This window comes from Pelobates fuscus, chromosome 8 (assembly GCF_036172605.1).
Source record: "Pelobates fuscus isolate aPelFus1 chromosome 8, aPelFus1.pri, whole genome shotgun sequence".
NCBI classification, from domain to species: domain Eukaryota; kingdom Metazoa; phylum Chordata; class Amphibia; order Anura; family Pelobatidae; genus Pelobates; species Pelobates fuscus.
In genome coordinates this window covers 136,796,946-136,869,034 of record NC_086324.1, presented here as the reverse complement: position 1 = coordinate 136,869,034, position 72,089 = coordinate 136,796,946, and the positions used below count along the sequence as shown (strand labels likewise).

The 72,089-nt window shown below is 40.3% G+C and overlaps 1 protein-coding gene across 1 annotated transcript; it reads left to right on the top strand.

The window, feature by feature from the left end:
• The first annotated feature begins 34,788 nt into the window (after positions 1-34,788).
• On the top strand, positions 34,789-68,287 carry LOC134571304 (uromodulin-like). The gene is made up of 11 exons (XM_063429479.1): positions 34,789-34,825; positions 38,501-38,608; positions 50,537-50,575; positions 51,294-51,490; positions 53,620-53,774; positions 54,978-55,223; positions 60,073-60,238; positions 60,575-60,644; positions 65,566-65,589; positions 65,903-65,981; positions 68,137-68,287. Exons 2-11 carry the CDS (start codon positions 38,530-38,532, stop codon positions 68,285-68,287), a joined length of 1,206 nt encoding a protein of 401 aa, XP_063285549.1. The 5' UTR covers positions 34,789-34,825; positions 38,501-38,529.
• Positions 68,288-72,089: the final 3,802 nt, after the last annotated feature.

Below are 72,089 nucleotides of genomic sequence, written 5' to 3'. Positions count from 1 at the left end.
CACAAAGTGAGCCATTTTGGAAAACCGATCTACTATCATTAGGATGACTGTGTTACCATTCGAAGGGGGTAATTCAACAATAAAATCCATTGATAGATTAGACCAAGGTCTCTCGGGAACGGGTAACGGATGCAACAGCCCACAAGGAACTCTACGAGAGGTTTTCATACATGCACAAGTAGAACAAGCACTTATATAGTCAGTAACATCCTTACGTAAGGTATCCCACCAGAAATACCGAGAAACGGCTGACACTGTTTTGGAAATACCAGGATGTCCAGCAGTCTTAGTATCGTGATACAGTGACAGAATATCCCGTCTCTCGGGAACGTCAACGAACAATTTATCATTAGGCCTCTCGCCAGGTGCCATGCTCTGTTTCGCTTGTATGGCCTGCAAGAGGGACGAGGAAATAGACAATATAGTAGTTGCTATTATCCTGTCTGGGGGAATGACAGGAGTGACATCAATCTCCTGTTTGTCAATAGTCTCGAATTGTCTGGACAGAGCGTCCGCTTTAGTGTTCCGGTCGCCTGGCCTATAGGTTATTATATAATTAAAATGAGACAAGAACAGTGACCACCTAGCCTGCCTGGAAGACAATCTTTTAGCTTCGCTAAGGTAGGACAGGTTCTTATGATCCGTAAATATGAGGATGGGATCCTTAGTGCCTTCTAACAAATGTCTCCATTCTTTGAGTGCTAAAATGATAGCAAGGAGTTCGCGATTACCCACATCATAATTCCTTTCTGCTTTGGACATTTGTTTAGAAAAGAAGCCACAAGGATGCAATGGCTTGTCAGGAGACTCTCTTTGGGATAAGACAGCACCTACCCCTATATCGGAAGCATCAACCTCAAGTATAAATGGCAATGAGGGGACAGGATGCTGTAAAATAGGGGCAGAGGCGAACGTAGTCTTAAGAAAGTCAAAAGCCTGAAGTGCCTCAGTAGACCAGACACGTGTATTGCCATCCTTTTTAGTCATACGAGTAATAGGCGCTACTATAGACGAAAAACCTTTGATAAAACGTCTATAATAATTAGAGAAACCCAGAAAACGCTGGATGGCTTTCAGACCTTGCGGCAGAGGCCATTCTATGACCGCAGCGAGCTTCTGGGGATCCATCCGAAAACCCTCAGCGGAAATCAAATACCCTAAAAACTGGACCTCGGATTGGTCGAATAGACATTTTTCTAATTTGCAATAAAGACCATTAGCAAGAAGGGTCTTCAGAACTGTCGTAACATGTCTGTGATGAGTGTGAATGTCTGTAGAATATATTAAAATGTCATCCAAGTACACAATAACAAATGAGTGAATAAAGTCCCTTAAGACATCATTAATAAATTCTTGGAACACTGCTGGGGCATTGCAAAGCCCAAATGGCATGACGGTATACTCATAATGACCTGACCGAGTGTTAAAGGCTGTCTTCCATTCGTGGTCCTTTTTTATACGTATCAAATTGTATGCTCCTCTAAGATCTAATTTGGTGAATACCGTAGCATGTTTGAGCCTGTCAAACAATTCTGTTATTAACGGTATAGGGTAAGCATTTTTGATGGTGATTTTATTAAGACCTCTATAATCAATGCAAGGTCTTAAATCACCTTCTTTCTTCGATACAAAGAAGAACCCCGCTCCAGCCGGAGAAGAGGATCTCCTAATAAATCCCTTTTCTAATGATTCTTTAATGTACTCCTCCATGACACGGTTTTCTTGAACCGATAGGGGGTACACCCTGCCCTTGGGAGGTATAGTACCAGGCAACAAATCAATAGCACAATCGTAGGGTCTGTGAGGCGGTAATTTGTCAGCCTCTCTTTTATCAAAGACAGTCTTTAAAGTTAAATACTGAGAGGGTATAGCCGTAGATAAAGGAGGAACAGTAGGAACGTTAATAGAATTCACAGGCGTGACTTCAATAGTACATGACTCATGGCAGGCTTCACTCCATGATTTTATCTGCCCTGTCTCCCAGTCAAAAATGGGATTGTGGGCACGTAACCATGGATACCCTAATACCAACTGTGAAGAGGGAGAGGTGATGACCTGGAACCGAATGGTTTCATAGTGTAGAACCCCTGTGTACATGTGTAGCGGTGCAGTCTCGTGAGTAACAACTGGAGATATCAATGGTCTACCATCTATGGCCTCAACGGCCAAGGGTATCTCCTTCTCCCTGATGGGAATATTGTTTTTCTTTACAAAACCAGAGTCTATAAAATTCTCAGCTGCCCCAGAGTCAACCAGGGCGTATATGTTTTCAACTATACAACTCTCTCCCATATGTAAAGAAACAGGGAGAAGCAGTCGGTTAGGAGGCAATGTAGGAGACTTAGAAATCACACCCAAGGCCAGTCCCCTATAAGGTCTTAGGTGCGAGAGTTTTCCGGGAGCAGAGGACACTCCTTTACCATATGTTCTCTCCTACCACAATATAGGCAGAGTCCCTCTCTTCTCCTATGTAATTTTTCATTATCAGAGAGTTTGGCAACCCCTAATTGCATTGGCTCCTCTTCAGATACTTTTACACTCTCCGGTGGATTAACTCTGGGGTGAATAGGCGTAACAAAACTTCTATTCCTGTTCTTGGTATAGAGCCTGTCCCGAATCCTATTATCTATATCGATGAGGTAGTCAATAAGGTCCTCTAAGGCAACAGGAAGTTCCTTAGCCGCTACCTCATCCAATATAGAATCTGATAAGCCTTCCATGAAGGCAGTAGTTAACCCATTATTGGTCCAATCGACCTGTGAGGCAAGGGTACGAAACTGTATAGCGTAATCAGCCACAGACCTAGAACCCTGTTTAACCCTCATTAATGCTCTAGCGGCATTCTTAGACCTTTTCATAGTGTCAAAAGTTCTGCGAAAAGCTGTTAGGAAACTGTGAAAGTTATGCACCATAGGTCCATTAGCCTCCCAAATAGGGTTTGCCCATTCAAGTGCTTTGTCGGTAAGTTGGTGCATAAAGAACCCAACTTTGGACCTCTCTGTGGGAAATGAACGTGGATACATTTCAAAATGAAACTCTATTTGGTTAATGAACCCTCTGCATGTCTTAGAATCCCCTCCATACCTAGGAGGAGGCGTTAAATGTGCTGTAGCATTAGGCATAGTCGATACTTCAGGAAGCAGGGGTGCAGGAGGGTTAGGTGCGGTTGCTGGAATGGTTCTAGCTAAGAGCGTCTGGAGAGCCTGAGCTATTTGATCCATACGGTGATCCTGCTCTACAAATCTAGCCTCATGGGTCGCCATCTGTTGAGCTAAATCTGCGGGGTCCATGGCCCTATCGTAATGTAACGAGTATATACCCCTACACGCAGGATCCAGCAAAACAGAAGACAGCACAGAGGAGAGATACGTCTACCGGACCTTAGAGTGGCCGGACTCGACGTAAAGGAGAAGTACAGAGTCAGGAGCGATCCGAGGTCAAGGGCACAAAGAGACAGCGTAAACGAGAACTAGCCGGGGTCTGGTACACAGGAATCAGCAAGCCGGCAAACAGTACAGACAAGGATAAAGCGAAAACGAAGTCAGAATACAAAGCCAAGGTCAAGTACGGAGAAACACAACTGAATACAACAAGCACTAAAGGGAACTGTAGCAGAAACCACGATAGGGCAAGGAACTAAGGGAAAAGGGTAAGTATAAGTAGTCTTCAAACTAACGTGATTGGCTCCTGTCACTTCCACTCCCCCAACAGGTAAGTGTATGGGGTGATTGGCGTGACAGGAGCCAATGGGAGCCTTTTTGCAATTTAGGCTCCCACTGTCTCTTTAAGAGCGCGCCCGAGATTCGCGGCGCGCTCTTAGCTGCAGGCGGGACACGTGACCGCTTCTCGCGGTCACTGCCCGCCTTCCTGTTTGAGCAGTCGGATGAGCCGCGCGCGGCTCGTGCAGCCGCAGGACCGCGCGCGGCTTGAAGAGAGGACCGCGGCCGGCCCCCGGATAAGGTAAGTACCACTACAGTGGGCAGTACTATGTTTGTGGATTGTGAATAAAAGAGGCTGTATGTGCCAGTACAGTCAGTTCTGCTTGACCTCAAAACGAAGTGTCGTCTCGTTATTGGGGAAATTGGATTGTATGCTGATTGCCAGGAGTGTAAGCTGATTGTAAGCTTTTCCTGTTCAGCTGTTTACAGCATACATATGCTTGAGAGCATTTGTATGCTTCTCCGGTTCGGTGGTTGTGGTGTCTGCTGCAGTGCTTGGAGTCCTCAGGAAGCGCTAGGAGCATCCTTCAACGGAGGTACCCAGTCGGGGTGCCCGTCGATCAGTTACAGCACCTACATCACATATTAAAAAAAATGGTAAATACACTTCATTCATCAAAAGAACTCTGACTAAGAACAGTAGTCCATCTTTTCTGCTACAAGGACGTTGGACCATATATTTTATCAGAATGATGAAAAGAATATTCCATGAGGATGAGTCCTTTGGGTGATTGGCTGCGTACTGCGTACAATACTCCAAGTGTACAATGGCATGAGCACTTCCCTCTTTCTACTGCTAATACTTCTCCCTATACAACCAAGCATTCTGCTAGCATTTCCTGCTGCTCAATTACATTGTCTGCCTACCTTTAAGTCATCAGAAATAATCACCCCTAAATCCCTTTCCTCAGATGTTGAGGTTAGGACAAATATTCTGTACTCTGCCCTTGGGTTTTTATCTTGGTATCTTGGTAAGGTGATGGGCATATGGGCAAATGAGTTGGCAAAGTTCTACAAGAAAGCTTTGAAGAAAAGTCGACGAAGATGGGATTCGAACCCAACCCATGTGTGGATTAGCAGTCCATCGCCTTAACCACTCGGCCACCTTGTCTTGCTTTTAAATACCACATAACATTAATATATAATATTTAACATTTCACTGACATTTTAAAAGTATACTGTACATGTTATGTACTTATGTGGACCACTGCAGGCTCTGATGCAAAGAGATAATAGAGAAGTGGCAGATTAGATGTGTGGAGGATAGCTTATTACAGTGGTAGGTGTCATAGAGGGAAAATTAGTGGCATTGTGAAGAGTTCATAGGTGAGGAGGTTGTATAAAAGAGGTTTAGTTGAGGAAGTGAAGAAGACCGTTTGGAATGTAGTGTGAGAGATGTGAGGAGAGGTATGGAGGAGCAAGGTTATGGATTTGAACAAGAGGGCAGACATTTGAAGATATACTGTTGGTGTACCAGTAGGAAGTTGAGTTTTTGAAGAAGGAGTCGAGCATGAGCAGCACGGACGTGCATGGACAGCATGGAGGAGTAGGCAGCAGCATTTTGGATTTGGATTAAGACTGAAACTAAACTGTACAGTGAAAAAAAAGAGTATATTGAGCAAGCTGGAATTTTAAAATAATTTTTTTTGGAGAAGGATATAAAAAAGCTCCATTGGAACAAACCTGTAAAGAAATAGAGAAAATAGAAAGAGAACAGTTGTTGCAATATAGGGATAAAAATAAAAAGGTAGATGGGGAAAAAGTTCCATTGATTTTTAATCAGGATTTGAGAAAAATTATTAATAAGAATTGGCACATTCTTAAAACAGATGAAAAATTACTTGACTTCATTGGGGATAAACCCAGATTTATTTTTAGGGGAGCGAAGAATTTTAAAAGGATTTTAACACAGAGTTTTTTTAGATAAAGATGATGAAAAGGAAGTGAATAATTTTTTGAAAGAACAAAAAGGTTTTTATTATTGCGCGGATTGTAGGGGGTGTAAATTATGAAGAAATAAACATTAAAAATGTATTAGATTTGCATCACATACCACAAAAAAAGAATATGACATAAAATCTTTTATAACCTGCAACACTATGTTGTTTATATGTTGACCTGCCCCTGCGGCTTTCAATATATAGGAAAAACTTCACGCCTTTTAAAAATTCATATTAGGGAACACATTTATAATATTAATCGAAAATGTGTCCACCATAGTGTCTCAAAGCACTTTATGGAATTTTATGATGGTAACCCAGAGGGTATAGAGTTTATAGGGATAGAAGGAGTAGAGACACACTGGAGGGAGGGGGGAGACAAAGATAACCTCCTAAGTAAAGCAGATATGAAAGGGATATTTAATATGGAAACCCTTATACCACAAGGGCTAAATGCTGATTATTGACTATATATACGGGCAGGGCCGGATTAAGAGCCCAGTGGGCCTGGTGCTGATAATTATGATGGGCCTAATTACAAAATCTTATTGACCAAAAACACTAAAACAGTCCTACCTCCTAAGCGTCATGTATCTGATGGAGATGATGCTGTAGGGAAACTCATAGGATGCAGCTATGAGAAAACACATACTTTGCTAATCTCATGCTTTCATCTTTCAAGTAAACCCGTACCCCCTAACAGCAGTGTCCAGTAAAGCAAGAAGTCTATGGATATGGTAAAAGGGTGGGCTACGGACACAAATCGCATAACCAGAATGGCCGAAAGGACGAACATACACAAAAAGGGGGAATGTCTGTGTCCCTATGTCTCCCAGTACCTTAGTGTTTGTGTCCTCATGTCTCCCAGTGTCCCCATGTCACTAGGGGACATTGAGAGACATTGGGACACTGGAAGACATGGGGACACAGATACTAGGGAACACTGGGAGACCTGGGAAATCTGAGACTCTTGGGGACACTGGGTGACAGACACGAGGGAACACGGGGAGACATGGGGCACTGAGACACTGTGATATATAGGGGACACTGGAGACTTGATAAAAACCTGGGTACAGGTCAAAATGTTGCGGTGTCCAATAAACCTGCTTAAAGCTATCACAGTGAGTGCCTGAGATTTTTTTCTTTTATACTAGGGGACACAGAGACACTACGGGCACAGAGACACTACGGGCACAGAGAAACTATGGGCACTGAGAGACATGGGGCACTGAGATACTGATACATAGGGGACACTGATACATAGGGGACATTGGAGACTTGATAAAGACCTGGGTAGAGGTCGAAACGTTGCGGTGTCCAATAAACCTGTCTAAATCTATCACAGTGAGTGCCTGAGATTTTTTCTTTTATACTAGGGGACACTGAGACACTAGGAGACATGGGGACACAGAGACATTGGGAGACTACGGGACTTTGGGAGTCTAGGGAACACTGAGACACTAGGGACACTGGCACACTACAGACACTGAGAGACACCAGGGACACATGGGAATACTGAGATACTAGGGACACTGGCTGGGAGACATGGGGACACTGCCATGTCTCCGATGTCTCAAAGTCGCCCAGTGTCCCCATGTCTCCATGTGTCTCCATGCCTCTCAGTGTCCCCATGTCGCCCAGTGTCCCCTAGTGTTTGTCTCCCCATGTCTCCCAGTGTCCCTTAGAGTCTGTGTCCTCATGTCTCCCAGTGTCCTGATGGGGACACTGGGAGACATGGGGCCACTGTGTCCCTAGTGTCTCAGGGTCATGGGCGTCCGAATAGGGGGGTACTTGGACACCCCCCCCCCTGGATTTTTCAGTTTGTGCTGCTATTTTTTGTTTTAGTGTGAGAATACAGTGCAATACCAGCGCTGGCCAGTAGGTGAATGGAGAAAGGCAGGAAGCTACAGCTTATCCCTGCCTCTCTCTCATGACTGAAACCGCAGGGGAGCAGCACATAGGCAGCCTACAAAGCAGGTAAGTGAGGGATGGGGGGTGGGGGAGACCGCATAGAGGAAGGTAAAGTAGAAGGAGCAGAAAGGTTCTGCAAGGGGCAGGAGGGGTCAGAAAGTAATAGAAAGGGGCAGCAAGAAGCAGGAAGGGGTCGAAAGGTTTTCAAGGAGCAGGAGGGTAAAGTAGAAGGAGCAGGAGGGGTCAGCAAGGAGCAGGAGGGGTCAGCAAGGAGTAGAAAGGGTCTGCAAGAGGCAGGAGGGGTCAGCAAGGAATAGGAAGGGGCAGCAGGAAGGGGTAGGGACGGTCTGCAAGGAGCAGGAGGGGTCACCAAGGAGTAGGAAGGGTCTGCAAGGAGCAAGAGGGGTCAGCAAGGAGTAGGAAGAGGCAGCAAGGAGTAGGAAGAGGCAGCAAGGAGTAGGAAGGGGCAGCAAGGAGCAGGAAGGGGCAGCAAGGAGCAGGAAGGGGCAGCAAGGAGCAGGAAGGGGCAGCAAGGAGTAGGAAGAGGCAGCAAGGAGTAGGAAGAGGGAGCAGGAAGGGTCTGCAAGGAGCAGGAAGGGTCTGCAAGGAGCAGGAAGGGACAGCATGGAGCAGGAAGGGGCAGCATGGAGTAGAAAGGGGCAGCATGGAGTAGGAAGGGGCAGCATGGAGTAGGAAGGGGCAGCATGGAGTAGGAAGAGGCAGCAAGGAGCAGGAAGAGGCAGCAAGGAGCAGGAGGGGTCAGCAAGGAGTAGAAAGGGTCTGCAAGGGGCAGGAGGGGTCAGCAAGGAGTAGGAAGGGGCAGCAAGGAGAAAGAAGGGGCAGAAAGGAGAAAGAAGGGGCAGAAAGGAGTAGGAAGGGTCTGCAAAAAGCAGGAAGGGTCTGCAAGGAGCAGGAAGGGGCAGCAAGGAGCAGGAAGGGGCAGGAAGAATCAGAAGGAACAGAAAGGATCAGCAAGGGGCTGCAAGAAGCTGGAAGGGCAGAAAGAAGCAAGAAGGGCAGTAAGAAGCAGGAAGGGTCTGCAAGAAGCAGGAAGGGCCATCAAGGAGCAGAAAGGGATCAGAAAGAGAAAGGAGCAGAAGGGCGCAAAATAAGCAGAAAGTCGCAGAAAGGTAAAGGAGCAGAAGGAGCCTCAGAAGACAAAGAAGACTGTGTCAAATGAAGGAGAAGAAAATGAAATTGGAGCACTTCATTCTGGACACCACATCATAAGGCGTTGGTACCTGGGCCTGGCAGGGAAACTTTGGACCTTCTCATCTCCCCAGGTAAAAACAAACAATATTAGTGTTAATGTGTTCACTTTTTTTTTTACTGAGTGTCAGGAAACACAGAGGGCTGCTGGGTAGGGGTGCCGCTGATTGGCTAGATGGGGCAGCAAGCACTCTAAGCCAATCAGTAGCTCCCCATTCATAAAAACTTTAAATTTTTATGAATCGGGAACTAGCGATTGGCTTAAAGTGTCAGCTGACCACTCTAGCCAATCAGCGGCACTCATGCCCAACGTCAATCTGCACTTCCTGACACTCTGTTTCACAAATCGAATACCACTGAGCGACCTGGAGATCTGGAGCTGAAGGAAGCCTTTGGGGGTAAACCATTTGAGAGCGGTTTCACCCCTTCAAAGAAAGAGCACCCAGGGGCCTCCTTGCACACAGCATTTTCATTTAGATAAAGTTGTTATGGTGACCAGAATGTTCCTGTAATTTGATGAAAGGAACACTATAGTGTCAGGAATACAAACATATATTCCTGACACCATAGTTGTGAAAACGCTATTCATCCTTGCTTTATGTAAAAATGACTATGCTCCTTCCCTTTCATGACACTGTCAAAATGGGGCCAAGCATGGATGTCATTACAATTTTGCCCCTCTTCCCCCCCCCCCCCCCCCGGAAAAATTCCTGCGGACGTCCATGCTCAGGATCCCCATGTTCCCCAGTGTCCAATGTCTCAGCGTCCCCATGTCTCGGAGCTGCTGTCTGGACTCTCTGTGCAGAGCTGCTCCCCCACGGATCAGTGAGTAGAGAGAGGCAGGGAGAGAGATGCCGTAACTTCTTATCACTGCCTCTCTCCACACAAACAGCTACCCCTACTGGCCGGCGCTGGTATTGCAGAATAATCTATGTTTATACTGAGACAGACATTTGTATTGCCGGTATTACTGCAATACCGGCACCGGCTAGGCAGCCTCAAATACCTGAGAAATAATTCTGAGAAATACCTGGCAACCCTAAGAAATACATGAGAAATACCTGGCAACCCAAAGAGTAGTGTGTAAAAAAAATAAAAAAAAATGTAAAAAAAAAAAATTTTTTTTTTTTTTAAACCAATGGGCCTATTCCATGGGCCTGGGCCTGGAGCTGCAGCTCCATCAGCCCCTATGTTAATCCGGCCCTGTATACGGGAGATCACCCCGTATATATAGTCAACTAGCCCTTTAAATTATATGGGATTTTTAAAAGTATGTAACGAGGTTTAATTAATTAAGTTTTAGATAGATTGGTGATTGTTTATGGTGATTTTATATAATGTTTTATGAAATATTTAAAAAACTGTTTTTTGAAGGGAATTTATCTGTAAAAATATATTTCCTTTCCTATTAGTTTTAACTAAAGGATATGCATTATAAGGAGATATTTTTATATTTCTAACATATGTTTTTTCTTGTTTTCCCTCTCTTTCCCCTGCTCCTCATGAGCATTTTGACACATTCCCTGTTTTTATCTTTTTTGGGTTGTTTTTTTTTACATCTTTCTGAGTTTTTAAATATAATTGATTTGCTGATATGTATTTAATATCTTTTTAGAGGATTGAGTATGTAAATTTCAATTTGAAATGTTTTAGATTTGTAATGTATTGAAATAAAATAGTTAAGTGTGCCCACAAACATACAGAACTTTCATAATTGATAAGGGAAAATCGACAAGAAACGGCAGATAACTTTACTCCGCCTATGGACGTCATGACGCAGAGATGTGAGACGTCATCGATGACAAAAGCGGAACTAGACGGAAAGTCCTATTATCTTTTTATACAGTGAGCACTATTTGTCATCTATATATATTTTTTAACCCTTTTATGGTCTACACATTGCTGTGTTATTCACACCTCTTCACGTATCCTATAAGTGGGGATTGTACCACTGTATGCCATTCATGCTAGAGCTGGTTTTAGCTCTACTACACATAAGTAAGACTACATTAGACCCTGTGTTTTAAATACCAACTTTTATAACCCTTATTGCACTATTATCTTTTCTTTGTTCCCACATACGTATTCCAAGAATTGTTTCCATCCGACTCCTTCAGAGAATATTCCTCTCAAGCAGACTGTTGGCTGTCTCCCTGGCAAGTTTAGCATTAGAACTCCTTTCCGCTATTGTTTTTTATTTTTATTTGTGACTACCAACCACTGTTATTGGACTCTTTTTTTTGTTTTTTATATATATTTTCTCTCTATACTGCCTCTCTTGGCAAACTTATTACCTCATTTTGATTCCACTACCACCTGTATGCTGATGACACCCAGATATATCTCTCCTCCCCTGACCTCTCTCCTGCCGTACTGCAACGTGTCACTGCTTGCCTTTCTTCCATCTCTGACTGGATGTCCTCCTGCTTTCTGAAACTCAATCTCTCTAAAACTGGTTATTTAACTTTTGAATCACAAATAGCACATTTAGTTGAAATTTTTATTTCCCTTCCTCCCCTCCCCCCCTTCCTCCTCCCCTCTACCCCTTCTCTCTTCAGTTGCTTCATTTTAATATGAAAGATCAAACATTAATAAATGTATACACTCATTGTCTTGATTTGAATATACTTCATCAAGTGATAATAGATTACAGAAGACACTCTTCTTCAATGATTGAGACATAAAAAGTATTGGTGGGTCTACACCTTTAAAAGATAAGAGACAATCAGAAGACACTCTTCTCTAATCAAAAATTGATACATAAGATTTGGTGGGTATATATCCTTACAAAACATATCTTTACAAATATATACCTTTACAAAATAAGAGACATCAGATGACACTCTTCTCTAATCAAAATTGATACAACAGAATTGGGGAGTCTATACCTTTAATGAAGGCTTTATTTTGTACATAATAAAAAGCGATCGATAAGTACATTAATAATTACGAGCAGATTGCCACATATATTCATCCAACACTGACAGTAAGAGAGATCATTAATGCTCTCCTGCCAAATGTGGAGCTCATATATGATGTTCAACTTCTTTCAGATCGCCGGTATTCTGGGTACAGAGGGAGGCAAACTAGCTGCCAATCATTCTGACGCGGTGGCTTAGACCCCGCCTACAGCAATCCCACGTGGTCGCACAGCGACACGTCATCAATGACGATATTCACCCTCATTACTCTGATTGGGCAGCTCACATTTAAATACGGGGGGGATCGGGCGGCAATTTTCAGACCCTGACGAAGGAGTCTTGTACTCTGAAACGCGCGTCGGGTTTTTCTTTTGGATCTCCCTCACTCACCGAGCACATCACGATGCACGAGGGAATCCTCTATTGACACTTATTTATTTATTATTTTTTCCTATTTTCGTTAGCAGAATGTCTGTTTATTTTTCTTTAGAAGCTGGACTAGTTTAATGATAGCAGTTGAAGGGGACAGAGCACAGCGTTCTACCAGGGATAGAACACCCACGAAGGTGTTGGGGGGAGTTTACAGGAGCTTAGAATAGTGGACTACCAGGGAATTTCGTACCTTATTTCATTTACCACTTTATCCTATTACTCCTAAGTATGTAACAAACTACTCTACAAACAACTTTAAAGCTACTGTTTAAATGGACAGCTTGTGTCCCTCCTTATATTGTGCTACATTGCTTCTACTGTTCCATCTGTACAACTTCTATTAAGATTTAAAGGTATCACATTTTCTTTTCTTTTCCTCTGTGGATTACTCTTCTACCATACAATTTATATTTTAGCATAAGTTGCCTTTATTGGTATTGGGGTATCGAGATATATCCACTTAGGATTTTTTTTCAAGATTAAGCATTTATTGGACACTGACACATTGTATCCTCTCTACAGTTTGTTTAATAAAGTTACAGTGTCTCACTGCCTATGTTAGGATACATGTTTATCTAGTGTTTCCAATATTCATATGCTTTTCCTTAGTGATACCTTTTTCCCTTTTGGACACATCCAAGGTACATGTCTACAAAAATTAGTGTTATTTTCTAAATACCAGGTTGATTGGGAGCGTTCTCCCTTTTCTCCTTTTAAAGGGGAGCTATCCAATCTGCACATCTTTCTGTAATTCACAGTTACAAACAGCCTCCAGAGATCCTTTTCTACACCAGACCAGTGGAGCCAAACTGCAGCCAAAGCCCATCACCATCCTCATCTGATTGTAAGTAGACAATCTAGTATATTATTAGTGACACTAATCGCTAATTTACCTCACATTAAAGGGACACTATAGTCCCCAGAACCACTGCAACTTAATAAAGTGGTTCTGGTGTCTATAGTTTGTCCCTGCAGGCTTTTTAATGTAAACACACACTGTGTGCAGCACTGGCGTTAGTTCATATGGCAGATCATATGGGTGGGGCATTGCGATGTCACTGGGGGGAGGGAGGGCAACAAATCTTTCTTTTGCCTAGGGCGGCAAAAATCCTTGCACCGGCCCTGCGTACGTACATCATCTGTGAATATCACAGCATGATTATCATGGGTAACTCACAAGCCCCAGAGTTTTGGAGAGTAATGTGTCTCAATAGGAGGTGAAGTTTGTCAGTCTATTTATATATCTGTCTGTATATATTTTGTTTAATTTGTGATGAACCATTAGTAACTCTTCTCTTTTCATTATTCAGGTAATGTACTCCATTTACTTATTTCCATGGATCTCATCAAATTTAGCCACAATATACACCATAACTGCAGAGTGGATTCTGGACTTGCATACTGTTTCACCTGCCTCCAGAAGTCGTGGAACGTATGCAAGAGATCAAAGATAGATAGTTTAGACTGATGGGAGGAAAATGTTTACAGCTGAGGCGCCCATTCAAAACATTTATTGGTATTAAATAAATAATTAAATAAAGCAAGAATGACCACTTCAATCCTAAAAGAGGCTTAACCTATTAACACTGTACAGATTTATACAGCCCAAAAAAAAAAAAAAAAAAAAAGACTGACAAGTAATGAAAAAATATTGTTTGTCAAAAAGTATGTATTTTGTTGAGAAAGGTGTGGTTGCAATTGTTACAGCTGTAAGAGTGTTATGGGAGATGTAGTCCACAACATCTGGAGTGCGGAAGGTTGCCTACACTTAACCTACAGAAAGTGAAGATCCTAAAAGCAGAATAACTACTCAGGAATGTGTTTCCTATACTAGATTACCACATGTATGACATTAAGATGTCTAGCTAATGGGTTGCTACCACCATCTTGTGGCTACTTCTGTGTAATGCATTCCTATATAATAAATGCTAGATTTGTGCATTCATATTCAGAAACAAAATTAGGTTTTTCGGTCATTTAGTCATAATCTGAAATCAAATGCATCACTAACAGAATTTCTAAATGACCAGATGGCTCACCGACTGAATCTTGTTTGGCACCATTCGGATATTTGCACATTGCAGAGATGTAAAAAACTTAGATCATACTTGACCGATTCCCTTAGATTAATTTGCACTGTATTTTGACATCCTCATGATATTTACCACAGGAGAAACTTTAAGCTTTATAAACACTTCAATTCATCTAATACATACATATTTATCAATGTGTTCATGTTAATCGAATATCGTTTCTTGAAGTAAAAAAATTCTACAGTGACTCAAAGAGTATTCAATCATTTAATTATAAAGTCAAGAAAAAAATGGATACTCTAGTTATTATTCTAAGGAAGTAGGTACTTAAGCTAAGATCACAAAGATTAGCTTATCATTTTTTATATTAGCCACAACTTATTATATATCTTTGATCTCTAAAAAATAAATGATTTTATAAGATTGGTTTTACTTAGTTATACACATGGAAATTTAGGATATATATATATGCTTCTTCCCTCTTTATATATATAAAACATAATTCTTCTCACCCTTTCCTCTTGATGCGCAACCTTCTCCCTGTGGCAGTTGCAGGGTCGAGCTGATAAAAATATAGTATATCTCAGCTCTTACGTTGTGAGAATGTTATTTCGTGTGTCTGAATTTTTTGTTTGTTTTTGGGGCCGTGGAGAGACCGAGTGGATCTTGCAAAGTAGGGTTGGATGTGTATATATATGTCTATTAGAGCTGTCATGCTAAACGTTAAGGGTCTAAACACTCTGCAACAGAGACGCTGTCTGCATAAGCTGTTATTAGAGCACAAAATTAAAGTAACTACGTTACAAGAAACTCATTAGATCCAAGATGGTAACACATTTAATTTAATTTTAATAAATATCCTAATGTTTATTCAGCCAGTATGCTCAGACAAAACAAATAGAGAGGGGTGGCCTTCATAGTCTCAGATAAATCAAAATATAAATAGTCTACCAAGTTTCAGATGACAATGACTGTTTTCAGATTTTAATTGTTATATTGAATGACATTTTGTATACGTTAGTAAATATCTGTGCCCCAAATCAGTGGCCGTTGAAATTGTTGAAAAAAAACTATATGATAAGGTTGAGTCTCTATCAGGTGGCAGACTGATTATTGGGGGAGATTTTAACTGTGTAGTACATACTAAATTAGATATAAATAACAACAGAAAGCCATTGGATAAAATCATAACCGGTCCCTTAGTGGTTGATATTCAAGAGTTTTTAATAAAAAATTACTTATTTGATTGTTGGCGAGTTCTCCACCCTAATGATCGTGAATATACTGTCTTTCTGGAAGTGAGTTATAAGAATAGAACAGGATGGAGACCTAATGAAAGCTTGTTAGTGTGTAATTCTGACTTGAAATACATGAAAACTGAAATTAAGAGGTTTAATGATATCAATAATAATGGCACTGTCCCGTTCTCTACCATATGCAGGGCTGATTTAACATAGGTGCTGATGGAACTGCAGCTCCTAGGCCCATTGATTAAAATAAGTAAAAAAATAAAAATATATATTTTTTTGCGCTCTGTTTTTTTGTTTTTTTATAACAGTTGCAACGTATACTATGGATTTTTATTTGGCCTTTTTTGGGGCTGAAGAAAGAACAGAAAAGAAGAAATAAGACATCTAATGGTAAGTATGACATTTTATTTTACAGGGTTAGTTTATTGCCCCCCCCTCACTATTATTAGGGTGAGAGGGGTAGGGACAGTATTTTTTATTGGGGGGGAGTGACTAGGGGCTTGGGGACCCCTAGCCACTTTATTATTTGTGGTCCCTCCACAATCCGGTCATGGGTGGAACATTAGGCCCTCCCATTATTTATTTAATTAGGGTTCCAACCTGCTGCTCATGGGTGGAGACCAGGGGGGACATTAGGTTTCCCCTTTTCATTAATTAAATAGCTACCCAGTCTCTAGTACTTTAATTTGTTAAGGCGACATTTGGGAGAATTTAACCTCCCTTTTATTAATATGACCCCTATAGGTTTTAGTGGGGCGGGGTAAGAATTAATATTATTACAAGGAGGGAGCTGGTAGCGCTAACCAATCAGGATCTGTCATGGACAGGAATCCAATAGATAACACCTGTAAGATCATAAATATACTTCTTAGACTTTATCAGTTTAAAACTGGAGTTGCCCTGTTAGCTTTGGATGCCGAAAAGGCGTTTGATAGAGTCTTAGACTTGATCCTGGTTGGTTTCTATCAAACATAACATTATGTCTCTTTATACCAATCCAACAGCCAAGGTTGTTGGGTCCCTATTTGAATCCAATTGGTTTGCAATTTCAAATGGGATCCATCAAGGCTGCTCTATGGCACCTCTGCTCTACATACTTTCCATGATGGAGGAGGATCCTATCATGACGTTTACCTCCTACATGAAGCTGTGATGTTAGCCCACTTTTTTTCCTGGCTGTCAGAACTTACCAAAACTCTGTCTCAAGGAATCCAAATTAATTTCTTCGATTTTTCGAAAAAGGTACAGTACCACAAATTCATTCTGCAGTTGTGTTTCTCTATTTTGTCTAATTTCACCCAAAGCATAACACTTGCAAAACTTAAATTCACAGTGTACTTACTGGTACTAGTATTTTATTGAAAAAATAGATACAAGCCCATACAATATATCAAATATATTTTGGTCCAATCTCCTTTCACTTAAATCAAAAATTTCCTGAAATCCAATTGTTAATAATATTAATATCACACTAATTAAAGGATCACTATAGTGTCAGGAAAACAAACTCGTTTTCCTGACACTATATCATCCTTAGGACCCCCCCACCCTCAGGGTCCCCCTCCCTTGGCGCTGAAGGGGTTAAAATCCCTTCAGCTCCCTCGGCGCTGGTGACCTCTCCTCCCCCGCTGAAGTCAGCTCCCGAGTGGAGCCGAAGGTGCATGCACGGCAAGAGCCGCGCGGGCATTCAAACAGTCCATAGGAATGCATTTCTCAATGCTTTCCTATGGACGTTCTGCACGCTGGATGCGAATTTCCCATCCAGCGTCGCAGAAGCACCTCTAGTGGCTGTCAGAAAGACAGCCACTAGAGGCTGGATTAACCCTGCAATGTAAACATAGCAGTTTCTCTGAAACTGCTATGTTTACATCTGAAGGGTTAAAACCTGGGAAACCTGGCACCCAGACCACTTCATTGAGCTGAAGTGGTCTGGGTGACTATAAGTTGAAAAAGTTGAAAAAGAGGTTATGTTTGGGAAATAGCATATCTTTAGATTCCCCAATCAAGATACTCTCTTATGATATAATTGATCTAAATATTACACAATGGAAAACCAGGTGCATAAAAAGGCCCCTCCTATAACTAAATGGGGGTCTGATTTGGATTCCCAATTTCCTTGGGAAGTATGGCTAACCTGAATTAAATGCCTCATTCAGAATAGCCACTGTATTTCTATACTACACCAATACTAAATGGAATGGAAAACATTAGTTTAAAAAAGTCTAGAAAAACTGTATTTGTTTTGTTTAGAAAATAGGCACCTTAAGGGGAGATGGCAGCTGCATGCACATAAATACATGGTCAGTACAAACCATGATGTGCTAACCTGTGCATTAGAAGGCATGTACAACACACAAGAGCTCACCTAGTGAGACTGGAAGAAAGTCAAATGAAGGAAATGATACTTTACAGTAAGAAAAATAGTTGTGGGATTCTCTGCCTAAAGAGGTTGCCTTATCAGATTCTATAGATATATATTTTAAAAGGCTTGAATGCTTTACTGAAGAACAGAATATTCAAGAATATAAATAATATCAATGTGAACAGGCTGTTGATCCAAGGAGACACCTAAATACTATTGGGGAGTCAAGAAGGAATATTTTTCCCTTTTTGTGGCATAACTGGAAATGACCACAAGTGTTTCTTTTGCCTTCTTTTGGATCAACAGCATCTAAGAATTGGTTTCACGGTTGAACTTGATAGATTAAAATATGTTTTAACTTATATTACTATGTGACTATTCTGGGCGATAAGTGTCTCTAGATCAGAAATAAACATAAACGTTGATAAATGATTTCATATTTAAAAATAAAAATGTGTTTGAGTATGTACTGGTCTTTACAAGAACAATCCTAGTGGTGATAAAATATTACAAGTTAACTTAATTCTTTGAAGATGACACAGTTTAGACTTGGAAGAGGTCATTCCGATAAGCAGCACCTGTGACGTGTATAACGTCTATATTTAGATTTGATATCACTAATTAGTATTGTCGACGTGATATCATAAAGTTTGAACAGTGTAACTTAAAAGAGTCTTACCATACAATCTTTGTATTGGTCCTTGAAAGAACACTGTAATTAAAAAAACAAAACATTTTCACTTTTACCTATGCTGTGTCTTCATGGTTATTTAGTTTTCAGGACCCCTTTTGCAATCCAAATTACCATTTACTTACCAGTTTGCCTACTGTGCAGTCATCACATTTATTGACTATGGTCTAATCCAGGGTCATCAAACAAAAATGTGGCCCTCAAATATAGCCCATGGCAAAGAATGAGTAGAGATCCCTGTGTGTGCATGTCAGTGTGGTAGCGATACATTCTTGTATGGCAAGCCAAGTTATCCAATATTTTAATCCAAGTGATACATGGAAATATTGGAAATTGCCCTCCACATGTCCCTGCACTCAACATGCATACAGTGGCACCCACAGGTCAAGGCATCGCATTTTGAGCTTCACCTGCCACCAGAACCCAGAGCGAGGTAAAGTATCATGCCACCACCAAAGTAATAAATGCACAAGAGTATATGAAAACTGAGGCAAGTGGTAAGGCCCACCATCTTGTTGGATGCCAGGGGTTCACCAAACAAATGAGCCACCCATTCCAAAGACCGCAAGATATAGCCACCACAGTCCGACCTGGCAGTTCCCACAAACAAGAAGTCATCGAGTACACTAAGGAACTTCCACCCGATTCATCCTTCACCACCCACTCCAGAAAGGAACAAAACTTTTCGAAGTAGGAACAGTAAATGGAGCAGCCCATAGGCAAACAAAGGTCCCCGAAATAAGCAGTATTGAACATGCAACCTAACAGATGGTGACAATCTGGATTGATCGGCAGTAATCGAAAAGCCGACTCCATGTCAGCCTTCGCCGTCAAAGCCCCACATCCTGCCTTCTGAACCAACTCAACCGCCTGGTCAAATGATGCGTAGGAGACAGAACACAGTGCCTCATAAATGTCATCATTCACCGAAGAACCTTTCGGTGAATGACAAATGAAGGATCAGGCGAAACTTACCCAGTTTTTTCTTAGGCACCACGTCCAAAGGGGAAATACGTAAGACTGCCAACGGAGGTTGTGAGAACGGCCCCACCATCCTACCCAGCTGAAGCTCTTTAGCCAATTTATCCTGAACCACCTCTGGATGCTCTGTAACCGACATCAAGTTGTCCCACAATCGACCCAAAACCCTTTCCTTGAAAGGAATACAAAACCCCTTTGAAATCGGACAAAAGTGGTAAGTAGTGTGCCTCAGGGTTCTGTCCTAGGTCCACTTCTCTTTAGTCTGTTTATAAATCCTGAAGTGGGCATTAGAAGCAATTTGTTTGAGTTTGCAGATGACACAAAACTAGCTAAGATAATACTGTCTGAACATTATATAACCTATCTACAAAGGGATTTGGATATATTGAGGTACTGTGCAGGCAAGTGTCAGATGACATTAAATACGGATAGATGCAAAGTATTGCAACTTGTAAAACGGTACCCACTAGCTACTTATACATTAAATGTGGTTGAGTTAGTAATAATGTTAAATGTAAAGGACTTTAAATCAATTATAGATAAAAATTAGGCAACAAAATGCAAAGCTAGTCTGTCATTGCAAAAGGTAGTAAGGTGCTTTCTTGTATAAAAAGGGGGTATTCATTCATAAGACCACAATTCTAAAATGTGGTGCAACTTTGGGCACCAGTTTTAAAGGATATTGCAGACCTTTATATAGTGAAGAGACAAACTACAAAATTAATTAGGGAAATGGAAAACATTAGTTACAAAAAAAGGCTAGAAAAACTGCATTTGTTTTCTTTAGAAAAAAAGGTATCTTAAAGGGGAAAGGACAGCAGTATACAAATATATACGTGATCAGTACAAACTGCTATGTGCTTACCTGTTCATTAGTAGGCATATACAACAGACAAGAAGTCACCCATTATGAAAAAGGCACATTTGTTTACAGAAAAGGAAATTATTCTTTACAATTATAAAAATAAAGATGTAGAATTATCTACCTCAAGGGGTTGTCTTATCAGATTCTATAGATATTTTTAATAAGGCCTGGAAGCTTTTTTTGCAAAAACAGAATATTCAAGGATATAAATAATATCTATGTGAATAGGTTGTTGATCCAAGGAGATATCTGACTGCTATTATATAGTCAAGATTTATTAGGGATGTGCGTTGGCAACAAATTTGGTTCGGTTCGGCACTCACTTCCGAAATTCGAAACTTCGGCAATTCGGGACTTCGGCAATTCAGCACTTCGGTTTCGGTTTGCCACTTCCGAAATTTGTGACTTCGACAATTCGGCACTTCGGCATTTCGGTTCGGCACTTCCGAAATACGTGACTTCGGCAATTTGGGAATTTGGCAATTCTGCACTTCGGGACTTCAGCACTTCGGGACTAACCCTAACCTCAACCCTAACCCTATCCCTACCCCTAATCCTACCCCTAACCCTACCTTATAACCCTACCCCTAACCCTACCCTTACCTGTACCCCTCACACCATCCCTATCCCTACCCCTAAGCCTACCCCTAGGGTTAGGGTTATGGTTAGAGGTAGGGTTAGGGTTAGCGCTAGGTGTAGGGTTAGGAGTAGGAGTAGGGTTAGGAATAGGAGTAGGATTAGGTGTAGGTTAGATTCCTGTCATCATTCCCTTAAGTTTCCCCTCCCTCTCCTGTTTTGTCACTTTTCAGAAATCTGAAGCACTTCGGCACTTCTGAAATTCGGCACTTCAAGAATTTGGTTTGGTCCGGCACTTCCGAAATTCAGCAATTCGGGACTTCGGCACTTTGGCAATTTCAGTTCGACGGTTCGACACTTCGGCAATTACGCCAAATTTAAATTTGGACCGAAACTAATTGCACATGTCTAAGATTTATTATTTTCCCTTTCTGTTGAATAATTGGAAATTGCCACAATCAGTTTGTTTGCCTTCTTTTGGATCAATAGCATAAAATAATGGGTCTCAAGGTTGACCTTGATAGACTCTTGTCTTTTTCATCCTAGATTACTATGTAACTATACAAGGTGATAAGTGTGTATAGTTCAGGAATAAACATACAAGTTGATAAATGTGATATGATTTCATATTTAAAAATAAAAATGTGCTCGAGGAAGTACTGGTCTTTACAAGAACAATCCTAGTGGTAATAAAATATTACAAGTTAACTTAATTCTTTGAAGATGACACAGTTTAGACTTGGAAGAGGTCATTCCGATAAGCAGCACCTGTGACGTGTATAACGTCTATATTTAGATTTGATATCACTAATTAGTATTGTCGACGTGATATCATAAAGTTTGAACAGTGTAACTTAAAAGAGTCTTACCATACAATCTTTGTATTGGTCCTTGAAAGAACACTGTAATTAAAAAAATAAAACATTTTCACTTTTACCTATGCTGTGTCTTCATGGTTATTTAGTTTTCAGGACCCCCTTTGCAATCTAAATTACCATTTACTTACCAGTTTGCCTACTGTGCAGTCATCACATTTATTGACTATGGTCTAATCCAGGGTCATCAAACAAAATTTTGGCCCTCAAATATAGCCCATGGCAAAGAATGAGTAGAGATCCCTGTGTGTGCATGCCAGTGTGGTAGCAAAACATTCTTGTATGGCAAGCCAAGTTATCCAATATTTTAATCAAAGGGATACATGGGAATATTGGAAATTACCCTATACACATGTCCCTGCACTCAGCATGCATACAGTGGCACCCACAGGTCAGGGCATCTCATTTTGAGCTTCACCTGCCACCAGAACCCAGAGCAAGGTGAACCATCACACCACCACCAAAGTAATAAATGCACAAGAGTATATGTATCTGTGTGTGTGGAAAGGTCTGGGTCTGTGGCAGTTTGTGGGGGATCAGGATCTGTGTCAGTGTGTGGAGGAATCAAGGTTTGAGTCAGTGTGTGTGTGTGTAGATCAGGTTCTGAGTCCGTATGTGGAGGAATAATAGTCTCTGTCGGTGTGTGTGTGGGAGGGGGTCAGGGTCTAAGAAAGTGTGGATGTGGGGGTCAAGGTCAGAGTCAGTATGGTCAGTATGTGCCAGTGGGGGAGGGTCAGGGTCTCTCTGTATGACCTTCTGTGTATCTGTTAAGTAAATTAATGCCAAAAAGGTTACGAATGAAATTGTTGGTCTACTGGAATCTGAAGTGGGTAATTTAATTAAGGATAATAAGGAAAAGGCAAAACTTCCAAATATTTTTTTCTTCTTCAGTGTACAATGCCGGTCTGCCATTGCAAAGGCCAGCAAGAGGCTGACATATATAAAAATGGTATTGATTCATGTGATTAAAGTTTAATTTTGACTATTTATAAATCAATGGTAATATCCTACCTTGAATATGTGGTGCAGTTTGGTGCTCCAGTTTTAAATAAAGAATAAAACAGGAGTAGAGACGACCTATGAAATTAATAAGGTGAATAAAAAATCATTTGTTATAAAGAAATGCTATAAAAACTGCATTTGTGTTTTTTTTTTTAAATATGCCTATACAATATATGATAGCACTATACAAAAATAATAATAATATATATAGGGTCGTACTAGCCTCTTCGTTAGCAGGAATTTACAACAGACAAGAGGTCATCCATTGAGACTGGAAGAAAGTTATTTTTACTTACAGTAGAAAAAATGGTTCTTTTCAGTAAGAACAATAAAGATGTGGAATTATTTATCCAAAGAGCCTGTTTTCTCAAATTCTATACATTTAAAAAAAATAAAAATTAAATAAAAAAGCCTTGATGTTTGTTTGGAAAACCAGAATATTTAAGGATATAATTAAATTGTTTGTGAACATGTTGTTAACCCAATGAGTGTTATGTGGTCTGTGTTCTGTGCCTACTGTACATTGTGTGTTTGACCTATATCGACTATGGCAGGTTTTCTTGCAAATAGATTGGATAGCACCATGTGGTGCAAAGATGCCGACAAGGTGTTTTCCAATGAACAACTGGAAAACGTGGAGGGTCCATCAGATATTAATCAAAGCTTTAACAAACTCAATAAGACTTATAGACAACAAATAAGGGCTAGCTGGGAGATTTCGTCTCTCGATTTCTATTTAAAGAAAAGCATGATCCCAAGGGGCCTTAGAGTCCATACGGTGCCCTCTTCCCATGCTGAAAACCCAGAAATGGTCAAAGAATGGGAACTGGCAGCAGGACTGTGCTCCAACACATTCATGCAAATTATTTGCAAATTTGAAAAAATAAAACTTGGGGAAACGGATAAACAACTTGAATCCGAATTAAACAATATTCACCAATTTCAATCTGACCCCGCGTTCAATCAACTGGAACTAAAACTTAAACAGAACCTTGATAAATATCAACAAGTAATTAAAACTAGGAAACACCAGAAATGTATTAGGGACCTTAAGGACTATGAAACTGGCAATGTCTATAGCACTTTTAAACGTCGGTTGAGAACTAATTCTGAAAATGTGCTAACCTCTGAATATGATTCATCTGACAATGATTCAGAAAATAGACTGCTGACACAAACAGGTTCATTAGACTCTGATTCCAATTCCTCTAATCAAAGCAGTTCTAGGGGTATCTTAAAAAAGGGGGTGAATTTTTTAGAGATGGGCCACTTGGACGACCCACTACCACGCCAGCCACCATACCATACGCGCAACAGGGGCTGGGGGAGAAGTGCAACAAGGAGACGACGATTCTAATTAACAACTTACAAATAATTAATCTCTCCTTGCACTCACTAACTACCCAAGAAACAAATGTTCTCTCAAAAGGCCTTTCGTTTGTGCCGGTCCCACCCTTTAACAAATTTATATGGGTCAAAGATCTACATTTATTTGTTAGAAAACTTGCTCTATGCAAATACCACCAAATTAGAATGGACAAAAAACTTAAAGATTTGGGTCTCCTTGACAAAGACTATGACTGTTTAATGACTCTAATTTCTCTCCTGGATGAGAATGACACTAACACCAATCCCCACCAGACAAATCTGAAACCACAGTGTCGCTTTACACCCAATTTGGGGAATTTTAAGAATATTGAATTCTTTTTGGAGTCTGTCAAATTTGCTATTGACAATATCCATCAGAAGGATCTAGATATACATCCAAATATGAACCTTACTAAGTCTGAAAACAAAGCCCTTCAGTCCCTGAAAAAAGACACCACAATCACAATTAAACCGGCTGACAAGGGAGGGAATATTGTCATTTTAAATACAACTGATTATGTTAAAATGACTTTGAAAATTCTTGATAATAGGGATACTTACCATCTTCTGGAAAAAGATCCCACAAATGCATTCCTACATGATTATCAAGTTATTTTGGACATGGGCCGCAGTAGAGGGGTGCTATCCAAGGAGGAATATGATTTTATTCTCGATAAGTTCCCAAGGATAGCTACCTTCTACTGCTTGCCCAAAGTCCATAAAAATCAGACTAATCCCCCCGGGCGCCCCATAGTCTCGGGTGTTGACAATCTCACCCAAAATGGTAGCATTTACCTAGACAAGGTTCTCCGTCCATTTGTGGAACAACTACCCTCATATATTCAGGACACCAAGCAGACGCTGGTTCGTCTAGCAATCTTGGTAGTTCCCGAGTCTGTGTCACTTTGTAGCCTTGATGTTGAAGCCCTTTATTCATCGATCCCACATAAGGGGGGCATTCAACACGTCAAACATTTTCTGGATAAGAGGGGCCCAGTCTTCAGCGACCATTCCTATTTTTCCTTGGAATTGCTCAAATTTGTCCTTTGCCACAACTACTTCCTCTTTAATGAGAAATTCTACCATCAGATACAGGGCACTGTGATGGGGACGGCTTGTGCCCCATCGTATGCCAACCTACATCTAGGCTGGTGGGAGGAAGTAGTTGTGGCAGAAGACATGGCCCTTGCACCCTACAGACCGTTTATCTACCATTGGGCCCGCTACATTGACGATATTCTGATCCTCTGGACAGGTAGCGAGGAGATGTTTAAGAGCTTTGTAGTATCACTTAATACAAACAATCTGAACCTATCTTTCACATCGGAATTTGGGGGTGATACATTGAATTTTTTGGATCTTACCATTACAATAAATGGTGACTCCATTAGCACCACACTGTTTAAGAAACCAACATCTTCTAATAGCCTTCTACGCTGGGAGAGTTTTCATCCCCAAACCCTTAAACGTGGGATACCCACCGGGCAATATCTTAGAGCCCGTAGAAACTGCAGCAACATTGAAGACTTTAAAATTCAAGCTAACATACTACGACAGCAGTTCAAAGTAAAAGGGTATCCGAACAAATGCCTTAAAAAAGCATACAAAAGGGCTCTTGAGGCAGATAGGGATACTTTACTATCTCCTAAGAAAGGGGAGTTTTCCACCAAACCACAACCCCCACGCTTAATAGCTACTTTCGATTCAGGCTGGGAGGCTGTCAAAACTGTCTTTCAAAAATTCTGGCCTTGTCTCCTGGACGATACTCACCTCAAGAGGGTTTTGGGACCAAGAATTGATATGACCGCACGCAGAGGGAAGAATCTTAGGAATCTTCTTGTTCCAAGTCACTTCCACTGTCCCCCTGCGCGCACTTGGCTACATTCCACTACGGTGGGATCGTATCAATGTGGCCACTGTGTGGCCTGTAAATTTATCAAACGGGATTCCAAGACCATCTTAGATAGCACTGGGAAAAGATCGTTTAACATCAGATCGTTTTTCAACTGCAATACCACTGGATTGGTTTATCTCCTCACATGCAGTTGTCAACTACAGTATGTGGGTAAAACCTTTAGACCCTTTAAGGAGCGTATCAAGGAGCATGTTAGATCCCCTAAACTGCTCGTTGATACCCCCATAGGCCGCCACCTAAAAGAGTTTCATGCTGGCAATCCACAGGGGCTTCGCTTCTGTGGATTAGAATTGGTCCGAAGGGATAGACGAAGGGGAAACTATGACCGTTTCCTGAGACAACGAGAAAGTTTTTGGATTTTTCAATTAAAGACGCTGCATCCAAAAGGTCTAAACGAAGGTTTTTCCTTCGCCCCCTTTATCTAAGAAGTAAATACATCTACTTAAGAAATCAAGAAATCTCCAAAGACATCGAAATATACCCAGTTAATTCAACTTGCCCGTAGATATTTTGTCTATTTATCTATGGTCATCCTTATTTATTAATTAATCAATTTAATTAATTATTTTTTTGTAACCAATATTGACATATACCACCAATATCTATCTAACCTTTGGTCGATATTATTTGTTTAATTCGTGGAGTATATCTCCATTTATTGGCTTTATCTGTCATCACACAAATGTTGTATCTAAACAGATCTCTTTTCTTTATGGTATTCATCTCCCTATATCTTGGGAGTTTAATTCTAATTGTTGCTCTCTAATATTACTCTTAAATGTATATAATCACTTATCTGCTCCCTATTGATGTTCCTGTCCGTCTCTGGGCCCTTAGAACTTCAGGCGTAACATTCCCCTCTCCATTCTATTTATTTATATAGAACATTTGGGTCCCCTACATCGGATATTGTCCCAGAAAAAAGACCCACACTATGGTTCTGATAAATGTAAGGGTCTCTAGATTTGGAGACTCCCATAATGAGGGGAAAAATTATGGGCATATATAATATAATCCTTCACAGCCGACAATGTGTTTAGAAAGCTCCTGGTTGCCGATTCAGGGAATGTTTGGGCATATATATTATGATATAATCCCCTACAATCGTTTGTTTTGGATACACTTCTACACGCCAGTTCTCTGTAGGGGTAAAGTATTTTGACATCTATCAGGAAGGTTTCTCCGCCCCCTCTACCCATATGAAGTTACACTCAAGGGTAGTACCATCTATTCGAGTCACACCGCTAGTTCCCTGAAAGGGTTAATCACTGTGAATACTATCGAAAGATCTCTCCACCCCTTCATTCATACGAAGCCACTGATTGGACAGTGACGTTTACGTCACATTTGAGGGCAGTACCATATATGCATTTAAAAAGAGGCGCTACTCACTCCGCAACGGCTCTTGACAAAGGCGACTTGTATCGCCGAAACGCGCGTTGAGCTACCGACTTAGAGCGGATGATTTTCTAAACTTTTAAACTTTACTTTGGGACAGTTCTGGGGTTTGACTAATGAAAGGATTTTTTTCTGGGCTCTGCCTAAGATCGTTGTCTATATGAACAGGATGCTAGGGACTCCTACCCCCAAATCTCACATAGCTGTTTAGGCATCCTGTCACATATTTTGCACAACGCTGTTTTCTTTGACAACGAGGAATTGTTTCTTTCTACCTTTGCCACAAATCTACATGTGCTTCAACGCACGGGATATAAAATTGTTGGCATTTATAAGAACTATTCCTCTTTCTATTTAATCTAAAATAGTTTACTGCATTTTTTTATGGTGTTTCTCTGCTTATGTATAAGTAACCTACTACAAGGGTCTGACATCGTTCAAATCAGTGGAATTTAAAGTTTGCTATTTCTTTAGATACTTTATTCATTTCTATCTGGTTCAGCCTAGATTAGCATTAAATACATGGGATATCAGCCAAGGCATTTCCAGGTACCATTTGACTTGCAAGTTGTAACTTGAATACATTTATTGCACTTGGTTTTCTGTGATATTAGTAAACTGTTACAATCCTTGGCACATTTTAAGCCATAGATATACCCATGTTATTTGCTTTTGAAACATTGTTCTCTGGTTTAGTCATAACTATTCCCCACTAGGTCCCAATTTTAATTTATATGTTTGTACGTTTAACTATTTTTTCTCCCCAAGAGGGACCATTAAAGAGTTTTTTTGTTTTTTCTCTGGCTATCTGCTCATAAGGGTTCCCCTACAGGGTATTTGCAGAAACAGCCTTTCATATAAGGATATAAGGTCTTTTGGTGTGGTAGTGTGCTTTAACTCTGCCAACCACTAGTCCTATCTTTTTTTTTTTTACTGTACATATATCTTGCTATTGGTGTTTGCTTACACCTTGTTTGCCAGTTACGCAGCCTTTTGTTGAAATTGACATCTTTCTAAATTTGTGGTCGGAAACATAATAGTAATATGCGTAATTTGTGTCAATGCAAAGTTGGTTAGGATGCCATAACAAACGTACGGGTAGACCTGTATTAAAAAGAGGGCCCACCAAGGTAATTGTTATGATAACTTGTTATGATAAATAAAGCAAAAGGGGTGTGGTGGGTGATCTGAATGAGAACAGCCCAGGTAAGAGGGTGATTGGGGTTTAAATAGGATAACGATAGTTGAAATCTCCTCCCACAAATACTGGCCTAGCACCTTAAAACTTGTGGTTGGAAACATAATAGTAAAAAGCATGATTCGTGTCAATGCAAAGTTAGTTGGGGTGTGCTGTAACCAACGTGCGGGTAGGCCTTTAAAAAAGAGGGCAAAAGGTATCAAAGGAAGAACACTTTTTTTTTTATTGCAGCAAATTTACATAGCCAAATTTTTAAAAGCTTTCCTCATTTCTTTCTCTGGATGAGGTATATATTGACTATAAATACAAAAAAAAATTCCCATCACTCCTGGGCGGCAGCAACGACCATAGCACAGATCAGCCCCAATACATACAATAAAAACCAAAGAAAGAAAAGTTACCTGCGCTCTCTCCTAAATCCCTATGTATATTTAAACAAATGGAGGTTATTTAGTTACCTCCAATGGCTATTGGAGGGAATGCCCACCTGCCACGTCAAGGCAAACCTCTCAGGTGGGTCCTACACTGACCTTTATACGTTGATTATAGACTGAGGATTTCCATCTCCCCAATCTTTTGATAATATGCACTGTGGTGTCAGTGCTAAAATTCTTACCTTTCTGACCTATCCACTCAACCCTCCAGGTCTGAGGACTATGACTTATTAGGCCAAACTATATTTGATTAAATATGTTCACAATGTGCATCATTTATATAAAGTATTATTGACCAGAGTTTCTGGATTGACTGTTTGTGAATTAACCTGTGGCTCTTTAAGTAAGTTTATCTACAAAGTAAAGAAAAAAAAATATCCAACTAAAAAGAAGAATCTAGAGAACACCAAACAAACTAATAATGGACGTCCTTAATCATCCTTGATTTTTCCATGAATGGCTAATTGCCAACAATATCCATAATTTTCAGACTATCTGTGTAAACATTCTCACTTGCAGTACACACTAGAAAATTAAACCGTGGTACCCAGGCAAGGGAACTTCAGTTCAGGAATAAACATGTGATAAATGTGAAATGATTCTATATTTAAAAGTTAAAATGTACTTGAGGAATTACTGGTCTTTACAAGAACAATCCTCATGGTAATAAAATATTACAAGTTAACTTAATTCTTTGAACAGAAATGAGACTAATGTTACTAGATAACAAAACATTTCATTACTACGGAAAATGCATAATTTGCTGTGTATAACGTGTTGATTTAGATTTCATATCACTAGTTACTATGGTTGATGATACCGTAAAGCTCAAGAAGTGTAAATGAAATGTCCTTCAGATGATCATATTTGTAAATAAACAAAACCAAATACCATATCAATAAACAAAACAAATACCATATAATAAATAAGAACCAACACCATTTAACATTAGATGGAAAGGCCGTATCTTTATTGAAGGTAATTAGAGGCATTACTAAACACTTTAAAATGAATTCTATAACCATTTCAACAAAATTAAACTTAACAATCTGCCCTTGAACCAGCCAGATTGCTTAAACCTTAAGCCTCAATCCACCTCGTATTTGAGGCGACCTTACCCCAAGCCGTAATGGCAGAAAACCTCTGCCATTTGTTTGCCCCTTTCACAATCCTACAGCCTTCTCTATTCCTTCTTGTAAACCATTATTAAAAATGTCAATCCCAATCTCAGATAGGTGAACTCCATCCTTAAAATAAAGCCCTTTACCACCATTTTCCAAATCCACATGCCTGAAACTTATACCTCCTAAAAACGGCATGAACTTATGAATGGCTCTATTATATTTGCGCCTAAGGCTTTCCAAAGCCTTCAAACCCGACTGCTTGTTCCATATTAGTCGTGGCACGATTTCAGAAAATATTAAAAACATATTGGGGAATCTTGCCTTAACTTTGCTCAATAGATTCTTAATGCAAAATATAAGCTGCAAAAATCAAATACTCCCAATGTCATTTCCACCTGTGCATAATAATACATTTTGCATAAGGGAAGTTACTCGCACAACCTTCGATAGTCCGAAACATCTAATTTATTCTTAAACCCCTTATTCCTTTCCTAAAAATCGTAAGCTTGTCCTCTTCCAGCTCCAAATTTGGGCCATATGATCTCTCGGTTGCTCTTCTCTGTGCCTGAAAGATGAATGAGTGCCCAACTATCCAAATAGCTGCTGGCAAGGAAACTAGACTAAAGAAAATAAAATGTCACCATCAAATATATCATTATATAACATTAAATCCAGGCGTACATAAAGCTTGTAAAAATCCGACCTCCATCTCCCCACTCTATTCATATCCTCTTGCCTAAGACCTTGAAATCTGGCCTCAGTGGCTGCGCAACTCTAAATTGGAAATGTGTCAAAGGAGAGCCGTCACTGTGAATTAATAAAGGACCCGGCCTGGTGTCCAAAAATTCTTCCACACCTTTTACCGGGCAAAATTCCTGTTTGTTGATAGTGTAATTTAAAATCTTTTGACTTTTACCTTCCCTGTCTGTTCTGGACACCTTGATAAAAAGAGTTAAACTTTCTTCGCTGACCAACACATCTTTAATAAATAAACCTTAAACTGAAATTTAGAGGCTGAAATGAGTTCGCTTAGCCTATATATATTTGACCCTATAACTTTCCAAGACACCATAAAACCTGTACATGGAGGGTACTGTTCTACTTGGGAGACTTCGCTGAACACAAATATTAGTGTTTCAAAACAGTAAAATTTATTACAACAATATCGCCAAGGTTTTTTGCATTTTTAACGCACAAACAGCACTTACACGGACGATATTATTGCTGCGATACTTTTTACTGTTTTGAAACACAAATATTTATGTTCAGCGAAGTCTCCCGAGTACAACAGTACCCCTCATATACAGGTTTTATGGTGTTTTCAAAAGTTACAGCGTCAAATATAAGGTTTGTGTTTCATTTTATTCACATTAAAATTCGCCAGATTGGTTACGTTGCCTTTGAGACCCTATGGTAGCCCAAGAATGAAAATTAACCCCATGATGGCATACCATTTGCAATAGTAGACAACCCAAGGTATTGCAAACGGCGTATGTCCAGTCTTTTTTAGTAGCCACATAGTCACAAACACTGGCCAAAATTGGCGTTGTTTTGCATTTTTCACACACAAACAAATACTAACGCTAACTTTGGCCAGTGTTTGTGACCAAATGGCTACTAAAAAAGACTGGACATACCCCATTTGCAATACCTTGGGTTGTCTACTATTGCAAATGGTATGCCATTATGGGTATACATTTTATTCCTGGGCTACTATACAGTCCCAAAGGCAACGTAACCAATCTGGCGAATTTCAATTTCAAATGTAACATGCTATATTTGACCCTGTAACTTCCCAAAACACCATAAAACCTGTACATAGGGGGTACTGTTTTACACGTGAGACTTTGCTGAATACAAATATGTGTATTTTATTGCAGTAGAAGCAAACAGTATTATGACATTGACAGTTACAATGGCATGTAGAACTACAAAAATAACATTTTATTTTCTCCCATTTTTTTCATTTTAAATTATGTTTCATAGCTAAATATTTGATATTAAAGGAAATCCCTGTTCCCCCTGAATAAAATGATATATAATAAGGGGGGGTGCATTTAATATGAAAGAGGTGAATTACGGTTGGACAGACATATGACAGGTTTCGTTTACGTTTTGTTTTGTTCACAACCTGTACATTTGGCTCAGTCCTTAAGGGGTTAACAACCCACTCCAAAAAAGATGCACTATAAATATAAACAAGATAAGGAGCAGCCCATCGGTAAACATTTGTCATCCTCTTCCTTATCTGTTCCTAGTTTAGCTATGAATTCCTTAGAAGCTGGAAGCTAGTTACCCTTATAGATTTTTCTCTTATATATTACTACTTTAATGAAAACCCAGCAAATGTCACAGATTAAGCTTCTTTTAGACAATCTTCATTCACCCTTGTTACATTATGAACAATATTTTGTTTGTCTAAAGTGTTAACCCAAGCAGGGGCAGGACTCTGCTTATCATTATTTAAAATGCTATTTAAAATAGAGGCTACTTCCCTTAACATTTCCAAATTAACATTCCCACACTCTCATACACAAACATACACACACAAACCCATACACACACTTATACACACAAACAATCACAAACAATCAGGGCCGGCGCCATGGAGCAGGGGTCACACATTGCCGGATACCCGGGTGGAGGATTTCATTATTCTCCACCCAGCATAAAAAAAAACAACAAAAAAAACATTGCAGCAGTGCTTAGCATGTGGCGGGGCTAAATGACAGTGGGGGCGGGGTTAGACGTGCCAGGTAATTGCTGCATGGGAAGCAGGAAGGAGTCCCTGATTCCCCAAAAACCAGAATCTAGGAGCTGCACTACTTCCACCTGCATAATGAATAGAGGTGACTGTGTGTGATTGTCTGCCTATGTGTGACTGTCTGCCTGTGTGTGTGTGTGTGACTGCCTGTGTCTTTGTGTGTGTGTGTGTGTGTGTGTGTGACCGCCTGTATGTGTGTGTGACTGTCTGCCTGTGTCTGTCTGTGTGTGTGACTGTCTGCCTGTGTGTGTGACTGTCTGCCTGTGTGTGTGTGTGTGTGTGTGTGTGACTGTCTGCCTCCGTGTGTGTGTGTGTGTGAATGAGTGACTGTCTGCCTCTGTGTGTGTGACTGTCTGCCTCTGTGTGTGTGACTGCCTTTGTGTGTGACTGTCTGCCTGTGTGTGGCTGCCTGCCTTTGAGCGTGTGTGTGGCTGCCTGCCTTTGAGCGTGTGTGTGGCTGTCTGCCTGTGTGCACGTGTGTGGCTGTCTGCCTGTGTGCATGTGTGTGGCTGTCTGCCTGTGTGCATCTGTGTGGCTGTCTGCCTGTGTGTGTGACTGTCTGCCTGTGTGTGTGTGTGTGTGTGTGGCAGTCTGCCTGTGTGTGTGTGGCTTTCTGCATGTAACGGGGTGTGTGTGACACTGTATATGTGGCTGTATGTACGTGACTGTCCATCTGTACCGGTGTGTGTTTGTAATTGTCTGCATGTAACTGCGTGTGTGTGTGTGTGTGACTGTCTGCCTGTAACTGTGTAGTGAATATTTGTTTTTAAATCATTATTAATTTAATAAATTCCCTATACAATCACTACACTTCTATACACACACTTTACATGGATGACGGGGGGGTGGGGGGGGCTCTGCAAAGATGTTAGGCCTAAGACGACACTGCACACACTAACACACATACTCACACTCACACACATACACACACAAACTCATACATACACACACTCATACTCACATTCATACTCACACACACTCAAACGTATACACACACTTACACATATACAAGTGATTTTTAAAAAAATATCTCCAGCCACCCTCCTGTCAGGTTACCTTATGTGCCTTCTTGCTGCTTGTGGGAGTGAGGGGTCTGGAGCTCTTCGTGCTCCCTCCCCTCATGCTGCGGCGGCCTCCTCCTGCGCTGCCTCCCTGCAGGATGCTGGGAGGAAGTTACAGACTGTCATTTCCTCCCAGCCGGCCGACATTACAGGGGTCCGGTCGCAGTCTTAAAGGACCGCGGCACCTGACCAGGCCCTTGTGTGCACGTCCCTGGGGCACAACCGAATGGAAAAATGGATCCACAAATATGAAATCATTTGAAAAGATTATCCAACAATTTAGCAACAATACCACTTTAAATTCAGATAGATGTGGCTAGATATATTTCAATTATAAAAGCATTGCCATACACAAAATGTTTTATGGAATAAAACCATTTAAGTTAAAAAGAAAAATCCGTTACCTGTTAGCAAATGTAGATAACTCATGACCTTTGCCAAAATATATGTAATTTTTGTTTACTATGCTTTATCAAATATGCTATATTTTACACTATAATAGTATAATATATACAAGTCATATCCTTCTGCGGTGTGCTCAATTGAATTCTTGTTATAAAATTACATTTACCATAAGTCATATTTAATATACCTATTGTTGTTACGCGAAATATCCCATTTATTGTTTCTCCTTGTGTTTTACATGATGTCACTCATGTTAATGAGGGTTGTATCTTAAATGTGGGTAAACAATGCAATAAAGCAACAGTATAAAATGTTTGGTCTCGCTGCAAACAGAATTAATGTTTCAGAGGTTAGTCCTGCAGAGACCTTGATTCAACAACACACTTTGGAGGTATGTAGAAACTTTCACAGATTCATTTTTAAAAAGGTATTTTCGTATAATATCTCGTTCCAGGCGTAAGGAATGTTTGCTTATACTTTTCAGTTTCCTTGTCAAATGTTTGATCTTTTATGCAAATAGTTTTCCCCATGTTTTTGCATGGAATACTTATTTGTATGCATTTTAATTATATTATGGGTAGATATATGTAATTATTTACTTGTTGTACAGCTCTACAGAACATGTTGGCATCCTATACACTTTTTATCCTACAGGGAGAGGATAGAATAGGGCATCACTGCTGCGACGCCTCCCTTACTAACATAACATTTAATATTAGATTTTTCAATATCTCCACGTCTGGAATCTCTTTAAGTTCATATAAATCACACACTGTTCAGATTTACATACCAAATGTTTATAGGCACTGTAAAGTAGCCAGAAATTACAGGGGAATTACAGCTGTAGACCTACTGCCCTAGGTAAGGACAATGCATAATTATAGTTACAAGGTAACATAGAAACATAGAATGTGACGGCAGATAAGAACCATTCGGCCCATCTAGTCTGCCCAGTTTTCTAAATACTTTCATTAGTCCCTGGCATTATCTTATAGTTAGGATAGCCTTATGCCTATCCCACGCATGCTTAAACTCCTTTACTGTGTTAACCTCTACCACTTCAGCTGGAAGGCTATTCCATGCATCCACTACCCTCTCAGTAAAGTAATACTTCCTGATATTATTTTTAAACCTTTGTCCCTCTAATTTAAGACTATGTCCTCTGGTTGTGGTAGTTTTTCTTCTTTTAAATATAGTCTCCTCCTTTACTGTGTTGATTCCCTTTATGTATTTAAATGTTTCTATCATATCCCCCCGTCTTGTCTTTTCTCCAAGCTATGCATGTTAAGATCCTTTAACCTTTCCTGGTAAATTTTATCCTGCAAACCATAAACCGTTTTAGTAGCCCTTCTCTGAACTCTCTCTAAACCACTTGTCATTCGTAGTCAGCAGGGCCGGTGCAAAGAATTTTGGGTACATAGGCGATGATGCATTTTTCCGCCCCCCCAAAAAAACCATCTTCACCTGTGTGCCTCTTAACCTCCCTTTTGTGTTTCTTATCCCGTCTTTTAAATATCTGACTCCCTTTAGTGTATTTTAGCTCCTGTTTTTTTTACCTTTGTGTGTCTCATATCTCTCCTCTTTGTATGACTCTTACATCCTCCCACATTTTGTGTCTTACTCCTCCCAGCCGCTTTGTGTGACTCCTTTTCTCCCAGCCCCTTTGTGTCTTTTACTCTTTTCAGCTCCTTTGTGTGTGTCTCTTTCCTTCTCAAGCCCCGCTGTGTGTTTCTTTCACATCCAGCCCCTCTCCCCTCTCTCCTCCTTTCCCTGTCCCTCAGTGTTTCTTTCGTTCCCCCTCCTTTCCCTGTCCCTTAGTGTTCCTCTCCCCTCCCCCCCGTTCCCTATCGCTTAGTGTTCCTCTCCCCCCTCCCTCCTTTTCCTGTACCTTAGGGCACCTGTCCCTTGGTGCGCCACCCACCCCCATAGTGGTCCCCTCCCCTTCCTGGTGTGCCTCCTACCTTTCTTGTAGCATGGCGGAGTGGAACAAATCCCGGTACAGTCCTGCCAGGTACAGGAAACAGAAGTTCCTGTACCATGGTACACTCTGCTTGGCCACGCTACAGTCAGGGGTGTATAAACAATGACAGTCACACACACTCAATGACAAACACACAGACGTCTCTGACAGCCAGACTCACTTATCTGACACACTCATTCATTGACAGACACGTTGACAAACACACACTGACAGACACACTCACATGCCCACACATACACCCACACACACACTAACAGACACACATACTCACATGCACACACACACACACACACACACACTGACAGACACACATACTCACATGCGCACACACACACACTGAAACACACTCACACACACACACACACAAACTCACAGACACACTCACTCACAAACACACACACTGACAGACACACACACACATACAAACTCACAGACACACATACTCACACACACACACACTGACAGATACACACACACACAAACTCACAGACACACATACTCACACACACACACACACACACTGACAGACACACATACTCACATGCACACACACTGAATGACACACTCACACACACTGACAGACACACTCACATGCGCACACACATACACACACACACACACACTGACAGACACACTCACATGCGCACACACATACACACACACACACACACACACACTGACAGACACACTCACATGCACACACACACACACACATACACACACACACTCACATGCACACACACATACACACACACACACTGACAGACACACTCACATGCACACACACATGCACACATACACACACATGTACACACACTGACAGACACACACACATGCACACACACATACACACTGACATACACACTCACATGCACACACACATACACACTGACAGACACACTCACATGCACACACACATACACACACACTCACAGTAATTAATAATCTAAATTTAATTAAAATTTCCCACCCAGCCTCCAGTGTGGAGTGAACTCTACCCTGTAGTTCCTGGGGTAGAGTTCACTCACGCAAGATCGGAATGTTGCCATAGTAACCGCGGCAACGTTCCGACCTTGGGTCCTCTCTCCCTCCACAGCCGCATCTCAGTGCCTGTGGGCCGGTGGGGAGCACACCATGAAGGCACACAGCAGGGCCGGCGCTCTGATAGTGCTGGCTCTGCATGGGTCGGCAGGGGAGATACACTGATCTCCCCTGTCAGCCTGGGTCCATGGCCATCACGGCCCACTGGGCATTTGCTTTTGACTATAAGCTATAAAGAAGTTATAATTCCTTTTAGCATTGAGTTGATTCTCTAGAACAATTGGAGGAAGTTGCGATAAATTAAGCCACCAAATTAGATTCTCCTCATGAATAATGATGTAAACTAACAAAAAATCTACATAACAATGAGTAAAATTTTACAACCAAAAAAAAATCGGCAATTTTGATGATGTCACCAAGAGGGCGGAGCCAGCACTGGAGGACCCGCGCGGAGCTGGAAATGAGGTGCGTTTTAATTCCTTTTAAAGGGGCTAAGTGGGGGACAAACCACCTAAATGGTGGGTTTAGCACAATAGGGTCAGGAATACATGCTTGTGTTCCTGACCCTATAGTGTTCCTGACCCTATTATGTTTTATACAATGTCCAGCAGTGTTCCTGACCCTATTATGTTTTATACAATGTCCAGCATTCCAAGAAGAGCCATGTGTGGCACATACGTTATAATGAAAGCTATAAATTGTATACTAAGGAATCACATTTTTATTCAGTTGCACTCAGCCAATCAGTGGCACCCCTGTCCACTTCTGACTAATATGGAAATTCAAGGGTAGAGCTAACCATAACTGGACTGAAGATTTTGTGGTAAATCCGTTTGTTAATGGAATAACCCCTCGGTAAGCTGGTGCCTTTCTGATAAAGTTGTTATGGTGCTCGGAAAGTTCGTTAAATGTCATAAAATGTTTTTTCTCACACTCAGTAACGCATTTTATTATCTGATTGTAGAAGTAAGTAGACATGTTCAACACAGAGAATTTAAATTATTACACTGTTGGACAAAATATAAATATTATTTTCTTTTATAGTTGTATTTGCTCATCGGACATATCCAGAAATGCATCGCTTGTTGACTCTCTTGATATTGGCAGGAGCCACTGAAATAGTGGTATCGACACTTTACAGTGTAGGGAATGGTGAGTAACTAATTTTGTTCCAGTCACAGTTTTCTCCTAAGTTGTGAAGGTTTGGAGGCATTGTATATTCTATTATTGTCATATGTGTTTTCAATATTTTACAAATTACATGTACAACTCCTACTGTTATTATTATTATTATTATTATTATTATTATTGCTATTTATATAGCGCCAACATTTTCCGTAGCAATTTACAATATTATGGAAAGGGGAAATGTAACAATAAGAGGGACAATTACAAAACAATAGATTGATGAGGACCCAGTTCAGACAGGCTTATAGTCTAGAGGAGTGGAGGAGGAGTGGAGGACACAATAGGGAGGGCATCAAGGGGGACAATAGACAAACAAGATGGGAAAGTAACAGAACTGGAGGTGAGAGTGGAGTGTGGCTGTTTAGGAGAGAGCCAGAGACAGATTTGTGAATTAGAAGTTACTCTGGGAGATCATATGCATTCTAAACAGATGGGTGTTGAGGGAGTTCTTAAACGATTGAAGACTAGTCAATCGGGAAAGTCTGGTGGGGGTAAGCAGGCTGTTCCAAAGGAAGGGAGCCACCTGTGAGAAGTCCAGCAAGTGTGAGTTAGCAGTGAGGGTACGAGAAGCGGACAGGAGGTGGTGACCAGCAGAATGGAGAGACCCAGAAGGGGCATGTCTATAAATCAGTAAAGAAATGTAACAGCTAGAGTTGTTTAGAGCTTTATAGGTAAGGGTTAGTATTTTAAACTGTCACCAACAGGATACAGTAAGCCAGTGTAAGGATCAACAGAGGTGCAACGTATGAGAAGAGTGACAAGAGAGAAAGATCAGCTTGGAAGCAGCATTCATTACAGATTGTAGCTGGGCAGTTGTCAGGGTACCTGAGGTCTCTACCTTTGAGAAGGGTAGAGACTTAGTTGTTTATCCGTCTAGACACGCCATATCTCCCGTTCCTCGCGGTCCATCCAGTCATTCTAACGCTGGCCGCAAGGGATCCGCTTCCTTTTCTAACATGACGCTCGATACGTGACGTCTTGACGCTATCCCGAGCGACCTGCCACTCTATTGGCTTTATCCAATCAGCACCCAGCTGAGGCGTGTCTACTCTCCGGACTCAGGGTATTTAAGCTTGCTTCTCTCATCAGCTCATTGCCCTGTCGTGGTTCTAGCTTGTCTAGTCACTCAGTGCTCTTGTATTCTAGTATTCTCTTTGGTTCTGACCCGGCTTGTTGTACTATTCTGCTTATCTCTGTTATCCCTCTGACCCGGCTTGTCTCTCGCTTACCTGTCTTCTCGTTCCCTCGACCTCGGCTTGTCTCTGACTATTCTCTGTTATTCTCTGTACGTTAGTCCGGCCATTCTAAGGCCCGGTATACGTACCTTTCTACTGTTTGTACTCTGCGTGTTGGATCCCTGTCCCGATCCTGACATTACGACAGGGCCAATGGATCCTGCAGGTACAAACAGTCAGCTTGGTTCTTCCGACCCCAGGTTTGATGCCATGGAACACAGGATGGATCAGATGGCCCTAGCACTACAGGCGCTATTGTCTCGTGCTAGTAACCCACCAGAGGAGACACGTACTCCTTCGATCTCTCCTGTAAGTTCAGGTCTAGAAGTAGCTACTGTTGGTGCTTCTTCTCGTATTACTCCACCAGTACGTTATGGCGGTTCTCCTGAGAAGTGTCGTGGCTTTTTGAACCAGATCAGCATCCATTTCGAATTACAACCCCGCTCCTATCCTACAGATAGAGCGAAGGTTGGATTTATTGTTACGTTACTCATTGAGAAGGCTCTGCGATGGGCTAATCCTTTATGGGAGAATGATAACCCGTTAGTCTATAACTATAATGCCTTTGTAGCTGCTTTTAAAAGAACTTTTGACCCCCCTGGTAGGAAGGTCAATGCAGCTAGATTACTGTTGCGCCTTAGACAGGAAAATCGAACACTTGTGGATTATGCACTAGAGTTCAGATCCTTGGCGGCAGAGGTTAAGTGGAACGAACAGGCTTATATAGATGTATTTTTAAATGGGTTATCAGATGTAATCCTTGACGAAGTCGCTACTAGAGAGCTCCCTGAGAATTTGGAGGATTTAATTTCTTTTATCTCTCGCATTGATGAACGCTTAAGAGAGAGGCAGAATACTCGAGATAGGACTCGTAGACCCTCCTTTAAACTAGCTCCTGCATTTCGAAATTCTGAGATCGAAACCTCACGTTTCCCTGAGCCTATGCAGATAGGTAATACTCACCTCACAGAGGAGGAGAGACAGTACAGGAGAAGGGAGGGTTTATGTATGTACTGTGGAGACAGAGGTCATCTACGCCTAAATTGTCCCAATCGTTCGGGAAACGCTCGCACCTAAGTTTCTCTAGAGGACAGGCCTTGGGTGTATCTATTTTGTCCTCTGTCCACAATTATAAAGATCACAGGCTTCTGCTACCCGTTTCTTTGACTTGGGAGAAGGGAGTAGTAAAAACCATGGCTTTGATTGATTCTGGAGCTGCTGAGAGCTTTATCGATCAAGTTTTTGTTAACAAGCATACTATCCCATCCCAGTTAAGGGAGACACCTCTGGCCGTTGAGGCCATAGATGGTAGACCTTTACTTGAGCCTGTTATTTTCCGTGAGACCATACCTATTAATTTAACTGTTGGTATCTTGCATGAGGAAGACCTATCCCTGTTGATCATTTCCTCTCCTTCTATTCCCATAGTCCTGGGGTACTCCTGGTTAAAGAGACATAACCCTATCATTAATTGGGAGTTAGGGGAAATAATTTCATGGGGTCAGAATTGTCAAGAGAAATGTTTGCGGAAGGTCTCGCCCCTTTGCCTGGCGAACACGTCGGCTAACTCCTCTAATCCTACAGAGACACAAATACCGCCTCAGTACCTGGATTTAAAGGCAGTATTTGATAAAAGGAGAGCCGATACCTTACCTCCACACAGATCCTTTGATTGCAAGATTAACCTACTCCCTGGTACCATGCCTCCCAGGGGTCATGTATACCCGTTATCTACTAAAGAGAATTCAGTTCTAGAGGAGTATATTCACGAGAATTTAGACAAGGGATTCATTAGGAGATCCTCCCCCCCTGCCGGGGCTGGATTTTTTTTTGTTAAAAAGAAGGATGGTTCGCTTAGGCCTTGTATTGATTATCGAGGTTTGAACAAGATAACCATTAGGAATGCTTATCCCATTCCTTTGATTACCGAACTCTTTGATCGTTTAAAGGGTTCTACCATTTTCACCAAGTTAGATCTCAGAGGGGCATATAACTTGGTGAGAGTCCAGCAGGGACACGAGTGGATGACGGCGTTTAATACTCGTTACGGTCACTATGAATATACAGTTATGCCTTTTGGGTTATGTAATGCACCGGCTGTATTCCAGGATCTGATTAATGAGGTTCTTAGGGAATTTCAGCAGGAGTGTGTTATTGTATACCTGGACGATATACTCATACATTCTAGAGAGATTGAGACTCACCACGAACAGGTCAGAAGGGTTTTGCACAAACTTCTTCAACATGGTCTGTACTGCAAATTGGAGAAATGTAGCTTCGATCAATCCCAAGTAAATTTCCTCGGTTATGTGATCTCTGGGGAGGGATTTAAGATGGACCCGGATAAACTCCAGTCCATTCTGGATTGGCCTCTACCCAAGGGTCTCAAGGCCGTTCAGAGATTTATTGGGTTCTCCAATTACTATAGGCGCTTTATTAAGGGTTATTCTTCTATTATTTCGCCCATCACCAATATGACCAAACAGGGGGTTGATACTAAGAATTGGTCTACGGAAGCTCTCCTTGCTTTCAAAACTCTCAAGGAGCTTTTTGCTTCCGCCCCAATTTTAGTTCACCCTAATACCACTCTTCCTTTCCTACTTGAGGTAGACGCCTCGGAGACTGGCGTAGGTGCTATCCTATCCCAAAGGCTAGGTGTGGATAAACCATTACATCCATGTGGATTTTTTTCTAAAAAATTGTCTGGTGCTGAGAGCAGATATGACATTGGTGACAGAGAACTACTAGCTGTTATCAAGGCTTTAAAAGAATGGAGACATTTATTGGAAGGGACATTACATCCTGTTACTATTTTAACGGATCACAAGAACTTGTCCTATATTGGAGAGGCCAAGCGATTGTCTTCCAGGCAAGCTCGTTGGTCGTTATTCCTCACCCATTTCAATTACGTTCTTACTTATAGGCCTGGTTCAAAGAATTCTAAAGCCGATGCTCTATCTCGCCAATATGAACCTTTGGCTTCTTCTGAACCGGTTCTGTCCTCTATAGTACCCCAATGCAATATTATTGCTAACACAAGTCTCAAAATCCATTCTCCGTTACTTGCCCAGATCTTGAACTTACAGCATCTGGCACCTGGACAGACTCCTGAGGGAAGAAAATTTGTCCCCCCTGAACTCCAACTGGAGCTCTTACAGTGTTTCCACGAAAGCAAGGTGGCTGGTCATCCTGGCATTCGCAAGACTTATTCCCTGATCTCCAAGGATTTCTGGTGGCCTTCCTTACGAAAGGATATTAAGGAGTTCGTCGGAGCTTGCGAGACTTGTACCAGGACTAAACAGCCTCACGCATCTCCTTGTGGTTTGTTGCTCCCCTTGGACATTCCTGAGAAACCATGGTCCTGTTTGGCCATGGACTTTATTGTGGATTTACCTGCTTCCAAGAGACAGACTGTTATTCTCACGGTGGTGGATAGATTCACTAAGATGGCTCATTTTGTGCCGTTGCCTAAACTCCCCACGTCTCCTGAATTGGCGGAGATTTTTGCGAGAGAAGTTTTTCGCTTACATGGGATACCTTCGGAAATCGTTTCTGATAGAGGCTCTCAATTTGTCTCACGATTCTGGAGATCCTTCTGTTCTCAATTAGGTATCAAATTGAACTTTTCCTCTGCATATCACCCTCAGTCTAACGGAGCCGCTGAGCGTACTAATCAAAAGATTGAACAATATCTGCGCTGCTTTGTTTCCGAACACCAGGATGATTGGGTCGGTTTGATTCCTTGGGCAGAGTTCGCACACAATAATCTCGTTTGTGATTCTACTCGTTCCAGCCCCTTCTTCATGAACTATGGCTTTCATCCCTCCATTTTTCCTTCGGTCTCTTCTTCCCAAGGAGTACCGTCGGTTGATGATCATGTCGCCAATCTGAAGAAGTTGTGGGATCAGACTCGTCAAATTCTCCTGCATAATTCTATGTTGTTCAAAAAACACGCTGATAAACACAGAAGGGCGGCTCCAGTTTTTGTTCCTGGGGATAGAGTATGGCTGAGTACTAAGAACATTCGTTTAAAAGTTCCCTCTATGAAATTTGCGCCTCGGTACATAGGTCCTTACAGGGTTTTGTCTCGTATCAACCCGGTTGCGTATCGCCTAGCTCTGCCGTCGGCCTTACGCATCCCCAACTCCTTTCATGTGTCTTTGCTGAAACCACTGATTTGCAACAGATTCTCTTCTACGGTTTCCTCACCTCGTTCGGTTCAGGTGGACGGTCAGGAGGAGTACGAGGTCAACTCCATTATCAATTCCCGATTCTCCCGGGGAAGACTACAGTATCTGGTCAACTGGAAGGGATATGGTCCCGAGGAGAGGAGTTGGGTACCTCAGGAGGACGTTCATGCTCCTCGTCTCCGCAGGTCGTTTCACTCCCGCTTCCCATCTCGTCCCGGTTCCTTCCGCCCGGTGGGCGTATCTGAGAGGGGGGGTACTGTCAGGGTACCTGAGGTCTCTACCTTTGAGAAGGGTAGAGACTTAGTTGTTTATCCGTCTAGACACGCCATATCTCCCGTTCCTCGCGGTCCATCCAGTCATTCTAACGCTGGCTGCAAGGGATCCGCTTCCTTTTCTAACATGACGCTCGATACGTGACGTCTTGACGCTATCCCGAGCGACCTGCCACTCTATTGGCTTTATCCAATCAGCACCCAGCTGAGGCGTGTCTACTCTCCGGACTCAGGGTATTTAAGCTTGCTTCTCTCATCAGCTCATTGCCCTGTCGTGGTTCTAGCTTGTCTAGTCACTCAATGCTCTTGTATTCTAGTATTCTCTTTGGTTCTGACCCGGCTTGTTGTACTATTCTGCTTATCTCTGTTATCCCTCTGACCCGGCTTGTCTCTCGCTTACCTGTCTTCTCGTTCCCTCGACCTCGGCTTGTCTCTGACTATTCTCTGTTATTCTCTGTACGTTAGTCCGGCCATTCTAAGGCCCGGTATACGTACCTTTCTACTGTTTGTACTCTGCGTGTTGGATCCCTGTCCCGATCCTGACAGCAGTACAGCTTCTGGAGACTCCAGTTAGAAGAGAATTACAGTAATCCATGCGAGAAATTATCACAGCATGAACAAACTCCTTGGCAACATTTTGCGTAAGAAAGGGGTGGATGCAGGCAATTGAAAGGTGGAAACGACAGGTTTTAGCAACCTGCTGGATATGAGGCATAAAGGTGAGGCAATGATCGAAGATAACACCAAGAAAATGAGCTTGCAAGAATGGGCTGTTGCAGGTACCATCAACTAGCAGTAAAAGAGAAAGAGGAAGAACAGAATTATGAGGAGGAAAAATAAGAAGTACTATTTTAAAGAGATTGAGTTTCAGAAAACTAGTGGACATCCAGTCAGAGATTGAAGAAATACAAGCGGTGACACATTGTAGGACAGCGGGGGAGAGATCAGGGGAGGAGAGATAGATCTGGGTGTCATCAGTATACAGGTGGTAGCGGAAGCCAAACAAATCAAAAGGTTTGCCAAGAGAGGCAGTATACAGAGAGAACAGAAGGAGACCAAGAACTGAGCCTTGGGGAGACTCCAACTGAGACAGTATGAGGGTAGGAGGTGTCATTGGACACGGAGACACTTAATGAACGTTGGGAGAGATAGCAGGAGAACCACGAGAGGACAGTGTCGCAGAGACAGAGGGATTGCAGAGTTTGGAGAAGGAGGTCATAATCAACAGTGTCAAAGGCAGCAGAAAGGACAAGAAGAGTTAGTATGCAGTAGTTGCCTTTGGCTTTAGCTGTGATTAGATGATTTGCAACCTTAATCAAACCAGTCTCAGTAGAGTGAAGGGGGCAAAAGCCAGATTGCAGAGGGTCGAGGAGAGAGCTGGAATTTAGGAAATAAGCCAAACTGGTAAACTTTGGCCAGTTTTTGTGACTAAGCGGCTAGTAAAAAAGACTAGACATACCCCATATTGAATACCCTTGGTTGTCTACTTTAAAAAAAAACATGTACATGTGAGGTGTTATTCAGAGATTTATGACAGATAACAGTGTTACAATGCCACTATTGATACATTTAAAAAATATATATTTTGAAACAGCAATGCCCTACTTGTACTTATAGCCCTATAACTTGCTTTAAAAAAAGCTAAGAACATGTTAACATTGGGTATTTCTAAACTCAGGACAATATTTAGAAACTATTTAGCACGGTGTTTTTTGTCGGTTGTAGATGCATAACAGATTTTGGGGGTCAAATTTAGAAAAAGTGTGTTTTTTTTAATTGTTTCATCATATTTTATAAAAAAAAAATCTAAAGTAAATTAGAATGACTATTTAATGGCAAGAAAAACTTTATATAATATGTGTGGGTTCAGTAAATTAGTAAGAGAAAAATTACAGCTAAACTACACACTAATACAGTGGCCAGCTGATTCAGAACTGAGCATATGATAACCTAAATGCCATATTACTCATTATAGGTGTGTGCAGCCCAGTTCATTATGTGTGCAGCTGGAAATTCTTTCATTTTGCTATTTCTAATTTCATATAACCTGCTGTAGTTGTTATGGTGCTAGACAGTCTTTCATAGAATGTTGTCAAAAGGTTTGGTCTGGCAACATACACGCTGCTGCCTCTCCTGGTGAAGGAAGTGCAGGCAGTGAATAAGACTCTACATGTGAATCCCGGACGGATCAATTTGATCGGGTGTAGATTAAAAGGAATTCAATACCTGTTTTGGGTAGTGTTAAATAAGTATTTCAGTGAGAGCGCTGTTAAAGTGAGATCTCTGTGGGAAAAGCTAGCCTTATGACTGGATTGGTGTGTGCAGATTTGTGTTTAACAATGTATTAACTACCCACTTACTTCAGGCGGAAGGGGTTTTCATCCACACTTTTTCCCCCCACCACAACTCTTTTGGTATGTGCTTCACAAGTAACGCCAAGCCTCCGTAGCAAGCCAGTAAATAACCTCATGCTGATAAGTTGCATTAACAATGAAACAGCTGTCCATGAGTGGTTCACTGGCTTTGTTCCGCTTCCTGAGTTGTGTTTCAAAGCTGTTGTATACAGCAGACACATACTCCAAGGAATCCATGCATAAAGGGGAAAAAATTAGGCAATAATGTTGTTTTTTTATTTGCATACGCCCACCGAGAATCCCTTTTACAATTATATATTTTGTTTACAATTATGCTTAGTTAACCCCTTAAGACCGCAGGGCGTTCTATGCCGTCCTTATTTAGATGGCTCTAAACGCCGCAGGGCGGCATAGAACACCCTGCGATCTTTTGTACTTACCTGGTCGCCGGAAATCCCATGCCAGCGATCCCACGCCGGCGATCGCGGTATGGGGGACTTACCTGGGAGCCCAGAGAGTCCCCCTCCGTCCTCTTCGGCCCCCCTGGGCCATGTGATCACGAGGTCCTTGCGAGAACCTCACGATCGCATGGACCGCATAGCCGTCCAAGGCAATGCCAGCAGGGGGAGTGCATGTAATGACAGGTACTCCCCCTGCTGCCTGAAAATAAAATAAAACATGTTAAATCAGTGTAAAAATAAATAATATATACTGAGATCATATATATATTTGTTATATATATGATCTCAGTATATATATATATATATACACATATACACACATACACATAAATATACATACACTGTCTACGTGTATTTTAATATTAATATATACATAATTATATATATATATATATATTAATATTAAAATACATGTACAATGATATTGATTAAATATATATATATATATAATTTTCATTATATATATATATATATATATTTATATATAATAAAAATAAATAAATAAATAAATATATAAATACGTAAAAAAATAAAATAAAAAAAATAAATTAAAAATAAATAGATAAAAAAATATATATTCATGCATAATTTTGTTCTAACTGTATTTTAAAATTAATATATATATTCATATCAAAGTACATGTAGAACGAAACAATATATATATATATATATATATATATGTAAATAAATAAGTATATACATATATATCACTATATATATATAATAATTCTACGTCTATATTTATGTAATAATTTTATATAATTAGGTCATTTTATTAATTACAATTTGCAGGACCTGCCTGACAACCCAGGCCGAAAGTTCAGGGAATTTAATTTTCTAGCACTATATTTAACCCTGTAACTTTCCAAGACACCATAAAACCTGTACATGGGGGGTACTTTTTACTCAGAAGACTTCGCTGAACACAAATATTAGTGTTTCAAAACAGTAAAATGTATTACAACGACGATATCATCAGTGACAGTGAAATTTTTTGCATTTTTCACACACAAATGGCACTTACACTGACGATATAATTGTTGTGATACGTATTACTGTTTTGAAACACTAATATTTGTGTTCAGCGAAGTCTCCCGAGTATAACAGTACCCCTCATGTACAGGTTTTATGGTGTTTTCAAAAGTTACAGCGTCAAATATAAGGCTTGCGTTTCAGTTTTTTCACATTAAAATTCGCCTGGTTGCCTTGGAGACCGTACGGTAGCCCAGGAATGAAAATTACCCCCATGATGGCATACCATTTGCAATAGTAGACAACCCAGGGTATTGCAAATAGGGTATGTTCAGTTTTTTTTAGTAGCCACTTAGTCACAAACACTGGCCAAAATTTGCGTTCAAATTAGTTTTTTGCATTTTCAAATATTAACACTAACTTTGACCAGTGTTTGTGACCAAGTGGCTACTAAAAAAGACTGGACATACTCCATTTGCAATACCTTGGGTTGTCTGCTTTTGCAAATGGTATCCCATCATGTGGGTAATTCTTATTCCTGGGCTAATATATGGCAAAGGCAACGTAACCAATCTGGCGAATTTCAATGTGAAAAAACTGAAATATGTAACACGCTATATTTGACCCTGTAACTTCCCAAAACACCATGAAACCTGTACATAGGGGGTACTGTTTTACACGTGAGACATCGCTGAATACAAATATGTGTATGTTACTGCAGTAAAAGTAAACCGTATTTTGACATTCACAGTTAAAATGTCACGTAGAACTAAAAAAAATTAAAAAATTCTTATTTTCTCCCATTTTTTAAATTTTTTTATTCTTTATTTTTGAAGTGCTTAGAATGACATATACGCTTATATCGCCACAACAACAGACATAAGCCCATAGAGTATCACAATATATTCAGTAACATGGCAAGCATTTACAGCACATTTTTAAAAGGTCAAATTTGGTCGGACTGTCTGTCATGAGTGGCCTCCACGCTGGGAACTACAGGAAGGAAAAATAGACAGTTTGAGTTATCTTATGAGCTTTCAGAGATTAAACGAGGGTGAGGTCTACGTGGTGCCTCTAGGGCTGAGTAAGTATGTGGGCATCGTTTTAACCATAAAATTGCCAGGTGCCTTAATCCGAACACATATTTTGTTAATGGTCAAGAGAAAACTATAAAACTGAGTAAAACTTAGCGTGGGGAGAAGGCAGATTGGGTACTACAGCGCATGGGAGCGTCTAGTTATCACTTCTGGTTAGTTACGGTCCCTGCGGTGCTGTTTTTTCACGTTGTTTACAGTTGTTGTACTGGACGTGTCAGTAGAAAGTGGTTGTGTGAGGAAGGCTAGTAGTGCAAGTAATGTGCATATAGTGAGTGATTTACATTTAGCCTTTCACAGCCTAAGTACGTTGCTTCCTTTATGTGTTTTAAGGATCGGCTGGTGTAGGCTCTACTGACCTGGCTAGAGTTGCGGAGGTTTCGTGGGTGGAGGGGGGGATAGAGACTTGGGCCTGTGGTCCGCGTCAAAACAAGCTTTGCTAAAGGCGTTATATTTTGCCCTCCAGGTCTGCCGGTTGAGGTTGGCAGACTTGGTTTCTGTGTGTGCCCCTTACCACTGTGGATTGGGGGGAGGAGGGGTGGTGTGTGTCAGGATCACGCCCTTCTGTGTTTCATCTGGGGGGGTTGGTGGGTGGTTGGTGGAACCCAATTGAGCTCTTATAGTGGTGAACAATAGAGATAGACATAACAGTAACATAACAAAAGCATAAAAAAACATAAGAATGAGAACTTGAGTTCTTGCGGAGGCTTGATGTGTACTTTGAAGGTAGGTGGAACAGCTAGAGTCCCGTTTGCAGCTCGTCTGTCTCCAGTTGTTTTCAGTTGTCTGGGCTAGCTTTCCTGCCAGATCTTGGGAAAAAAGGTTTGACCGTTGCGGGGTCCCATACCCTGCCGTGTGCAGCATCCGCTGGGCCAGTCTGTGCCTCTGCCAGTCCCAATGTGGAAAAGAATTTGGGTGCTTCCGCTAGAGAGGTGAGTGATTGTGTTGTCCCATTGTGAGTCGCTTGTAGGGTCCCAGGTGGTCCCCATCGGTATGTAATGCCTGCCGCCCGCAGTCGTTGCGTTACTTTCTCCCATTTTTTTTATATTTTTTTCATATTAAATTATGTTCCATACCTAAATATTTGATGTTAAACGAAAGCCCTGTTTCCCCTGAATAAAATGATATATAATAAGTGTGGGTGCATTTAATATGAAAGAGGTGAATTACGGTTGGACAGACATATAGCGCAAATGCCAGATTTTGTTTACGTTTTGTTTTGATCACAACTTGTACATTTGGCTGCGGTCTTAGGGGGTTAAAGTTTGTAATGCTGAATGAGTTGTTAATTCCATCATTTTCTATTTTCTGCAGGTGTTTCGGAAGTAAAAATATCCAAGCAGAATTTAATTGGTAATGTATTGCATACTTTTATAAAATCATATACTTGCTGAATAAAAATAGAAATATGATGCAAACATGCTTCTCATCTTATGAGCAACTCAAATGAAAAAAAAACTAAAAAGCACAAATACATTTTTGACTATACATTGGTTCATATAATATATATTTAAGCTTATACTAATAAAAAAAGATTGGCTTTAATTAGAAACTTTTCAAGAAAAGCCTCATTGAGCAATGGCTACTTGGAACATTTTTAAATGAAAGTTTGGGCACGTATCTAACAGTGAATTGTTTGAGATTAAAAGTAATTTTAGACCAAAACAGATGAACTGGTAACTGCATACTAGGAGAATTTTTCGAATTTGACTACTTTGGCCTTACATGTGGAATTATTTTCGAATTTACTTTTTACAGGGATATTCACTACTCGCTCATATTTACTTCTTTTGAAAGTCACATTGACATTTTTTAGTGATGTGAGTGGTGACAAATTGTTATAGATAGACATTTGATTAAATAAAATAAAAAAAAAACAACGCAAGGGTCAGATGCAAAGGCATATTAAAATGTACATCGGTATGAATGAGAATGCAAGTACACAAAAAAAGTTTTATAAAAAGTAATGATGTTTGTCATAAGACTAAACTAAGGAATAACACATATACTGAATTGTTCTTTATATTACAAGTTTAATATTATTTCCCCCCTCCCCCCAAAAAAATAACAGATTTGTGCCCCAAACTTTTGTGCGGAACCTCAATTGTTAATATGACCTTTAAGAAGAGTGAGCTTGAAGCGTGGAAAGTAAATGTTAAAGGTATTAGTCCTGTACAAGGCTCGTGCATTCCCACAGTGAGTCAAGATAGCATTTCATCAACTGTGTCATGGCCACTTGGAAATACTCAATGTGGGACAATATTAACTGTAAGTATATATGTGGTTTTTTTTTATTGTTTTTGCTATCTTTATTAAAGGTAGTTAATGGAAAAACATACAGATATGCAATAAAAGAGAGCAGTCAGGGTATAACCTAGGATGCCTGCAATTATGGATGAGTTAAAGGCCAATGTTCTAATTCCACAATTATGTGTGATAACAAGTCCAAAAAGTAAAAAGTATATATTTTTTTATATGGATATCATATTAGCACAATTTGTACTCCTGGTAAAGTTATCTATAACTATGCAATATGAACTTGCCTGCAAACATAGATCTTAAGGGTTTTACATCATCTTATTAAACCTATAGTAATTCATGGGACAATGTAATCTAATTCAATACATTATGGTTTTGCGGTCTTGGTAAGGTCTTAGCTATGTTGGAAAGGTGCATTAAAGTGTTACTTCAACCAAAAAACTGTGTTTTAAGAAAGCACCGTTCTTGGTTCTACTAATCCTTGATATTCAAGTCCCTGCTACAAAAATGACAGGAAAAAAAGAAAAACTCCGTGTACTTTCTAGTGCCAAAGCCCAGTCCTTCCTCCTTTCTGATTCTCCACTGCTGATTAGGGGAGGACAAGGGCCGCATTAGCTGTATGTTGCCAGCATGCTGTGTGTTCTGATGGCAGATGCCAAATATGTACAGAATTGACATTACTCTGAACTTGCTGTTTAATGGAAACCCAATAACACTGCAGAAGGTAACGTTACACCTCCGGCTGCAGAAAAGTTAAACTGCACATACAGACTCAAGGCACTATAACAACTTCAAATTAATAAAGAGGTCTTGGTGCTTCGGATAACCCTTTAAAAGCCTTTGCTCATCTTTACTAATCTGGCATAGCTTCCCAATGTCTAGGGGAAAAAAAGATTTTCTAAATGTGAAACACCACTATGCAAATGCAACATCCATAGTCTATACATTTAAAGAGCACTCCAAGCACCATAATTACCACAGAGTGCTGAAGATGATTATGGTACCAGGAGTGCTCCGGTACCACACCAATCTAATTATTAATCCTCCTTGATAATTGTTTCAACCCTTACCTGGGGTGTACCATGCGCTGCTCCCTACCTCTCTGCAGCTGGAAGCTCTCCGCTCGGAATTAAGATGCAGGGCATAGCTTATTGATTGGGAGTGACCAGATGATGCTCTCAGTCAATGAGCTGGACCTGCACTGCAGGGCTTAGCTGAGGAAAGCTAATGGAAGCTCCAAGCAGGAATTAATGGCTCTTAATGCAGGAAAAGAGAGTCGGGGGCAGCAATCCTCAAGTAAGAAGTCAAACTGTTAGGAATTGACTACTTATATTGAGGGGTAGTAGGTTTGATGATTATGGTGCCTGGAGTTCCTTTACTCCTTCCAGGGCTACAGATAAGAAAAACCCTCTTCTTCCAGTTAAATTTTTTAGTATTTTGCAGACATCCTGGCATCCATATCCTAGCATTTACCAACGTAAAGGCATTTACTAGAGTATAGAGTGTAATTCTTTACTCCAGGGAACATTTTTCCACGCCTATTTCATGAAGCATCCAACAAGCGATTAATTTATTGATGTCTCTTCCAGAGGCAATTCAGAACTTAGTAGACAGTGTTGCCAAAGACACTCAAATGAAACACACAATGTGTTTCAGCAACATGCTCTGCGTAGTTGTGTGACCCAGCACTTTGTTGCTTAGCTGTCGCTTGTAAATGTGTCCACATCCTAATGCTCTTCCAGTTGACCGGAGTAGGACAGAAATGGCTCTGATGTCTGCCCTACACAAATTTAAGTTTGAAGAAGACATATAAAGAAGTGCATGGACCCTAATAAATAAGTAATGTATTTTTTTGTATTTTATTACATGTTAATGTCTTTATAAAAAAAATGTTTGGATTTAGTGAGCAAACCTCAGTAAAAGGCCACTTGGCACAATATATCCATGGTGTTTAAATTAAACAAGCTAAGCATTAGAATGTTTGCTATACCAAGTCTCTTAAAGAAGTATTGTAGTGTAATTTCTAAATATGGATAATAGGTGTCATGAAATAAACTCTAGCATTATGATAGGAGTTGTTCTAACATTTCACTGTTAGATTTCAGCAATAATCTTTTGTTTTTCATTTTTTCCAATAGGTAAATGCAACTCATGCCACATATGCGACTAGTTTTGAGTTGCCACCTGATCCGACCTACATCATCTACAGAGAAGCCATTTTTCTAAAGGTGTCCTGCTCATACCCTTTGGATATGATCACTTCCCTTAACACAACATTGAAGCCTGATTTAAGGTTTTATTCATATTGTAAATTAAGCATGCATGGATCTAGTTGTCAATCTAGTTGTCAGCAAAAAAGTAGACAAAATGGGTGTCTTTAAGAGAACGATAAAGAAGCATGTTGCAATGCAAAGTTTCAGTTCATTAATATTTGGTATTTTCCCATCTGGATATGTACTATAATTTTAAAATGGTTGAGAAAAACTCTTCAGTTTAAAGGCTAACATTACTGTTGATGGCACGCACATAGTATAGTTGGAGATGTTAGCAGCTAGTTACTGCCTGGTTCCCAAGCCTGTCGCAAAATTTTACCAGATGCTGCTATCCTTCAAAATATAAAACTTACCTCTGCCTGCTGGAAACAGATAAAAGCAATTTAACAACTTGAAACTCCCCAATATATCCTATAGAGCATGGGTAGGCAATCTCTGGCCCTCCAGAAGTTATGGACTACATCTCCCTTGATGCTTTGCTAGCCTTATGCCCCTGAGAACATTATGGGAGATGTAGTTCAAAACACCTGGAGGGCCAAAGATTGCCCACCCCTGCTAAAGAGAACTGATTGGTTCACACACACAAGGTCGATGATCTCTCTCTATTAGTGGCACCATAACAACATCTCAATGAAGATCTTATGATGTCATTAGACCCTAGGTAGTGTCTTACCTCAAAGTTGCTAATATGGTACCCAATTGCTCATCCTCCTTGCTTTCGGCTATGCGGTGAGATTTCACTGAGATGAAGTTGTTATGGTGCTCACAGTGTTTTTTTTCACACATTTTAAAGACAAATTATATTAAATGGACAATGTAGACACAGTAACTGCTCCGCCTGGGACTATGTAACTTATTCCTATGTGTGATTAACCCGTAAAGGAGTGAAGATATATATCTCACTGTCTAGTGAGATGGAGGATGCAGACTTTGATTTCTGTCCAAGCTCATATTTTTATCTTGCAGTTGTGCATTGAGCCATCATATCCTATTGATGTGGTTCATATGGATGAGGGCAACTACTCTAAAACTAGCTATAAGCATACACCAAGACAGAAGATATAGGGTACACTCATGTTTTCTGGCATACTAGTGCATATCATTATAATTAATGATAAAATATGCTATTTATTTTTTTCTTTTGGAAATGTATTATTTTTCAATGTTTTATTGTTACTAATCCCATACTGTATTGCATAATATATTTCTGTGCATTTTTCTAGTGTAATACACATCATCATTGATGGTACTGGGCTCTTTAAAGTGAGCATGACTCTTTTCCAAGACCCAAGCTACTCCACACGCTATCCAGTGGCAAATCCCACAATATCAACAGAGTCGATGCTATATGTTGATGTCAAAATCGATGAGGGGGACATCTCAGCATTTTATCTAGTGATGATAAACTGCTTTGCCACACCTACAAATAGTATTTATGATCAAAAGAAATATGACATCATCAAAGACAGGTAAATATCTGAAATTCCTCAAATTAAATATAGAACACATCAGAGTATGGAAAGGTCAGTAGTTAGCTGTTGCAACTTACCTCTGGACTTGCACACATTTCACTTGTGATCCTTCTTGCACACACACAAATAATATAGATTAAACTTAATGAAAATATTTGTTGTTTTGTGGTATTATTATAAGTTTTAGAGAGCTCAGACTATACAATCTAAAAGAGAAAAAAAAATTACCTTTATTAATAACTAGATCATAATTACTGAGACCAAAAAGAAAAACAGAAATTCACCACATGTGTAACGTCTCTGGGTCTGGCTGAAAAAGGTGAGTAGAGGTAAAGGTACAGGAAAAGATAGGGAAGTAGATGGTATCCACCAAACAATTAGGTATAGGACAGAGCTGGATTATAGATAGAGAACAATTCCCTATAGAAATAACCTAAACACAGGTAAGGAGAATGGGAATCAAAAAGTCCATGCTTCCCTCAAAAAAATTAATAAAAAATAGGCACAAAATGGACTAAATGGCTATCTACCATAACCACTGGTGCCTAGAAAAAATAAAATAAAAGCAGCAAACTATCTTTTCCTGTACCTTTATGTATACTCTCGCCTTTTTCGGCCAGACCCCAGAGACGTTACACGAGTGGCGGATTTCAGTAATTACTAATTTTTTCTCTTTTAGATTGTATAGTCTAAGCTCACTATCCCACTACCCACCCTCTGATCTCAGCGGATGAGTAGTTGGGATTCTGTTGTTCTTTTGTTTTGTTATTGTAGGGTTATCCCCTAGTTGAGCGCACAGCTTAGGTGACCTTCCCAGATTTAAGAAGATTGGACGAGTGGATTCTCCTATAGCATGTGACTTGTGTCTAGGGTTTGGGGGCCATCTTGCCTTCTCTCCTGTGATCTTATATAGTTCATTATAAGTTTTATTTATGTATATTTTATCAAATAATGTGGATTGGGGTTTTGCTAAAATAAAGAATGAAAAGAGAGGGAAACGTTAAAACTTTACAAAGGGTTAAAAAGGGTCACTTCAACTGACTTATCCCAAAGTTTTCTTTAGGTCTGTCCCTCCCCCTGACGTTTTACACGTAAAAAGTGGAAAAATGTATAAAACTTACATAAAATCCATGCCCAAAGGAGAATTTCATTGACCTTTGGCACAGTGTGCTCCACTAATGTGCCTGTCATTAAAGAGGTGAAGGAAAGAACAATGCTTTGCACATGAGTGGACATGGGGTGGAGTAGGCAACGGAGGGAATTCAGGTATCACAAAGGGGATGGTAGGGATAATAGAATATGACCTCGTAAAAAGGGCTAGAAGGGAGGGAGGAATGGAAGGAATATCTTATATCTTATTGGGAGGGCAGTCACTGGTGGAGAGAGGAAGGAAGGTTTTATAAAGGCACATTATGTAGACCGAGAGCATGCAAATTGTGCATACATACCCCAAATATTTTATTACATTGGAGGTGCGCTCACACATATATCCAGACCATTTAGACTACCTTACCAGTAAGTATCCCTCGGCAAGACTTGCGTCCATCAAGTTCAGCCTTCCTCACATATGTTTTTGCTATACAGGGCCAGACTGAGAACTAAAAGCAGCCCTAGATAAAAAATATGCTCTGCATAGTGTGCAGATCTAGAGGTGGAAAAGATAACTTAAAATTGAAAACTATTACTCCAACATGAAAGCAAGCACTCTTAGGGCTAAAAAATAAACAAGGTCAGATTTATTTTAGGCAGACGTGCATTTGCATATATATTTCAGTCCAACTACCTTGACATATTAAGGAAAGTTTGGTAATGGGACTGAAATGGTGAATGTATGCTGTTGCACAACAGTAAAAAATTAAATTATTATTACCGTATATACTCGAGTATAAGCCGAGTTTTTCAGCCCATTTTTTGGGCTGAAAAACCCCAACTCGGCTTATACTCGAGTCAGAGTCTGTATTATGGCAATTTGCATTGCCATAATACAGACTGGGGGGAGAGGGGGGCTGGCAGAGCTGTACTTACCTTTCCTGCAGCTCCTGTCAGCTCTCTCCTCCTCTGCCGGTCCGTTCAGCACCTCGGTCAGCTCCCAGTGTAAGTCTCGCGAGAGCCGCGGCTCTCGCGAGACTTACAGTGGGAGCTGACAGAGGGAGCTGCACAGACCGCGCGGAGGAAGAGAGAGCTGACAGGAGCTGCAGGAAAGGTAAGTACAGCTCTGCCAGCCCCCCTCTCCCCTCACTGAACTGCCACTGGACCACCAGGGAAGGAGCCCCCCTCCCTGCTATGTATCAAGCAGGGAGGGGGGACGAAAAAAAATATATAATAAAAAAATAAGAAATAATAATAAAAAATGTATAATAACAAAAAAAAGAGGTATAAGGACAACTATGGGAGGGAGGGGGGGGGATAAGGACCACTATGGGAGGGGGGGGGATAAGGACCACTATGGGAGGGGGGGGGGATAAGGACCACTATGGGAGGGGGGGGGATAAGGACCACTATGGGAGGGGGGGGGGGGTAAGGACCACTATGGGAGGGAGGGGGGGGATAAGGACCACTATGGGAGGGAGGGGGTGGGATAAGGACCACTATGGGAGGGAGGGGGGGTATAAGGACCACTATGGGAGGGAGGGGGGATAAGGACCACTATGGGAGGGAGGGGGGTATAAGGACCACTATGGGAGGGAGGGGGGGATAAGGACCACTATGGGAGGGAGGGGGGGTATAAGGACCACTATGGGAGGGAGGGGGTGGGATAAGGACCACTATGGGAGGGAGGGGGGGTATAAGGACCACTATTGGAGGGAGGGGGGGATAAGGACCACTATGGGAGGGAGGGGGGTATAAGGACCACTATGGGAGGGAGGGGGGGGATAAGGACCACTATGGGAGGGAGGGGGGGTATAAGGACCACTATGGGAGGGAGGGGGGGTATAAAGACCACTATGGGAGGGAGGGGGGGTATATGGACCACTATGGGAGGGATGGGGGGGATATGGACCACTATGGGAGGGATGGGGGGGGATAAGGACCACTATGAGAGGGAGGGGGTGGGATAAGGACCACTAGGGGAGGGGAGGGTAAGGACCACTAGGGGAGGGGTGAGTCAGGACCACTGGGGGGGGGGGGTGAAGGAACACGGGGGTGGGGAGGTAAGGACCACTGAGGGAGGAGGAGGGGAAGTCAGGACATATGGGGGGGGGGAGGGGTCGGCAAAATGTTTTTTGCCTACGGCGGCAAATATCCTTGCACCGGCCCTGCACACACTGCATTCACACACACACACACTGCATTCATGCACACACACTGCACTCATACACACACGCTGCACTCATACACACACGCTGCACTCATACACACACACATACGCACACACTGCATTCATTATACACACACTGTAAATAAATATTCAATTAATATATATTTTTTAGGATCTAATTTTATTTAGAAATTTACCAGTAGCTGCTGCATTTCCCACCCTAGTCTTATACTCGAGTCAATAAGTTTTCCCAGTTTTTTGGGATAAAATTAGGGGCCTCGGCTTATATTCGGGTCGGCTTATACTCGAGTATATACGGTATTTATTTTGAAGTCCTATAAGTGTTTTTTTTTACTTTGTGCTGGAGTGTGCAGCTAGCAACAAGACTCGGCCAATACGTGGTCATTACATGTATGTTATATATTAATATAATTTCTGTATGTATTATGTATACATACATGTTTATTAATATATGTATAAATATTATAGGCATAATTTTAAATATATATGAATATATATATTATATCACCCTTCCTGGGTGGTATATATTCCTCATTTGCAGGTCCTCTACAAGAGGCCTGGGAGTCTGAGGGTTTTGCACAGGATCTAAGCTGTTCCTAGAACTGCATCTTTTGGACAGCGATCTCAGAATCTTAGATGTTCCACCTGGAATTTGAAACTTATATGGAGTTTATATATACAATTTTAAACCTATTTTTAGATATAAAGTTATATATATATATATATATATATATATATATATATATATATATATATATATATATACACATATTAATATACATGCATCTATATATATGTATATATGTATTACTGCCAGATAAACATCAATTACAAGCTCTGTCTGTGCATTGTTAGCAGGATTGCTAGCAAAATGCATATATTGGAAGAAAACAAGGTTTAATCAGGGGTCTTTCTCCCACTTGTCAATCAACATTTGGACATTGACTCCTGTGCTGAGATACAGGGAGAGCAGAAGACACAAGGAAAGATGCATTACCTCCCTCCCCGCAAATAAAAAACACAATAAACAAAAAACAAAAACCCTATTTTTCTGTGTTTCTCTTAAGCCCTCTTTTAAATTTCTTGCCCCCTTTTGTGTTTTGTTATCTCCTCTTTTTATTGTCTTAGCCGCTTTAGTGTATCTTATCCCTATATTTCTGCTTTGTTTGTCTTATACACCCCTCTTGTGTGCCTCTTACAAGCCCCCTTTGTGTGTCTCTTATTTTATCCTCCCAGCCCCTCTGTGTGTCTCTTTATCCACCCAGCACCTCTGTGTGTTTCATTCTATCCCCAAGCCACCCTATGTCTCTTTCTCCTTCACAGGTCCCACTGTGAGTTTCTTTCTTTCCCCAAGCCCCATGTAGCCATCTAAAAATACATCTTTATATTACAGTAGAACAAACACATTCCTCCCATTATTTTTCCTGTAATATTTGTTTTGGGAAAAAAAAGTACAATATTAAAAAAAAAGAAGTTTCTTTAATATTACACTGATACCTCTACAATATGTAAAATGTTCTTTTTCATGATTATATTCCTATTTATGCTATTAAATTGCCTCCACAGTTGCCCTAACAAAGATGACAAAACCATACATGTTCCATCAAATGGTATCTCCTCTAGAGGACAATTTCAAGTCAAGATGTTCAAATTCATAGGCAAAGACTATGACTATGTGTTCTTGCACTGTGAAGTTCATTTATGCAGAAAAACATCAGGTTCATGTCTTCCAGTAAGTGTTACTTTGAAATGCTTAGTAGATGCTCTTGGTAAGAACCATTGATTGATTCACTTTGGTTTATACAATTCTGTTACAATTGTAACAAGCATTTTGCATGTGATGGTCAAAGGGAAAAAAGGTTTGTGGACCAGATCACCAATCCCTTTGAAGAATATATGAAAACCAGTTCTGTATACGGAATTTCTAGTACCGTATTTATTATATTGTCTGTGATGAAGATTTCATAACTGAAACGCAAGATGTAAAACTTGCTTTCTGTAAATGTTAAGAAAGCTGTATTTGTTAATTCAGCTAGACAATAGTTAACACCTATGTTTTCTGTTACAGGACTGTACTGGAAGAGGGTCTCGTAGTTCTAGTCCCAATGGCAAAATTGTGAGCATTGGGCCAATACAAGGTAATGTTTCTAAAATTAAAAATAAATTACCATTATTTAGGTATCAATGACCCTGTTGCATCTTCACCATGATAATATATCCAAATTTCAGTTTGATATCTTGACTTCCTGTTTAAATGAACTACAGAGGACATATTCAGTCAAGCAGGAATAGTGCATGCATTTCTTATAAAACTTGTGCTCATTAAATATACAGTGTCCTTCACTAATATTGGCACCCCTGGTAAATATGAGCGAAGAAGGCTGTGAAAAACTGTCTTTATTTTTTAACCTTTTGATATTTTGTTCAAAGAATATGCAAAAATACTCTGCTCTCATGGATATCGAACAATTGCAAACACAGCACAAATTTATCCCCCCAAAATGATTTGCTAAATATATGTGTAGCACAATTATTGGCAACCTTTTAGTCAATACTTTGTGCTACCTCCAGTTGCCAAGATATCAGCTCTGAATCTTCTTCTATAATGCCGATCAAGTTGGAGAATACATGGCAAAGGATCTGAGACTATTGCTCCATACAGAATCTCTCCAGATACGTGAAATTTTGAGGTCTGTTGATATTTGATAGAGTACATGATGCCATGTATCCTAACAAAATGTCCAGGTCCTTTGGCAGAGAAACAGCCCCAAAGCATTAAAGAGCCACCATCATATTTAACCGTGGGCATGGGGCCACCTCTCTGTTTTTTTGCAAAAAAACATCTCTAGTGTTGTGACAAAGCTCCTGTACCCTGACCAAGTAACTCTGCCCAGTTTGCTTCCTCGTCGCTTGCCGGAACTCTGGAGCACTTCAACCCCAGTCGCCAAGGATTGACTAGGGTCTCTCGGGAGTTCTTTCACCCAACCAGGCTCCCCCCCTGAAAAAAATATGTCTGACCTAGGTTTGTAATAAAATGGTTAAAGGATCACTATAGGGTCAGGAAAACAAACATGTATTCCTGACCCTATAGTGTTAACACCACCATCTATCCCCCCTGGGACCCTCATGCCTCCATAAATATAGTAAAAATATTACTGTATTCAAGTCTGAAGCTGTAAATCTGCATGCTGTTAGACTCAGAAAAACATGCAGTCTGCTGACATGTGGTAGCCTGATCCAATCACAGTGCTTCCCCATAGGATTGGCTGAGACTGACAAAGAGGCAGATCAGGGGCAGAGCCAGCATGATTTATACACAGCCCTGGCCAATCTGCATCTCCTCATAGATTTGAATTGAATCAATGAATCTCTATGAGGAAAGTTCAGTGTCTGCATGCAGAGGGAGGAGATACTGAATCACAGGATGCTGTGCACAGTGCTGCCCTGTGCTCTGCTGACAGCAGATCTGAGTGGATGGAGGCATATTATGCCTCCATCAACTCCGAAGTCCCTCTGGTTCACTCAGTGACTGCAACTGGAGGTGTTCCTAGCTTTCAATGTAAACACTGTATTTTCACAGAAAATACAGAGTTTACATGAGAAAGGCTGCAGGGAGCTATAGTTCTCACCTGAACAACCTCATTAAGCTGAAGTTGTTCAGGTGACTATAGTGTCCCTTTAAATGAAAAGTGTCTTTCCACAAATATAAAAAAAAAGTTGTAACCTTGGCATGCCAAATGTTTAACCCCTTAAGGACACATGACATGTGTGACATGTCCTGATTCCCTTTTTTTCCAGAAGTTTGGTCCTTAAGGGGTTAAAGGTTTTAGCTTTAAAACAGTAATTCCCTCCTTGCAGTATTTGTTTAATAGCTTATAAAAATAAATTAGAATCCTAGACATATTGGGCATTTTAAAAATCAGCACTAATTAGAGAATATAGTTTGAGTTAGGTTTCCTTATTTGCACTTGCTGTATAGAAATTACTAAATGTAAAACTGAGACAAATGTTGTTTCCTTTTATTCCCATTTAACACTGTTATATATACATATAGGGAATCAAAAGAAAGCCCTATTTCTCCTTAAAAAAATAATATACAGTTGTAATCAGAATTTATCAACCCCCATTGAAAATCAGTTGTTTATTTTTTTTGTCCAAATTTACAGACTTTCAGCTGTTTGCAATGAACAAACCAAACAAAAGCAATTGAAATAGCTCAATAAATGCATTCTTCAAGTGTTTCCATAAATGCAACTAAAAATGCAACTTATAATTACTTCTCCAGTCTCAAAATGATTCAACCCTCTGAACAGAATAGCTCAGAACAGCACAAATATGGAAAACAAAAGCACAATTATGCAAAACAGGTGGTGTCTCAAGCACACCTGATGCAACTAATCAAAGGCTTCATTAGTTGCACCAGATGTACTTTAGCTGGAACACTTGAAACTGGCCAGGGGTTTGTTGAGTGTTACCTTTGACTGCATGTTAGACATATGGCTGAGTCAAAAGTCCACAAAGTTAAGAGAAGAGTTCATCGCCCTTCACAAACAAGGAACAGGATGCAAAAAGATAGCGAAGGCACTGCATGCTCCTAGAGACACACCGTTGGCAGCATAGCTTGCAAGTTCAAAGTTAAAGGAACAGTGGTCGTAAGGCTGCCGTCAGGGGCTGACAATCATGATGGTCATTCACTACATGACACACACACTCACTCTGCATCCACTACACATTCTACATCCACTATACACATACCACATTCAGTACACACACACTTTATCTTTGTGGGTGGACTCAGGATGAGCTCTGTGGGTGAACTCAGGGGCGTGCCATGGGTACGGACATGGGGGGGCCCTTTGGGAGGACTCAGGGGCGGGCCTCAGGGAATGAACCATACACTGAACAGAACACTCTGCCTACAGTTAAGCATAGTGGTGGCTCAATGATCCTGTAGGACTCTTTGCATCCTCTGGCACCGGAAACCTAAAGCGTGTGGAAGGCAAGATGGACTCATTGAAGTATCAGGAAATCCGTGGAGAAAACGTCAGGCCGTCTGTGAGGAAGCTGAAGCTTGGGTATCATTGGACCTTCCCAGGGTCAGATTAAAATAGGGGCTGATGGAGCTGCATCTCCAGGTTCATGCCCATGGAATAGGCCCATTGAGTTAAAAAAAAAACTAAAAACAATGAACTTAGTTAAAGTAAAGCTGACTTTGTACACTATGCAAATACTCTTGCTGCTTCGGTCTCTCTAACACTGTGGCATGTTCCTTTCTTCTACACTCACTACATACATACACCTGTGCTACATAACCTTTTCTCTGTTGCAAAATGTATGACATGGGTTTTTGCCTGCTACTGAGTGCTAGGGGACAGTCCTTAGGAAGCGTGGAGCAAGTGCATCATAGGAAGCATTTATGCCAAGCTCAGGGTGCTGTCTGCATATTATACCCTTAGTTGGCCAGCCTGCATAATTGGCAGGCAGCCTGACATACATTCATGTCAGGCTGGTCTTCCAATTTTTTGGGCAGACATCCCCCCTATTTTGGCATGTTTGTCACTTTGGGCGGTTCTGGTAACGTGATTCACATCAGTGGCCCACCTTTTTACTCTGCTCACTGAACTCCTGCTTCACAGGACACTGCTATTATAGGGTATGGATTTACTTGAAAGATGAAAGCGATAGGTTAGCATAGGGTTTGTGTTTTCTTATAGCTATATCCTGTGGGTTTCCCTCCAGCACCACCTTTGCCAGATACATGAAGCTTGGGAGGTATGACTGTTTTAGTGTTTTCTGTCGATAAGATTCTGTAATTAGACCCATCCTAATTGTCAGCACCAGGCTCAATGGGCTCTTAATCTGGTCGTGGACCTTCCAACAAGACAATGATCCCCAAAATACTTCAAATTACACCGAGGCTTGGTTGCAGAAGAAGTCCTGAAAGATTCTACAGTGGCCATCAGTCACCTGACTTGAACCCCGTAAAAAAATCTCTGGTGGGATTTGAAGAAGATGGTTGCACCACGCAAACCCAAGAATATTACTGAACTGGAGGCCATTGCTCATGATTAATGGAATAAGATTCCTTAGGAACGCTGCCAGAAACCTGTGTCTGGCTATGCATCTAATTTGCAGCAAGTCAAAAAGGTGCTCTAGTAAGTACTAAAGATGCTTACCATGAAGTTGTTAAATAATTTTGAGATTGGAGAAGTCATTATTAGTTGCATTTTCAGTAGAATTTTGTGAAACTACTTGAAGCATTTATTGTGTTGAGCTATTTCAATTGCTTTTGTTTGATTTGTTCTTTGCAAACAACTGAAAGTCTGTAAAGTTTGACAATTAACCTGATTATTAATGGGGGTTGAATAATTTTAATTACAACGGTATGTACTTCATCTGTGATCATAAGAGCATGATTATCATATGAGCAGCACTGCCATTTATTGTCTCCACCCTCTGCACGGAGACACTGAACTTTCCTCATAGAGATGCATTGATTCAATTCATCTCTGTGAAGAGATCCTGATTGGCCAGGGCTGTGTTTGACTTGTGCTGGCTCTGCCCCTGATCTGCCTCCTTGACAGTCTCATCCAATCCTATTGGAAAGCATTGTGATAGGCTCAGAGAAATACTTCTGATGATGTCAGTCAAGCAGGCAGATCAAGGGCAGAGCCTTGACTAAAAGTATGATTTTACTATATTTAGTGCGGCAAGGGGAGCCAGGGGTGCTAGATGGTGGTTTTAGCACTATAGAGTCAGGAATACACGTTTGTTCCTGACCCTATATTGTTAATTTAATTAAAGTGAATTATGATAAATTGCAAAACTGAGAATATACTTGGCTAGGTGCATGACTTTAAAACTTCCTTGCTCTGACCTAGATTTTCCAACTAGGCTATCAGTTCTGTGAACTATTATTACATTATATTAGGAAACTTCTAGGTAAAAAGTGATATTTTGAAATCTTCCATCACACATGTATAAATCACAAAGTTGGTAAATAATGCAATTAAAGTAAAAAAATAAAAAAACATTTTTCTTTAATTTATGCTTTTACAGTTGGGAATTCACAGAACACCATTGGTAAGTAAGGTTTAACTTGGCATTTGTGCCATTAAAATACTATTTATTGGGTTATACCCAAGCACAAAAAGGAAAAAATAAATCAGTGAAACTCCATGTACATATGTTGGAATCATTCCAAATGTCAATTTCTGGCAGTTTATACCAACCTTCTCTAAAAATTATTGGATTGAAAGATGTGCATTTTAGGGAAACCATAAGGCTAGGAGATTGGAGACCCCTAGTAACCAGTGTGTATGTAATATAGCCATGTAGGACCGGGGACTAGGTGTTCCATGATGCTATTTAAGTTTAGAGATTACATTTTTATTAGGACCAGTGGAATCTGACCATCTTGAGTCCAACCAAACACAAGCAGTAAGGGTTCTCCTACAAGTATACCAGGGGACTAGGTATATTCTGCTCCTGTTATTATTTTCCTGTAGTGTTAGGATTTGTAGCCAACCTCCACCCCACCTCCCATGTTGTGGAAGAAGGATTAAGTGGTACTTATTTCTTCTCTTAATTGATCCCATTTCTGTGTATTCTGTGATTTCTTTTGTGTATTTTGCCAATCAGCGCACCAGAAGAGCGTAGTGCATCACTTAAGCCTGGTCCTACTAGGAATAGGATTTCCATTAAAAAAAATCTAGTTTTTTACTGGAGACATTTCCAATCCCTCTAGTAAGGCTTTGTTGTTTCCTAAGGACCAACTTTGCTCTGATTGAGGTTGATAAAAATGGCAGTACTTTTTCCCAAGTAGCTAGTTGATTGCTGAATGGTACTTTTGGCCCTTATTTCATAGAAATGTTGTGATCAAAAGAGATCGGTTACCAAGTAACGTGCACACTTACAGCTAATTGTCACCAATTAAAGTATATGTTAATGGCTTTCCTGATTTTCTTTGTTGTGGTTTGCTATGTTTATTTTTTTACATCCATTATTTTTATATTGTATATTTTAAAATGTTATCTTATTTAAGATTACATTAATAATTTATTCTTTGACGAAAATCAAATTGATACATTTCTCTCCATTCTTTTACTATTAGAAAAGCTAACATGGCTCTTGGTCGTCGGGCTCTTCCTGTCGATAAACTCCATCTAAACCAGATGCTACAACAATCTTTCTAGACATGATGTCAATGGGGTATATGTTCACTAACAAATATGTTCCTCAAAGAAAAAACTAATTATTTTAAGCAACTGATAAAAAAAACTTTTTATCCCTTTGTGAACAATACATCTGTATACGTGTATACTGTTATGATCTTCTTGATTATGTACTGTATAATTCTGTATAATAATTGTCAAACATAAAAAAAAAATAGCCTTACTTAATGCAATGCAATAAGAAATCAGACTCGGTTACTTTTTCAGATGTTATGTACTTTCTAAGATGTGAGAAACAGACTAACTAGTTTCTGTTTACTTTAAAGAAAATCAGACATTTTGTAAAGTCATAGATGAAAAATTAACATGCATATCATATTATCAAATGATTGAAAACAATTTTGATACAATAATTTTACATAAAGAAAATCTGTTACAGATAGAAAATAAAATATCCGGCTTAAAACTGTGCTTAATATTTAAAAACTGTTGATCTACACGGTTACAATATTATCTATTTATTTGTATGATATTTACACAAAACGATACTCTATCATATAAAAAATAAAAAATTATATTACAAAAAGAGTTCAGATTCCATTCTCTCTGTATCGATACTTTCTCTTTAGTGGACTGTATACTGTAGTTAATGGTTAAACATTAAGAAACTATATGGTGTAAAATTGGTAGCTGTAAAATAAACAAGCACTAAAATGGTACATAAGCTGCAATTAAAAGTCTGTATTATCTACTTCCAGTAGACACTTCTTTATCTACCCTGATGATTTTTACAGCCTTACACTGAGCCATAAAATGAGGTGGTTGGGGGAGTGGGTGGTAGGGTGTGAGAGTGCAAATTAAAGTGAAAAAAGGACCTGATGTTTATATATACTTCAGATTTAATATATTTACATCTACATCACTGGACTAATACGGCTACAATCTCAGATTTAATTGTTAGTGTTATTCTTCATGTCAATAATTGATTACACTGCATTTATCTACTTAATACCAAAGATAAAACAGAATAGGTAAGTTAGACATTCCATCTGTATACACGAAGGAAACACAGACTAAGAACAGGTTGGATATTCTTACATCTTACCAGGACACATCACAGACACAAAGTCCTGAAGGTGAATGATTTCATTAAGCGCGTAAAACAGATTCAAGAAACCTGCATTTAAGTAATATAGATGCAAAATGCACACAGTTGTCTCTTGTTCATGTATGTCCTAATTTTCCTGCTATCCAGTGCGTGTATATTTTTTTAATGCAATGCATGAGCAGTATTGGAAGTACTCGCTAAACAGAGGGCAGTGATGAGGTGAAAATGTAGTTGCAAATTTAAGTTAAAATAGCCAACTTAGTGGGTGCATGAGAAAAACAACAATGCTGTTCCAGTTGAGTGCATGAGAACATGTAGAGAAGTCCCTCTGGTATTACCATCTTATAGGTGTAAGGATACAAAATGGTGGTACAAGGAGTTGAAAGGAGAAGATGGAGAAAGTGAGGATAATATTTCAAGTGAAACGTGGGCTATTAACTGTCTTCTCCAACTTTATGTTCTCAAGACTGAAAGTTGGAACTTAAACTATGGCCAGTAATGCAATAATGCTTCCTTCAGCATCAATCTTTTCACTGGTCATTGCTTTCTTGGCAATGTCTGTGTGGGAAAAGCAAGACTCGCTGTCTGATCATTTCTGCAACCATATACTTGTTTTGTAAGTTTGGTATCTTTTTTTTATTTGTCAATCTTTGTTTATTAATATGTTTTTTTCAAAAGTAGTAGGCGATACAGAAATAAGAAATAGAATAGCATTTAAACAACACATTAAGGTACATAACTATGAGTGAATATATCCTTCAGGCTGCTCCCCCCATCTAATCATACACTTTGGGATTTAGGTGGCTGGGTACTTTCGTGCGTTGGTGAACGGAGCTCGTTTTGCGTGACCCCTAGTTATCTAATTCACCCCTAGTTATCTAAGGTCAAAAAGGTAAAAAAAAAGTCAAAATGAGCTGGCATGGAAACCAACCCACAAGGCAGAACACACAATAAAAGGCATGCAAACGATGAAGCTCAGCTCCCTACCTTTCCACAGCTTGAGAAATGCACCAAACAGTCCCAAAACAACTGCAAACAATTTCCAGAATGGCTCAAAAACGCGATGCAAAAGCTGCTCCAACACCTCCACACTCTACGCCACGTGCTACCCACAGGCTCCAGCATGCAGGGGGCGGTGCTATAAACCTCCCAGGTTCAATGAATCCTGGGGAAACTTGCTATGTATTGCGAAAATATTTTGTAAACCGAGGCATTAGTTTCAATTAATTTTCATTTGTAAACCGAAAATTACAAACTGTATATAAAAATACAGTTAGAGTAAAATTTCATATAGATATATAAATTTTTTTTAACAATGTTATTATTTTACATTTTTTAATTTAATTTAATTTACTTATTATTTGTGTTTTACAATAATATATATACACACATATATAATTATATTTTTTTATTAACATTAACCTTTATTTATTTTTTAATTTTACACAGGCAGTCCCCCTGCAGGCAGACACATGGACACCTATTGTGACCATGTGACCGCTCTGTTAGAGCGATCACATGGCCCCAGGAGTCCTAATTCGCCATGGGGAGACTGCCTGGGCTGCAGGCAGTCTCCCCACACCGGGAGCACTGCCGATCGCCGCCGGCGGCGACCGGGTGAGTAACGATTCAGGACCGCCACTGGTATATTACTGAAGACGGTCCTGAACCGTTATCGGTCGTCAAGGGGTTAAGTGGTTAGATGTTATTTATGTAAATATATGTTAATATTGTTTATGGGGGTCATTGTCAGGGTCCATTTGTTAAAAGAGTTGGGGCTGAGATGTTATGTTAAATATGTTGACAATGACCTTTAATAATTTATATTTTTTATTTAATTAATAAAGCTGTGATAATTTTACCAAATATAAGGTGTCTGAGTATCCTTGGGTTTTGGGTTTTTTTTTATGCCGCATATGCCAAAAAGGCGACTATGCATATGTCAAGACACAAACTAATCATAACATTTGTTGTTTTTATTTAACAAGAGATGAAATTTCACTAATGATGTGCAATTAAAGTGTAATTGTTGTTATGTAGTTAGGGAGGAAGTTCCAGTACCGATGTACAAATGAATTATTGGCTAGAGATGAAATATCAACACTGACAAATAGCTGTTAAGACTTAAAAAGTGCTAATTTGTTTTAGGGATGTATATATGGATCAACCTAATAATACATGCAGGTAAGATAGCAAGGAGTAAAGGAAGAACAGAGTGGAAAAATAGGATCAAGTTCCAACTATCTACTACTTCCCATAAGTGCCCAGTAAATTGCTTCAAGGCAATCCCATTAAATTAATAGCTGGAACGTAGACCACCCTCATTATATGAATCCAAACCCCCACTTCACTCAAACATGATTTTATAAATCAAAATAATTTGACGCACTTTTCAGCACACACAGGCGCCTTCGTCAGGAACTTGAAACTATGTGACCAGCGTCTCTCATCCATCATACTCTCACCTCTGATGCTAACCACCAAGATTTGTCTAGCGTTGCATAGTCCCTGTGGAACTCCCTTCCCACCTCCAGTAGACGCCCACCTAGTCTCCATTACTTTACAAAATCATTGAAAGCTCACTTCTTCAGGAAAGCATATCAATTAAGGCTAAGAAAGATAAACAATATATGAATCATTGTAACAACATTAGTGAATAGCTAACTTGGGAATTTTTCACAAAGTTGGCTCTTAACCCAAGTTGGACCTTTACAGATAGAATTATTTATCTAGAAATTCAGTTGAATGCATTTTTCATTTTGTTACAGATCTATAGTCTGAGCATAAAGATGATTCACATTGCATTTATATTTTGTAAATTTTTCATCAACTTTAAAGGTTCTTCATTTCCATTTGGAGTTGGCGAGGAACAGTAGAGTACTTTTTCAGTTATGCTATATATGGTGGAGCATAGTCTAGTACTTGATAGCCTATCATAATAAATATATTCCGCCTGTGCAACTTTTGTACACATAGAAGTTTGAAACACATCTCATATAATACTTAACTGATATATTTAATTTTACAAGAGAATGAGGTACATTTAGGTGAATCACCTGCATATGTAAGATTAGCAAATAAAACTTTATAGCCTTTCCTTTGCCAACAAGTCATAGTTGTAAATGATAATTGTTCCATAACACATGTTAAAACTGCTCCTATAAGCCAAATGACTTTTTTTCAGTGAGTATGCGGTTTAATCACTAAATAAAGAGTTGTGGCATTTTATCTTTTCAATCCATAGCTATTTCAGTATTATTTTAATACACTGTTTCTTGAATACAATCTTACCGGAGTGTTAGAGAGAGCTAAAGTAGAGAATGCCAAATGTTTATATTAAGAGACAGGGGGTGAGGCTTGAGAGCACGTTGACAAACGGGAACAAAGAGACTTGTAAAGATGATGGAAGACGTTCATGATGATAATATAATGAACATTGGATTTTTGCCTAATGCGGCAAAGATCCTTGAACTGGCCTATGTTATGAATAACAGAATAAGTTACATACCTCAGTTATCTGGAAGGATGACTTTCTTCTGCTCATCTGAAGTGATCCCGCAGTGCAACCCTTGCTACTTGTGTTCCATAGTGCTATGCCTGTGCATATGTGCCATAAAAATTAAATCCAGCTAGACAGTCATAATTTTGCAATCCTGTTCTTCTGTCCTAAAAATATATATATGGTGCCCTACTTATGACACACACCATTTACTTTTTATTATTATTATTGCCATTTATATAGTGCCAACAGATTCCGTAGCACTTTACAATATTATGAGAGGGGGATTTAACTATAAATAGGACAATAACAAGAAACTTATGGGAACAATAGGTTGTAGAGGACCCTGCTCAATCGAGCTTACATTCTATAGGAGGTGGGGTGTAAAACACATTATGACAGGAATTTGCAGTCAAATAAGGAGGGTTGCCCTTTAGGAGAGAGCAAGAGACAGGTATGTGAGGTAGAGGTTAGTCTTGTAGGCCATAAGCTTTCCTAAAGAGATGGGTTTTAAGGCACTTCTTAAAAGAGGAAAGACTAGGGGAGAGTCTGATGGCGGTAGGCAGGCCATAGGAAGGGAGCCGCCCACGAGAATTCCTGCAAGCGTAAGTTGCCCGTACGGGTGCAGACAACGGACAGGAGGTGGTCACGGTCAGAGCGAAGAGACTGAGAAGGGACAAACCTATGGATCTGTGAGGAGATATAAGAGGGGCTAGAGTTCTTCAGTGCTTTATGGGTGTGAATTAATACCTTGAATTGACTCCTATAGCATACAGGAAGCCAATGTAAGGACTGGCAGAGG

Excerpts from the sequence above, each read along its gene's own strand:
- LOC134571304 (XM_063429479.1), top strand. The coding sequence starts at position 38,530 with ATGCATCGCTTGTTGACTCTCTTGATATTGGCAGGAGCCACTGAAATA. Across the intron at positions 38,609-50,536 it reads ACTTTACAGTGTAGGGAATG|GTGTTTCGGAAGTAAAAATA; the intron begins GTGAGTAACTAA and ends TATTTTCTGCAG. Across the intron at positions 60,645-65,565 it reads GAGCATTGGGCCAATACAAG|TTGGGAATTCACAGAACACC; the intron begins GTAATGTTTCTA and ends ATGCTTTTACAG.